At 44.6% G+C, this 72089-nt stretch overlaps 3 protein-coding genes across 6 annotated transcripts in view; 1 reads left to right on the forward strand and 2 right to left on the reverse strand.

Moving 5' to 3' along the window:
• Positions 1 to 11344: 11344 nt before the first annotated feature.
• On the forward strand, positions 11345 to 40880 carry LOC139549427 (solute carrier family 25 member 36-A-like). 2 transcript variants are annotated; one of them, XM_071359918.1, is made up of 7 exons: positions 11345 to 11800; positions 16963 to 17127; positions 18178 to 18255; positions 31727 to 31827; positions 33000 to 33066; positions 33164 to 33453; positions 33922 to 40880. In XM_071359918.1, exons 1-7 carry the CDS (start codon positions 11760 to 11762, stop codon positions 34113 to 34115), a joined length of 936 nt encoding a protein of 311 aa, XP_071216019.1. In that variant the 5' UTR covers positions 11345 to 11759; the 3' UTR covers positions 34116 to 40880. The 2 variants fall into 2 exon arrangements, with proteins under 2 accessions (XP_071216019.1, XP_071216020.1); XM_071359919.1 differs by lacking the exons at positions 11345 to 11800; positions 16963 to 17127; positions 18178 to 18255 and adding an exon at positions 26126 to 26314.
• Positions 40881 to 43607: 2727 nt separating this feature from the next.
• Positions 43608 to 72089, reverse strand: part of LOC139549428 (SPRY domain-containing SOCS box protein 4-like) — a 45419-nt gene continuing 16937 nt past the window's right edge. The window contains exons 2-4 of one of the 3 annotated variants that reach the window (XM_071359921.1): positions 67912 to 68009; positions 59070 to 59948; positions 43608 to 44956 (exon numbers count right to left, since the gene is read on the reverse strand). In XM_071359921.1, the coding sequence (XP_071216022.1) occupies positions 44829 to 44956; positions 59070 to 59778 (837 nt within the window). In that variant the 5' untranslated portion in view covers positions 59779 to 59948; positions 67912 to 68009 and the 3' untranslated portion in view covers positions 43608 to 44828. Of the gene's footprint in view, positions 44957 to 59069; positions 59949 to 63513; positions 63758 to 67911; positions 68010 to 72089 lie in introns of those variants that run through there. The other 2 variants (XM_071359923.1, XM_071359920.1) reach the window with 2 other exon arrangements.
• Positions 59859 to 64749, reverse strand: LOC139549648 (shematrin-like protein 3). Its single transcript, XM_071360316.1, has 2 exons — positions 63949 to 64749; positions 59859 to 59948 (listed from the first exon to the last, which is right to left on the reverse strand). The coding sequence occupies exons 1-2, from the start codon at positions 64747 to 64749 to the stop codon at positions 59859 to 59861; spliced, it is 891 nt and encodes a 296-aa protein (XP_071216417.1).

The following is a 72089-nucleotide window of genomic DNA, read 5'->3' on the forward strand; positions in this document are numbered from 1 at the left end:
AACGTCATCCATAGTGAACTGAAACTAACTTCTAGTAAACTTATGTTGTTCTCCAGTTTTAGAGCATTTCAGTTGTAGTTTTATTTCAGTTGAAGACACTGTATTATATGTCTGATGGTGATTTGTGTTATTGTTCACTAGACTCAAAATTACATTACCATCTCAAGTCCCAGGCTACTGCCAGTCCAGATTGACAAACAATAATCATCTATATTGACACTCATATAATCCTCTAATGGCAATGTTTATACCTTGTTATTCTGTTATTATTACCTATATGAAATATAAACACCAGCAGGTGACAGAAGAAAAAGGGAGCGAGAGAGAGACAGAGAGAGAGACAGAGGACAGAGAGGCATAGACAGAGGACATAGCACAGAGAGAGACAGAGACAGAGGAAAAAGACAGAGGACATAGCACAGAGAGAGACAGAGACAGAGGACAAAGACAGAGGACATAGCACAGAGAGAGACAGAGACAGAGGACAAAGACAGAGGACATAGCACAGAGAGAGACAGAGACAGAGGACAAAGACAGAGGACATAGCACAGAGAGAGACAGAGACAGAGAGGCAAAGACAGAGGACATAGCACAGAGAGAGACAGAGACAGAGGACAAAGACAGAGGACATAGCACAGAGAGAGACAGAGACAGAGGACAAAGACAGAGGACATAGCACAGAGAGAGACAGAGACAGAGGACAAAGACAGAGGACATAGCACAGAGAGAGACAGAGACAGAGGACATAGCACAGAGAGAGACAGAGACAGAGAACAGAGACAGAGAACAGAGACAAATGACAGAGAACAGAGACAGTGAGGTGAGGCATAGGGATGGGGAAGAGGGAGGACAATCCTATTTAAACAGATATTAATGAGTAACATATGTTCTAGAATAGACCATTGACCCTGGTTCAGAGAAGAGCTCTGGTTTCTCATGATACGTCTGTTTTGATCATTTTCACTTCTGAAACAAACCGCTTGTCCTTGCCAAGTTGTGTCTGACACTAGATCAATACAAACACATGACATGACTTTGTCACAAAGGCTATTAAACTGACTGTTGGTGACAATACTGTAGATTTCTATTTTACATCCAGATACATCTATTTTATCATTGAGTGAGGAGTTAAGCATATAATTACTCCATCTAGTATTGTAACGGTATTTAACTGTGAATGGCCTCCTTTTAACAAGCTCCCCCTCAACGTCAGTAAGACCAAGGAGCTGATCGTGGACTACAGGAAACGGGACGTTCACGCCCCCCATCCACATCAACGAGGCTGTTGTGGAGCAGGTCGAGAGCTTTGAGTTACTTGGAGTCCACTAAGGACTCGATCCACACACACCCACACAGTTGTGAAGAGGGCACTACAGCGCCTCTTCCCCTTCAGGAGGCTGAACATATTTGGCATGGGCCCCTCAGGTCCTCAAAATGTTATACAGCTGCACCATTGAAAGCATCTTAACTGGCTGCATAACCACTTGGTATGGCAACTGCACCGCCCTCGACCACAAAACGCTATGGAGGGTAGTGTGGACAGTCCAGTACATCACCGTGATCCAGGACCTCTATATCAGGCGCTGTCAGAGGAAGGCCCAAAAATGGCAAAAGACTTCAGCCACCCAAACCATAGGCTGTTCTTCCTGCTACCATCCAGAAAGCAATAATGGAACATCGGGTCTCGGACCAACAGGTTCTAACAACACACTCACTACACTGACACTTTCACACAAACCCACACACACATATACTACATCTGCACACACACTCTACATAACACACACACATATTGACGCCACACACAAAAACACAGACACACACACACATACTTTCACATGCTGCTCTGTTCCTTTTTTACTATTATTGTCCATACTGTATCTACCTAAAATACCTCGTACCCCTGCACATTGATATGGTACTGGTACTCCCTCTATATAGCTTCATTCTTGTGTATTTTTATTCCTTGTGTTATTACTATACCTTTTCTTATTTTTTAAAACAGCATTGTTGGGAAAGGGCTCGTAAGCAAGCATTTCACGGTTATGTCTACACCTGTTGTATTCGGCGCATGTGACAAATACAATTTGATTTGTTTTGCATATGCTATTCTAAAATAACTAGATAACTGGTGCAGCCTAATGAACTCATATTGTACATTGGCTCAAAGTAATAGTCCCTGACACATGAACCTGTGTATTACATGGGTCAGTTTCAAAGTCATTTCAATTGAGAATCTTAGATTCCTTTTTAGTACAAGAGCCCTAGGAGAACTACTACACTGTACCCACATCCAAACACTGGCTACTGTGTGTTTCCTAAATACTGGGGAAGATCATGAGATATCACAGTGACTCCTGGCAGAAAGATTACAAAGCTTTAATCTTATTCTGATGAGGGGAACAAGTTCTCAAGCTCTCCCTCTGGCTCTATGCCAGTTTTTGTAACTGTATTACAAGTCCAGAGGATGTGTGCTGCTCACACACACACAGCATACGGAAGTCAGGATACACCTCCCTATCTTGCTAAGCCTACAGGGAAAGGATTATTACATAAAAAGTGGTAATGGACATCCACACGGTCAAAATCACTGCAGAGTAATTCCATAAGGACTCAGTGCTATTTGAGCATCTACAGATGTAGGATCTTAATTTGAGCCAGTTTGCTACAGCGGGAAAATAATCATGCAGCAACAGGAAATGTGAATTATTATGTGGATTATAATTAATGTACATTTTTTAGGGGTTGATGCATTTTTTGTTAGGGCAAATCCAGTCAAACATTTTAAAGTGGAAATTACAAACTTTTAATGCCTTTTTAAACCTTGAATACACTACAAGTTTGCATTTCCAGTTGTGCAGGAAAATTCTCACCAATAAAAGAGTGATCAAACTACGTCTGCAGTAAGAAACATCCAGCGGATTTTGCTCATAACTCCTCTACCGGGCCAGCCGGGTACAACCAGTCATTCAGGGTCTTCTGGAGACCACCATAGACATACAACTTCTGGAGAACCAGCAACTTCAAGAGGACAAGGAATTGTTGCACTAAACATGTGATTTATGGTATCCACTAGCTGATCTAATGGCTGACGCTTGAATGCATTGTAGAATTAAGGGCCAAACAATACTAGCAACTACAGCTATGCTAATTGAACCTGGCTATAGGTTGTAAATGGACAATGGTTCAGATTGTCTTCTGCGGACTTGCACGAGAAAGGGTAATACAGTTGGGGTCAGTGACCACTCATGGCTCACTCTCTCTCTCTCTCTGTCGTCTGTACAGGAAGCAGTCAGTCAGTAACATGATTAGTGTAGAGCACCATGTGGCACATGATCTGGCCTTGTTAAATTGCAGCTTTAATTATAAAACCAAGTGGCGTACGCATTTTATTCTCTAGCTCAAATGAGTAAACTGCATTTTGTCCTTAACGCCAGAATGGTGCAAGTCACCTCCCAGATGCAGTTCACTTGCACACACAATCTCTGTATACCTCTCTCATCCAAAGTATTCAGGTCATGTACCCCCACCATTATGAAAACAAATGTATAGAGGCGAAATCAACTTTAGCTTGCTATACCAACATTGTGGTCACCAATGTCCCCAAATCCTCCTACACACATCATCCGTAAGATGCATACTACCAGCATAGCCTTATTTTAAAGCCCACTTTGGGATTGGTTTGTTTTATGTGCAAAAGATCTTAGTTGGTTACATAATAACTTTACATGAGGGAGGTCAATGTGTCTTTCTGCATGGGCACATTCCCCTATGGCAGTGGTATTCAAACTTTTTCAGCGGGGACCCCATGTTTTCCACCAGAATTTCTAGGGACCCCATTTTTTTCACAAAAAATTCGAGACCACACCACACCCCACCCCAAATCTACTGACACAACTTTAAAATCGTTACATTTCTATTTTTACATCAACAAATAACCTTCAATTCATTACATTTTCAAAATGAAAAGAAAACAATTTAGTTAGAAAATATGTATTTTTTCAAATGAGCTTTCTCAACCCCACTGCAGACGGTGACTTTGAATACCACTGCCCAGGACAATGTATTCAGATCTCTAGGGTAGGGCAACGGATAACTCACAATCTACACCTTCTGTGACCTTTTGGGGAATTAGGCCTACATAAAATGATGGCGTAGTAAGTTTGTCCTTGGAGAGTACAGTAGCCTATGTGTTCAATGAAAGTTATTTCACAACTTTAATTAGTTAATTATTTCAGATACAGATTTCAAAAGGTAAGCATGTTATTCTCCAGCTCAAATGAGTAAACTGCATTTTGTCCATAAAGCCAGGATGGCTCAAGTCACCTCCCAGATGCAGTTCACTTACATTCACACGCACGCAATGTAATGTAATGTATACGCTGGGAGTCGGGGGAAAAAGTGCAGGTGGTGACTTTAATAATAAACGGAACAACAACAAACACGAGTAGCATATAGACATGAAACACATAAGCAATACTGTCTGGTGAAAAAACCAAAGGGAGCGACAGATATAGGGAAGGTAATCATAGAAGTGATGGGGTCCAGGTGAGTCTCATGAGGCGCAGGTGTGCGTAACGATGGTGGCAGGTGTGTGTAATAATAAGTAAACTGGTGACAATGAGCGCCAGAGAGGAGGTGCAGGAGTAGACGTAACATGCAAGTGGATGTACACACACAATCTCTGTATAACTCTCTCATCCAAAGTATTCAGGTCATTTAGGGTTTCCCAAACGGTGCACGTTTTGGTTTTTGCCCTAGCACTACACCGTTGATTCAAATAATCATCAAGCTTCGATTATTTGAATCAGCTGTGTAGGTTTAGGGCAAAAACCAAAACGTGCACCCCTTGAGGTTCCGATGACTGAGTTTGGGAATTGTAGGGCTAAATCAATTATAAGTAGCATGTTATACCAACGTTGTGGTTACCAATGTTCCAAATCCTCCTACACACATCATCTATAAGATGCATACTACCAGCATAGCCTCATTTTCAAAGCCCACTTTGTGTTTGGTTTGTTTTATGTGTAAAATATCCTAGCTGGTTACATAACAGCTTTCCATGAGGGAGGTCAACATTATTGTGTGTGTGTGTGTGTGTGTGTGTGTGTGTGTGTGTGTGTGTGTGTGTGTGTGTGTGTGTGCGATATAGGATGCCACGGGTGTGCTTTTTCTCACTGGCCACTAAAACAAGGACCTTTTCAAGGCGGCCATATTGTTTTGGTTGGTAGTAGTCCAGCTGAAATATTGACATAGAACCACACAGTCAGACTTACTTTCCAACCATTCAGTTCAAGAATGAGGTCAAAATGATATTGCATTGCAAAACAGTGACATGCATAACATTTCACTTTAGTGATCTTTGTCCTTTCTCAATAAGTTCTAACTTTCACTAACCTCTAAATCATAGACTTCACAAGCCTTCTATGTCAAGCATTATAAATAAGAACTCCCCTGCATTTCAACTTCAATGTTCATGTCAGTTACGCACTTACAAAGAATAGGAGTTGCAGCAGTTCAGAGAACATGGACGTGTATAAACAGACAAGTTATGCCTTCTCTAAGACAATCAAAGAGACAAAACGACAGTACAGGGACAAAGTGAAGTCGCAATTCAATGGCTCAGATATGAGACATACACTACCGTTCAAAAGTTTGGGGCCACTTAGAAATGTCATGGTTTTCCATGAAAACATACATAAAATAAGTTGCTAAATGAATAGGAAATATACAGTGAGGGAAAAAAGTATTTGATCCCCTGCTGATTTTGTACGTTTGCCCACTGACAAAGAAATGATCAGTCTATAATTTTAATGGTAGGTTTATTTGAACAGTGAGAGACAGAATATCAACAAAAAAATCCAGAAAAACGCATGTCAAAAATGTTATGAATTGATTTGCATTTTAATGAGGGAAATAAGTATTTGACCCCTCTGCAAAACATGACTTAGTACTTGGTGGCAAAACCCTTGTTGGCAATCACAGAGGTCAGACGTTTCTTGTAGTTGGCCACCAGGTTTGCACACATCTCAGGAGGGATTTTGTCCCACTCCTCTTTGCAGATCTTCTTCAAGTCATTAAGGTTTCGAGGCTGACGTTTGGCAACTCGAACCTTCAGCTCCCTCCACAGATTTTCTATGGGATTAAGGTCTGGAGACTGGCTAGGCCACTCCAGGACCTTAATGTGCTTCTTCTTGAGCCACTCCTTTGTTGCCTTGGCCGTGTGTTTTGGGTCATTGTCATGCTGGAATACCCATCCACGACCCGTTTTCAATACCCTGGCTGAGGGAAGGAGGTTTTCACCCAAGATTTGACGGTACATGGGCCCGTCCATCGTCCCTTTGATGCGGTGAAGTTGTCCTGTCCCTTTAGCAGAAAAACACCCCCAAAGCATAATGTTTCCACCTCCATGTTTGACGGTGGGGATGGTTTCTTGGGGTCATAGGCAGCATTCCTCCTCCTCCAAACACGGCAAGTTGGGTTGATGCCAAAGAACTCCATTTTGGTCTCATCTGACCACAACACGTTCACCCAGTTGTCCTCTGAATCATTCAGATGTTCATTGGCAAACTTCAGACGGGCATGTATATGTGCTTTCTTGAGCAGGGGGACCTTGCGGGCGCTGCAGGATTTCAGTCCTTCACGGCATAGTGTGTTACCAATTGTTTTCTTGATGACTATGGTCCCAGCTGCCTTGAGATCATTGACAAGATCCTCCTGTGTAGTTCTGGGCTGATTCCTCACCGTTCTCATGATCATTGCAACTCCACGAGGTGAGATCTTGCATGGAGCCCCAGGCTGAGGGAGATTGACAGTTCTTTTGTGTTTCTTCCATTTGCGAATAATCACAGAAAATGTTGTCACCTTCTCACCAAGCTGCTTGGCGATGGTCTTGTAGCCCATTCCAGCCTTGTGTAGGTCTACAATCTTGTCCCTGACATCCTTGGAGAGCTCTTTGGTCTTGGCCATGGTGGAGAGTTTGGAATCTGATTGATTGATTGCTTCTGTGGACAGGTATCTTTTATACAGGTAAGAAACTGAGATTAGGAGCACTCCCTTTAAGAGTGTGCTCCTAATCTCCGTTCGTTACCTGTATGAAAGACACCTGGGAGCCAGAAATCTTTTTGATTGAGAAGGGGTCAAATACTTATTTCCCTCATTAAAATGCAAATCAATTTATAACATTTTTGACATGCATTTTTCTGGATATTTTTGTTGTTATTCTGTCTCTCACTGTTCAAATAAACCTACCATTAAAATTATAGACTGATAATTTCTTTGTCAGTGGGCAAACGTACAAAATCAGCAGGGGATCAAATACTTTTTTCCCTCACTGTAGTTAAGATGTTGACATGGTTGAAAATAATGATTTTTAATTGAAATAATAATTGTGTCCTTCAAACTTTGCTTTCGTCAAAGAATCCTCAATTTGCAGCAATTACAGCCTTGCAGACCTTTGGCATTCCAGTTGTAAATTTGTTGAAGTAATCTGAAGAGATTTCACCCCATTCTTCCTGAAGCACCTCCCACAAGTTGGATTGTCTTGATGGGCACTTCCTACATTCCATACGGTCAAGCTGCTCCCACAACAGCTCAACAGGGTTGAGATCCGGTGACTGTGCTGGCCACTCCATTATAGACAGAATACCAGCTGACTGCTTCATCCCTAAATAGTTCTTGCATAACTTGGAGCTGTGCTTTGGGTCATTGTCCTGTTGTAGGAGGAAATTGTCTCCAATTAAGCACCGTCCACAGAGTATGACATGGCGTTGCAAAATGGAGTGATAGCCTTCCTTCAAGATCCCTTTACCCTGTGCAAATCTCCCACTTTACCACCACCAAAGCACCCCCAGACCACCACATTGCCTCCAACATGCTTGACAGATAGCGTCAAGCACTCCTCCAGCATCTTTTCATTTTTTTCTGAGTCTCACGAATGTTGTTCTTTGTGATCCGAACACCTCAAACTTAGATTAGTCTGTCCATGACACTTTTTTCCAATCTTCCTCTGTCCAGTGTCTGTGTTCTTTTGCCCATCTTAATCTTTTCTTTTTATTGGCCAGTCTGAGATATGGCTTTTTCTTTGCAACTCTACCTAGAAGGCCAGCATCCCGGAGTCGCCTCTTCACTGTTGACGTTGAGACTGGTGTTTTGCGGGTACTATTTAATGAAGCTGCCAGTTGAGGACTTGTGAGTCGTCTGTTTCTCAAACTAGACACTAATGTACTTGTCATCTTGCTCAGTTGTGCACCGGGGCCTCCCACTCCTCTTTCTATTCTGGTTAGAGACAGTTTGCGCTGTTCTGTGAAGGGAGTAGTACACAGTGTTGTACGAGATCTTCAGTTTCTTGGCAATTTCTCACATGGAATAGCCTTAATTTCTCAGAACAAGAATAGACTGACGAGTTTCAGAAGAAAGGTCTTTGTTTCTGGCCCTTTTGAGCCTGTAATCGAACCCACAAATACTAATGCTCCAGATACTCAACTAGTCGAAAGAAGACCAGTTTTATTGCTTCTTTAATCAGAACAGTTTTCAACTGTGCTAACATAATTGCAAAGGGGTTTTCTAATGATCAATTAGCTTTTTAAAATGATAAACTTGAATTAGCTATCACAACATGCCATTGGAACACAAGAGTGACGGTTGCTGATAATGGGCCTCTGTACACCTATGTAGATATTCCATAACAAATCTGCCGTTTCCAGCTACAAGAGTCATTTACAACATTAACAATGTCTACAGTTGTAACGGCAGATTTCCAGAGGAGGTGTAGCAGGGATCGGACCATGACGCAGCGTAGTTATTGTTCATCATGTTTAATAATGACAAAACCGTGAACACTACAAAATACAAAATAACAAATGTGGCAAAACCGAAACAGTCCTATCTGGTGCATAGAACACAAAGACAGAAGACAACCACCCACAAACCCCAACACAAAACAGGCTACCTCAATATGGTTCCCAATCAGACAACGCAAAACACCCGTCTCTGATTGAGAACCATATCAGGCCAAACAAGAAACCCACATAGAAACAGACAACATAGAATGCCCACTCAGCTCACGTCCTGACCAACACTAATACAACGAAAACACAAAAGAACAATGGTCAGAACGTGACAACAGTGTATTTCTGATCAATTTGATGTTATTTTAATGGACCAAAAATGTGCTTTTCTTTCAAAAACTAGGACATTTCTAAGTGACCCCAAACTTTTGAACGGTAGTGCATATACTTTGGATACCATTATAAGACACATCATTGCACAATGTATGAATCACTAAATTGTCTGTCACTCCCAAACAGAAGACAACTGCATTGGTACCAATTCATTTGTAAATGTATCAACTGAAATGTCCCTGTATATAGTGTATTAAGGAATACTTAACTTTACAAGACTCACACTACTCCTTTCAACAGCAGCAGAAATGACAAATTCCAAGGGTACGTCATGAAGTTGGAGTAAGATCTTTAAGATACAGGCACAACTGACTGGAATAATTTACCTATAGAAATCAGACCATTACAATCACACAGTGATGTTGAGATAAAACTGTTTTAACTAATAGAAACATCCCCATGTGAAGATATTTGTAAATATGTATGTATTGTATGTCTCGTCGGTGCATGGACTCTAGAAGATGTCAAAAGCGTTCCACAGGGATGCTGCCCCATGTTTACTCCAATGCTTCCCACAATTATGTCAAGTTGGCTGGATGTCCTTTGGGTGGGGGACCAGTCTTGATACACACGGGAAACTGTTGAGCGTGAAAACCCCAAGTGTTGCAGTTCTTGACACAAACCGGTGCGCCTGGCACCTACTACCATAATCCATTCAAAGGCACTTACATGTTCTGTCTTGCCCATTCACCCTCTGAATGTCACACATACACAATCCATGTCTCAATTATCTCAATGCTTAAAAATCCTTATTTAACCCGTCTCCTCCCCTTCATCTACACTGATTGAAGTGGATTTAACAGGTGACATCAATAAGGGATCATAGCTTTCACCTGGATTTACCTGGTCAGTCTATGTCATGGAAAGAGAAGGTTTTATTAACGTTTTGTACACTCAGTGTATATTATAGGTACTTAGTTTTAGTAGTTGTATTAGTAGTTGTAGCAGTAATTGTACTATTTTGTAGGCCTATTAGTAGTTATATAAAACTTTTTATGCTACTAATGTTCATTTATTTTAATATTAAATTGTTATTATTATTATTCAACAGCAGTTGCCATATTATTATTGTTACTAAGTATTGCAGGTAAAAAAAAAAAACATTCGGACACTTGAAAACGAGGTATATCTCAAGAGATTTCATAAAAATTACAAATAAATAAATAAACTGTAAATAACTACTGCTGTACACACCTTTCCTATTTACAGCCTACTGTCTATAAACACCATCGTATACATATATTTTGTTATATTCCAGACTCTGAGATTGCTTGTTCAGATATTTCTTAATTGACATTTTGGGTATTTGTGTATATTGTTTTGTATTGTTAGGTACGCTGCACTGTTAGAGCTAAAAACATAAGCGTTTCGCTGCACCTGCGATAACATCTGCAAAATACACTACATGACCAATGGTATGTGGACACCTGCTCATTGAACATCTCATTATAAAAATCATGAGTATTAATATTGAGTTGGTCCCCCTTTGCTGCTTTAACAGCGTTCACTTTTCTGGGAAGACTTTCCACTTGGGAAATTGCTGCGGGGACTTGTGTGCGGCTGCTCGGCTATGGAAACCCATGAAGCTCCTGACTTAACAGTTTTTGTGATGACTTTGCTTCTAGAGGCAGTTTGAAACTCGGTAGTGAGTGTTACAACCGAGGACAGACGATTTGCTACACGTTTCAGCACTCGACGGCCCAGTTCTGTGAGCTTGTGTGGCCTACTACTTCTCGGCTGAGCCGTTGCTTCTCCTAGACGTTGTCGCTCCAAGATGCTCCCACAGCACTTTTGGGAAGCTCTTGCAGGGCCTAAAACTGACCTGTGGAGCGGTGCCAAGTTGAAAGTCCCTGAGCTCTTCAGAAATGCCATTCTACTGCCAATGTTTGTCTATGGAAATTGCATGGCTGGTGTGCTCGATTTTATGCATGTGTCAAAAACGGGTGTGGCAGAAATAGCCGAATACACTACGTTGAAGGGGTGTCCACATACGCGACCAATACAATTTGTATTTAATTGATTTGAAGCTTGCTGTAGCAAAGCACGAGCACGCTTCCATTCAAAGCCTGATCACGTGAAAAAGTAGTGATGGGGCGGGATTAAATAATGTACTGCTACACATCCGCCAATCACAGCCTTTGTTTTGCGGCTTCCCATTCGACGATAAACAGTCGGACCTGTCGCTGTAGCATTCGGTGAGGCAAGGGGTGAAGGCGAGCAATGTAAGAGTCAGGCTGAAGGTGTGTCGGGGTATAAGTATATCACAACGAATTGGATTCATTCACTAGACAAATACATCCACCATGGCAAAATAGTATCCCTGTTAACACGGAGAAGACGCAAAGTCACTGTCGTAACCGCGAAGTTTTCAGTCAGGGGAAGGCAACGGTTAGCCTGGGAAGCTAGCTACTGTAGCTAACGCGTTACATATACTCGCTTTTGCTAGCAACTGACCTCCACCACAACACGGCGCATTGGTCTAGTGATCAATAAGTTACCCATTCATTGTCGTCAGCCCCCCTTGTCTCCGAACCCAAAGTGGTGCCCTGCGTCCGGGTCCTGGGAATATGAGACAGAATGAGTCAGAGAGATACCCTAGTTCATCTGTTTGCTGGAGGGTGAGTATCATGGCTAATCGCTAGCTAGTAATACAGTCCAGTGTAACGTTAGTTACCATCATGGAATGGAAGACGAAACTAGCTAGCAAGCTATATAAAATGCAAAGATGTCTAGTTGGCTAGCACGTTAGATGCTGCTAGTCTAGACGTATCCATGATGATGTGCCTGCAGCAGCTGTTTTGCTAGCTAACATTAGCTAGCTGAATTCAATGACATAACTGACGCTGTCTGGTTTTGGTAGGGAAATCTATTTCCCGGTACTATGTAGAAGTTTTTCACCCACATAACATTGCCAGCTCTTCAATTGTATACGAGTTTTGTTATTACCATTGTCCGACTATTAGCCATAACCCACGCGGATGCACTCGTTTTAGCACGTGCGCTCGGATGCCATTGTTTTGACCTTATTTCACATATTCTGACGTTAGCTAATGTTAACGTTGCCTGTCATCCTTTACTATCAATCTATTGAGATAATCGTGCAACTAAAGAAAGAAGGAAGTCTAACATTGTGGTAAGCCGTAAACTATCCGGTTTCTCTCAAAGAGGTATAAGGGGTTTCTCTCATAGGCATCTGATCAAGATGCGGCGTCAGAACCAAAACAAATGCCCTCCAAGGTCATACCATGGTCAGCTATAAATTACCTGAACTGCCACAGCCGATGGGGAAACTCTTCTCCGATTAAACCATTCTAGCTACGCAGCCCGAAGTTGTAATGGTAAATACATAGTAAGGATGCTCACAATGTGTTGGTGTGACATTGTAGCGAGCTAGCCCAAGATGTGCTCGTAAAGAGCCTAATGTTACCGTTACTCCTTAAGGTCCAAGGTATGCTAATTTCAGAGGTAGACTGGCTTTGGCAGCCAAATATTCCACCAAAACGTGAATCGATTCGAAATTACCACAAGGTTCTAGAAACATAAAGCCCTCTTCTTTCATATAATATCAAAATAATTTAATAAATGCAAAAAAACACTTACTGTACTCTGTTTTAACCAGCCTTCTTTCATTACACTCATGTGTCTGGAGCATGCCTAATTAGCACAGTAAACATGGCTGTAACATTTGAGATATGGCAGTGAGGCAACACTAACCCTATATATAGGTGTGTATCAATTTAACCTTTTGTTTTTAGAAGGGGAAAAAATCTTGCTTCCAAAACTGTACTTCAATGATGCTTGTTAATGTTCAGACTGAGAGTCAGGGCTTTTAACAAAACTTTCCCATACAGAAGACTCCTTTGTCCAATGACTCATGTGTATTGTAATGGAACTGAGATTCAAGACAAGGGCTAGATGAGGACTTGATTTGTTATATAGACTCTTACTATGCACATTCATATGGACAATTGCGTGACCAACAGATGGGGTGTTTTAAAGATTATGTTGAAGATTTCAGGACTCACGTTTCAGCTGGTTCGCTGTAGTTTGTGTAGGCGCATGCTGAGCTTGAGGCTTCAGGGCAAGAAGCATTCCTGCATGTGTTGCTCACAGACTCATGGCAAAAGACAGAGATGGATGAATAGAGAGCAAGAGAGCTCCTGAATGCTTGTAAACGAAGGCACATGGACAATTTCAGCTCAGACAACCAGTTGTGTAATGTCTCAGGGAGGGTTGGAAGACCCCTACAGTATGTGGTATGAGAGTAACTTGACATCAATACATTAGTGTACCTCCATATTCCTTCCAGAATTGTTATCGTTAGATCATGATGGGCTGTAGCCTAATCAACAGGGCTGGAGTTCCCGACATCACATACAATTATGTTTTTATAAAAGAAAACGTATTTCAGCACCCAAAGAATAGCCTGCATTCACACAGTACAATGTCATTTACACAGTACTATTTTTGGGGTGCTGCATTTGTCCTGTGTAAATGCGGGTTGTTCTTTGGGTGCTGAAATCTGTAGTTTTTGAATAAAAACATAATTTTATGTGATGTTGGAAATCCAGGCAGCCCACAGTAGTCGCTGCTCAACTCCATCGTAAATCGTAGAGTTGAGTTTAATCGGATAGTCCTTTCCCTGTAACTGTGTCATGCGGGTTTCCAGAACATTTGGCTGCATCTCAAGTCTTTTATTGTCTCCTATCTTTTTATTGAACTCATAATAAAAAAACACAAGGGTTTGTGGCATTACACATGATAGACATATTGAGTAATATGCCTAGACATGTTCTCCTTTCCTTCAAAATAACATCAGTAGCTTGACATAGGACTATTGGTCCCAGGTAAGGAAGAAATAGTTTAGCCCTGCACCCTCCCTTTGTTTACCTTTTCTAATGTTCTCCACAGTGCTCATGCTCTGTCGCAGTCCACATGTGCCAGGCGTGTATGTCGGCTTCCCTCAGTTCCACCTCTGTTTACTGTGGCCATCTCCCTCTGTGTCTGCCTCAATAGAATTATGGATTAATGATCAACCATCATACCAACAGCGTTAGGCCTGTATCTGTTTTCTACTCGGGTTTGGCTGAAAAGATTCCCTCACTGTCTTGTCATTCACACTTATCTGTGTCTTTTCATAGTTTACGATACAACACAGGGCAATTGCTCGGGGCTAGGTTATAAACACATACTTTCTACTCGCCATATTTCCCCCAAAGGACTCGTAGAACTTAGTCTACTTCTTTCAAATCATCCCGCTCCCATTGCGTTCAAAACCGTGTTGTATTCATGAGTTCCTATAAAGAAGCTCAGACTCACAGTCAATGGTAGCCTGGTCATTTGTGTGCTTTTGGAAAGTGTTAGGTCAAATTAGGTGTGTGAAAGGTACTGGCACAAAGTATTTGTTATTGCATTTATTCATTCCAGCCGAGAACAGTTGTCCTCAGACGGAGGGCATTACTGTGCTGACTCGCCAAGCCTCCCCTAGTCTCCACACGGATCCACAAGCCTCCCCCCTAGTCTCCACACGGATCCACAAGCCTCCCCCCTAGTCTCCACACGGATCCACAAGCCTCCCCCCTAGTCTCCACACGGATCCACAAGCCTCCCCCTAGTCTCCACACGGATCCACAAGCCTCCCCCCTAGTCTCCACACGGATCCACAAGCCTCCCCCCTAGTCTCCACACGGATCCACAAGCCTCCCCGCTAGTCTCCACACGGATCCACAAGCCTCCCCCCTAGTCTCCACACGGATCCACAAGCCTCCCCCTAGTCTCCACACGGATCCACAAGCCTCCCCCCTAGTCTCCACACGGATCCACAAGCCTCCCTCCTAGTCTCCACACGGATCCACAAGCCTCCCCCCTAGTCTCCACACGGATCCACAAGCCTCCCCCCTAGTCTCCACACGGATCCACAAGCCTCCCCCCTAGTCTCCACACGGATCCACAAGCCTCCCCCTAGTCTCCACACGGATCCACAAGCCTCCCCCCTAGTCTCCACACGGATCCACAAGCCTCCCCCTAGTCTCCACACGGATCCACAAGCCTCCCCGCTAGTCTCCACACGGATCCACAAGCCTCCCCCCTAGTCTCCACACGGATCCACAAGCCTCCCCCTAGTCTCCACACGGATCCACAAGCCTCCCCCCTAGTCTCCACACGGATCCACAAGCCTCCCTCCTAGTCTCCACACGGATCCACAAGCCTCCCCCCTAGTCTCCACACGGATCCACAAGCCTCCCCCCTAGTCTCCACACGGATCCACAAGCCTCCCCCTAGTCTCCACACGGATCCACAAGCCTCCCCCTAGTCTCCACACGGATCCACAAGCCTCCCCCCTAGTCTCCACACGGATCCACAAGCCTCCCCCCTAGTCTCCACACGGATCCACAAGCCTCCCCCCTAGTCTCCACACGGATCCACAAGCCTCCCCCCTAGTCTCCACACGGATCCACAAGCCTCCCCTGGTCTCCACACGGATCCACAAGCCTCCCCCCTAGTCTCCACACGGATCCACAAGCCTCCCCCCTAGTCTCCACACGGATCCACAAGCCTCCCCCCTAGTCTCCACACGGATCCACAAGCCTCCCCCCTAGTCTCCACACGGATCCACAAGCCTCCCCCCTAGTCTCCACACGGATCCACAAGCCTCCCCCCTAGTCTCCACACGGATCCACAAGCCTCCCCCCTAGTCTCCACACGGATCCACAAGCCTCCCCCCTAGTCTCCACACGGATCCACAAGCCTCCCCCCTAGTCTCCACACGGATCCACAAGCCTCCCCCCTAGTCTCCACACGGATCCACAAGCCTCCCCCCTAGTCTCCACACGGATCCACAAGCCTCCCCCCTAGTCTCCACACGGATCCACAAGCCTCCCCCCTAGTCTCCACACGGATCCACAAGCCTCCCCCCTAGTCTCCACACGGATCCACAAGCCTCCCCCCTAGTCTCCACACGGATCCACAAGCCTCCCCCCTAGTCTCCACACGGATCCACAAGCCTCCCCCTGGTCTCCACACGGATCCACAAGCCTCCCCCCTGGTCTCCACACGGATCCACAAGCCTCCCCCTGGTCTCCACACGGATCCACAAGCCTCCCCCCTGGTCTCCACACGGATCCACAAGCCTCCCCCTGGTCTCCACACGGATCCACAAGCCTCCCCCCTGGTCTCCACACGGATCCACAAGCCTCCCCCTGGTCTCCACACGGATCCACAAGCCTCCCCCCTGGTCTCCACACGGATCCACAAGCCTCCCCCCTGGTCTCCACACGGATCCACAAGCCTCCCCCCTGGTCTCCACACGGATCCACAAGCCTCCCCCCTGGTCTCCACACGGATCCACAAGCCTCCCCTGGTCTCCACACGGATCCACAAGCCTCCCCTGGTCTCCACACGGATCCACAAGCCTCCCCCCTGGTCTCCACACGGATCCACAAGCCTCCCCTGGTCTCCACACGGATCCACAAGCCTCCCCTGGTCTCCACACGGATCCACAAGCCTCCCCTGGTCTCCACACGGATCCACAAGCCCCAGATCCTCTGGATTCCTTCCACCGTGTATTTCTGTAATGGAATCAGCACCTTCCAGACAGATAGTTTGTCTGCTGCTTTTCTCAAGCAGCTGAGCAATATTTGCTGCCACCTCAAAAAAGCACACAATTCTACGTCTGTCCTTGTAGCTGTTCCATCAGTTTGTGTGGGTTGTTTGCTCTGACACGCTCGCTCTCTCTACCCTTTCCCATCCATCCCTCTGTTCTCTCTTTGCTCTCCTCTAGGTGTGGGGGAACGGTAGGAGCCATCCTGACCTGTCCCCTGGAGGTGGTGAAGACCAGACTACAGTCATCCCACATCACACTCTACGTGTCTGGGGTGCAGCTCAGTACCGTCAATGGGCCCAGCGTAGCACGCATGTCCCCTCCAGGACCCCTGCACTGCCTCAAGTGGGTATTATGTTCTGCCTGCACAACTTGATTTACTAGCATTGTCATACTAACATACAGTCTATCAGCTCACAAGATCAAACAGGCGTAGGCTTTTATTTCAATGTCTAGGGATGTTTATTGTTAACCATCAAACACTACAAATACTATACTTTATGCTTGTGTTATTGGTTTAGATTGTTTTGTGATTTATTACTGTCATTGCCCCCTAGCTTTGCACATTAAACTTCACAGTAAACAGTTCTAAGTAGTCTAACGTGTAGAAGTCTCAAGAAACCAGAGTAAAAATTAGCTGGTCTATTTTGGGTGTTTACGCGCCCTCCGCTTTACCCCCTATCCCCTCGTGGGGTTTGGCTGCTGGATCCCTCCCTCCACACACAACCCCGTGTTGTTGTTTGCTCTGGCCCATGTCTCCTTGGCAGGCAGAGCCATGTGGACTAAAATCCAACTCCTAGAGCGCCCCTCTCTCTCTCCTACCTTCAGGAAAAGGCCTGTCTGGGGATCTGTAGCCTACCCCAGCAGCAGGATATATCCCATCACTCCTATCATACATCATGTTTTTCTCTCTACAAGTTGTTGTTGCAAGTCTTTCGGCAGACCCTATTCCTACTTCATTGTTATGAACTCCACTGAAGTTTCAGTCAAAAGAATGCACATGGACAATTTCAGCTCAGACAACCAGTTGTGTAATGTCTCAGGGAGGGTTGGAAGACCCCTACAGTATGTGGTATGAGAGTAACTTGACATCAATACATTAGTGTACCTCCATATTCCTTCCAGAATTGTTATCGTTAGATCATGATGGGCTGTAGCCTAATCAACAGGGCTGGAGTTCCCGACATCACATACAATTATGTTTTTATAAAAGAAAACGTATTTCAGCACCCAAAGAATATCCTGCATTCACACGGTACAATGTCATTTACACAGTACTATTTTTGGGGTGCTGCATTTGTCCTGTGTAAATGCGGGTTGTTCTTTGGGTGCTGAAATCTGTTGTTTTTGAATATTTGTGAGTGGTGGGTAAGGGAATTCTGTTTTTGTCTTCAGGTTGATTCTTGAGAAAGAAGGAGCCCGCTCTCTGTTCAGGGGCCTGGGTCCTAATCTAGTGGGTGTGGCCCCCTCCAGGTAAGCGCCTAACATTACCAAAAAATAGTAGATTAATGAAATTGTAGTACTGTATGATAATTTCATATTTCAGGATAAACAATATCACCAACCACATTTCCATCTAACTATTTCATGCAGATTAATTACCTGACGCATGAAAAAAGTCACAACTGGGCTGATGGAAACATTAAATACCGGTACAAGTTTATATATGAAGACAGACAATTTGTTCATTCGACATGATGGGATCTTTTTGTCGGTAAAATGGATTATGCGAGAAATGGTGGTGGAAACGCCACTATGCGCAAATATTGATATAATAACCATCATTTTGAAGTAAACTTGGAGTCGTGATGACATGGTTGTGGTCCTCCCACTACCACTCGGGAAGCATGCAGTTTATTAGGCTACAGATGAAATAAGATGTTCTTCACAGGGTGGTGAAAGTGGACGGTGATGAGCTTGATGCTCCTTCCCAATAAATATTGAGGGTCTTATTCTGGTGACATGATTATCGATGCTTGGCTGCTGTTTGACAAATACAAAGAATACAAAGCTCTTATCCATAATAATCTCATAATGTAGGTAGCCTACCCGCACTGTATCTGCGAGCTGTTGGCTAGATCGCATGTGCCAAGACTAGTGGACACATTTGCTATATAGCGCAACAGTTTTTGTGACAAAACCATCAGTAAAGTTGCAAATGCGATGGAAACCCATTTAACTTGTATTTTTCATTCGGTACATGGGAATTTAAGGGTAAAAGTAATTTTTATGTGCACTGTCATCACGCACAGCTTTTTATCTGCAAAAGTCCGTTTGATGAAAACGGATTATTTTTTATTTTTTTATACAGAGTTTAGAATATTTACATGTAAATCTGTCGCAAATTGAATGGAAACGGAGCTGAGCCAAATCATATCTCATTCCAATTGCCCCAAAAGTGATTAAAGTTACGGTCCAGTGAAAATCTCACTTTTAAAAGTTCATATATTCTGTTAACTCATACCCAAATATTGTTGTTTACTTGTCCTATACTCGTATTTGTGGCCAAACATAAATTGGGGGGGAAAAACACTTCAAAAACCCCATCTCAAACAGACGTTTCAAAAATGCCATTTCCTTATATAACATGTCATGTTGGCTCATTGGCTGAGTTGGCCAATCAGCACTCTACTCGCATGGATATTTTTAATGACCGGTATACGCCCACACCATTCTGTTGTTGGGGTACGCCCACACCATACCAACGCAGAAGTAGCTTTTTGACATAATTTAAGACATCCTTTTAATGTTGAAAGGCGATATCCCAAGTATAAATACACTAAAGTACACACACAGTTTTTATTGTCATTTAAACATTTTTTAGCAAAATGGTGCTATGGTGCAAAATTGTGTAATGTCTACATTTCAAAGAGTAGGAAATTCAAGGAACATGATTTAACTCCTATTTTAATTAAGCAATAAGGATAAGCGGCAGTGCTGTATCATGAATACAGTCACAGGTAAATGGCGTTATGGGCCCGACGCGATGATATAGCATTGCCTTACTGCTTTCCTAAAACTGTTACCAGCATATTAAAATAACAATGAATTGTGTATTTTTATTAAAACGTTATTTTGATAAGTCAATTCATACAATTTAATTCTTCCTCCAGAAGATACAGTCCGGGCAAAAATCTTGTTAGTTATTTTGGTCATGTTGCTACAGATGAGACCCAATAGTACATTCCTTTTGCATAGTTGCTATGCAAAACAAAATAGTTGCTATGCAGGCTGGATAATGTACTTGTCACTTGCTAGCTAGCCAACTTCAGCTAACTCAGTCACATTGAACCTGGAATGACAGTACACTAGCTGCATTTTTGTTTGGTTGAGCTTCTTTTCTATTGGCGTTTACTTGTGATAATGACGTTGATGTGTGATTTTGACTGGCTCAGGAAAAAGTTGTCTCCTTTCATCTGGGCACTGTTTAATCTATGTGTGCTACTACAGAGATCAAAATCCAACAGTTAAACATTGTTTCCAAGGTCAGACAGGCAAGGCTTATATTAACCCCCGCCATACCAAACTATATGCTAGGCTGGAAGCAAGGGGAAATGATGTGCAAGTTGAAGTAAATGCATGAATTCAGACAGCAACAAGAATTCTTATTGAGGTGCAGGGCAAATTTTCAGATGGAATTGTTAGCGGGCATAGGTGTTTCTGTGATAGCCAATACAGCACGGTTTGGAACGCTGCTCGTCCAATCAGCATCCAGGATCCAAACAACCAGTTTTATAATTCATTATAGGTCATATTTCACAGAAATCTAGAAACACTGGACAGTTATTTTAATGATAAAAATGATTCCATCATATTCTGTTCCTAGTCATAGTTCAAAGTCTGAGTCTCACGCTAATGTTGTGATGCAGCAGAGGTAAAAACAGAGCAGCATTCTTTTCATGTCTACAGTGCATTTGGAAAGTATTCATACCCGTTGACATTTTCCACATTTTGTTACATTACAGCCTTATTCTAAAATTGATTAGATTGTTTCTAAAAACAAATATATATATATATATGTATTCAGACCCTTTACTCAGTACTTTGCTGAAGCACCTTTGGCAGTGATTACAGCCTCAAGTCTTGTTTCGTATGACTCTACAAGCTTGGCACACCTGTATTTGGCGAGTTTCTCCCATTCTTCTCTGCAGATCCTCTCAAGAGCTGTCAGGTTGGATGGGGAGCGTCGCTGCACAGCTACAGTGCCTTGCAAAAGTATTCATCCCCCTTGGCGTTTTTCCTATTTTGTTGCATTACAACCTGTAATTTAAATGTATTTTTATTTCATGTAATGGACATACACAAAATAGTCCAAATTGGTGAAATTAAATGGGGGGAAAAATACTTGTTTCAAAAAAATAAACAGAAAAGTGGTGCGTCCATATGTATTCTCCCCCTTTGCTATGAAGCCCCTAAATATGATCTGGTGCAAACAACTACCTTCAGAAGTCTCATAATTAGTTAAAATAAAGTCCACCTTTGTGCAAACTAAGTGTCACATGGTCTGTGACATGATCTCAGTATACATACACCTGTTCTGAAAGGCCCCAGAGTCTGAAACACTACTCAGCAAGGGGCACCATGAAGACGAAGGAGCGCTCTAAACAGGCCATGGACAAAGTTGTGGCGAAGTACAGATCAGGGTTGGGTTATAAAAAAATATCTGAAACTTTGAACATCCCACGGAGCACCATTTAATCTTTTATTAAAAAATGGAAAGAATATGGCACCAAAACAAACCTGCCAAGAGAGGGCCGCCCACCAAAACTCACAGACCAGGCAAGGAGGGCATTAATCAGAGGCAACAAAGAGACCAAAGATAACCCTGAAGGAGCTACAAAGCTCCACAGCAGAGATTGGAGTTATTGTCCAAAGGACCACTTTAAGCCATACACTCCACAGAGCTGGGCTTTATGGAAGAGTGGCCAGAAAAAAGCCATTGCTTAAAGAAAAAAATGAGCAAACACGTTTGGTTTCACCAAAAGGCATGTGGGAGACTATGGAAGAAGGTATGTCCTCTGGTCAGATGAGACTAAAATTGAGCCTTTTGGCCATCAAGGAAAATGTCTGGTGCAAACACAACACATCTCATCACATCGAGAACATCATCCCCACAGTGAAACATGGTGGTGGCAGCATCATGCTGTGGGGATGTTTTTCATTGGCAGGGACTGGGTAACTGGGCAGAATTGAAGGAATGATGGATGGCACTAAATACAGGGAAATTCACAAGGGAAACCTGTTTCAGTCTTCCAGAGATTTGAGACTGGGATGGAGGTTCACCTTCCAGCAGGACAATGACCCTAAGCATACTGTTATAGCAACACTTGAGTGGTTTAAGGGGAAACATTTAAATGTCTTGGAATGGCCTAGTCAAAACCCAGACCTCAATCCAATTGAGAATCTGTGGTATGACTTAAAGATTGCTGTACACCAGCGGAACCCATCCAACTTGAAGGAGCTGGAGCAGTTTTGCCTTGAAGAATGGGCAAAAATCGCAGTGGCTAGATGTGCCAAGCGTATAGAGACATACCCCAAGAGACTTACAGCTGTAATTGCTGCAAAAGGTGGCTCTACAAAGTATTGACTTTGGGGGAGGGGGGGGGGGGTGAATAGTTATGCATGCTCAAGTTTTAAGTTGTTTTGTCTTATTTCTTGTTTGTTTCACAATAACAAATATTTTGCATCTTCAAAGTGGTAGGCATGTTGTTTAAACTCCCCAAAAATCTATTTCATTTCTAGTTTGTAAGGCAACAAAATAGGAAAAATGCCAAGAGGGTGAATACTTTCGCAAGCCACTGTATTTTCTCTTCAGAGATGTTTGATTGGGTTCAAGTCCGGGCTCTGGCTGGGTCACTCAAGGACATTCAGAGACTTGTCCCGAAGCCACTCCTGCGTTGTCTTGGCTGTGTGCTTAGGGTTGTTGTCCTGTTAGAAGGTGAACCTTTGCCCCAGTCTGAGGTCCTGATCACTCTGGAGCAGGTTTTCATCCAGGATCTCTCTGTACTTTGCTCTGTTCATCTTTCCCTCGATCCTGACTAGTCTCCCAGCCCATGCCGCTGAAAAACATTCCCACAGCATGATGCTGCCACCCCCATGCTTCACCGTTGGGATGGTGCCAGGTTTCCTCCAGACGTGACGCTTGGCATTCAGTCCAAAGAGTTCCATCTTGGTTTCATCATACTAGAGAATCTTGTTTCTCATGGTCTGAGAGGCTTTAGTTGCCTTTTGGCAAACTCCAAGCGGACTGTCATGTGCCTTTTACCGAGGAGTGGCTTCTGTCCGGCCACTCTACCATAATGGCCTGATTTGGTGGAGTGCTGCAGTGATGGTTGTCCACCTGGAAGGTTCTCCCATCTCCACAGAGGAACTCTGGAGTTCTGTCAGAGTGACCATTGGGTTCTTGGTCACCTCCCTTACCAAGGCCCTTCTCCCCCGATTTGCCAGTTCTATTTAAGAATGTTTGACGCCACTGTGTTCTTGGAAACCTTCAATGCTATTTTTTTTGGTACCCATACCCAGATCTGTGCCTCGACACAATCCTGTCTCAGCACTCTATGGACAATTCCTTCGACCTCTTGGCTTGGTTTTTGCTCTGACATGCACTGTCAACTGTGGGACCTTTTATATAGACAGGTGTGCCTTTCCAAATCATGTCCAATCAATTGAATTTACCACAGGTGGACTCCAAGTTGTAGAAACATCAAGGATGATCAATGGAAACAGGATGCACCTGAGCTCAATTTGTAGTCTCATAGCAAAGGGCCTGATTACTATGTAAGGTATTTTTTCTAAATGTCAAATTTCTAACCCTATTTTCGCTTTGTCATTATGGGGTATTTTGTGTAGATTGAGAACAAAAATGTATTTAATACATTTTAGGATAAGGCTGTAACGTAACAAAATGTGGAAAAAGAGAAGGGTTCTGAATACTTTCCTACTGTATACACACACACACACACACACACGTGTTGAAACCCTCATATTAAAGGTAGACTCAGTAAAATGACGTTGCCACAGGCAGCACCGGAGATATTGAGATGAGCAAGATACAATACTTCGCTGTCACACACAGTATCTGTGCACGGGTTCGCTTCACGCTGTTCATAGCATGGTAGCCAGGGCACCAAAACAGCAGAGAAGTTGACCCTCATGCTTCAACACTCTTAGCTGTTGCTTAAATTGACCCACTATCCTGTTTACTTTCTGCATCTACATCATATCGCTGAGTCTACCTTTAAACACCAATGGTATTCACAAAGTTTATATGTAGAATAATATTTGACAACTTTTTCAATCCATTTTGTTTATTTTAAAATCAAATTTATATTTGTTCATCTATTTTACGTGTTAAGGCCACACAGAGGACCATAGACTATTAGACACCTGTGATAATCTAAGTTACCCAAAAGAGCAGCTAGATATCTTGATATATTACTTAACATCCTTGATAGATACCAAAATTCTGGTAGTTGACTGGTAAATGTCAAAAGTTTCCTGTAGTATATCCTCCCTTTACAACCCTAATCTAGCCTAGACTATGTGGAAGGAGCTACTATTAACATTATCTGACATTGACCCACTGGCGGTCAACTGCACTGTCTTTGAGTTGTCAGTTGTGGGAATGTCTAAGGGGTCACGTTGTTTATAGAGTCAAAGAGTTCTGGGAAGTTACTGTCACTATAGTGTTTGGGGTCATCAAGTTGACAGGGATCCATTTTACATCTTACAATTATGCTTTTACAGAGAGGAGTTGTGAATCAATCACTATCACAGTGATTATCTTACTCCTGGTTAATTTTTTAGACTGGACAAACGGCACTAATGCTCAGCACCAGGCTGTCCATCCCACAGGTTTAATGCTGTTACATAACACTGTCAGTCGCTGTGGAGGATAAATTAGGGTTTCTGGATGAGAGAGATAAGCCGATGACAGCTGCAATGATCAGGGCTCTGAGTAGCACTGTACTCTAGCCAGCCAGTTAGCTAACCATCTGTAGGACTAGAAGCGAAAAGATTATATGCTAAATTGCTACAAATGCTAATTAGCCCCTGGCCCGCTGATGATGATGAGTCTAAGTGGTAGCTAATGGTAGACTCTAGCTAATGCTACGTCTATCAAGAGCTTGTGCTAAGCGTGTTCAGAGTGCTTTGTTGACACTGTCAGGGTAGATGCTGATGCAGATCTCTCCCAGGGTCAAACCACCTGGACCTCTGACACAACACAAAATATATAGCCTAGGCTAAACACACACACCACACACTGTGACTGATAAGCTTTTAGTGGTCAGTTCTGAAGTGTTTTTAGATTTTTTTTTTGTTGCTCAGGGCAAGTTTGACATAACATGTACGATGGATGAAGGTATAAACTACCTGTAGTTTGCCTGACTGACTGTCTCTGCGGTCAACAATGCTACATCTCTGCCTACCCAAACACGGTGAGACAATGACAAATTGACTGAAGAAGCAGAAACAGCCTGGCACTGGCTAGGCACAAACTTTGTCACTTTGAAAATGTGCTTCTAGACCTACAGGTAGCTAATTGTTGAAAAAAGACTAAGAGATTAGGCCTAGTACTTGTGTGTGTACTGAATGTATTTATTTTATGGTTGCAAAATTCTAGTAACTTCCCCAAAATTCCTAGGTTTTTCATGAATCCTGGTTGGAAGTTTCCTAGTACCAGGAGGGAATAAGCAGGAAATCCGGAATCCTCCAACGAGGACTTCTGGTTAGAGGATGATTTAAAAAAATGTTAAAAGTATACCAGAATTGTGCAACCCTACTCCTTTTAGCACTGTGTGTTTCGTCCAATAATGCCTATTTAAACTGAAACACTCAGCCCAGTCGTTATTGCTGTTGGCTTTATTCTTAATTAGTATGGGTGTAATGGTTCACCAAATCCATGGTTCGTTACGTATTGCAGTTTTGCTGTCAGTTTTGTTACAGGGGGAAAGTGAAATGCCAACAGGAACTATATTTATAGATGCACTATGCAGAAATTGCTCAGCCATTTCCTGGTTGATAAAATTCTAATAGTTTGCCTAATTTCAGTTTGTGACAAAACAAGCAAGTATATTGTAGAGAATCATTGTACCATCTAAACTGCTGTGAAATATATTTCCTATAACCAAAAATATAGTATTTTTCAGCTCTTGGAAGCTAGTGTACAAAACCGAACGTAAAAGATGAAAAAACAAAACTTAAAAACGGGAAGCCTAAAAATAGCGCCCATAGAATAGCTCTACCGCTTCTTAGACTGCGTTTCAAACTCATAAAAGACACACCCTTGTCCACTTATCCTCGCCTTATGCCCTTAGGGGAATCCCTGTCACCATCTTGTACGTCGGTCCAAACGATTAGCCAAACAAGGGAAGTTCGCATCGTAAGTCCCTAAGCTCTTGTTTTTGATGAAGTTTGCGAGTGTACAATTATGTTCACTTTGGGGCCTGAAACGCCCCATAATTCAATTCGTGATGATTGTACATCCGCTAAGGAAAGTCAGCCGAAACTTTAAACCTCAACATCAATATGGGTAAGTTAACATACAAGTATAAGTACAAACTAATGTAAAAAGGTTTGAAATAGAAATTGTGATACTATGCACATGACGGCACAAACGCATCTCGTAAAAGTAATAATGTTTTTGTTTGGTTAGCTTTTGGAAATTGTAGAAATAAATAATTTTCCTTCAGAAGTTCCAGCTAGGCAGGCTAATGTTAGTTAGCTAATTAATTTGCTAGCTATCATACAGTATGCGTATATTTCTAATATAAGTAGGCATGCAATCATAATTAACTGTAGCGCATATAAAGCACCCACAAGCTACCGGTGGCTGAAAACACAATCATCGCAGGATGAACGAGTGATGAATTTCCGGGCAAGGACGATCCATTTAAAAATCATTCCTTCCTCCCTCACCCCTTGCCCTACAAGTGTATACTCATCAGAAGTGTCCACTTAATTTGAGGGCTGAGGGGATAAGGGTGTGTCTTTATAAAGTGTTTGGAATGCAGCCATGCTTTCAATGACAATTCACATTTCCATGTGAATTTTGTTGTGTTGCCCAAAAAGTTAATACAAAGTGTTGGTATTCCTGACTCCATATATGATCACGAGTCGTAAAATGCCTGATGACGGCACATTCAGGAATAACAACACTATTTTCTTAAATGAAAACACGATTACTCATGAACAACCCTGAAATAAATTGCAATATGTGTGAAATCAATATGTAAACATAGCTGACATTGTATAGGGCTATGTTTTGTTTTCTTACAGAGAGAGAAATATGGGCACTTATGTGACTCAAAGAGGGCGTGTCTGTAGCACGTACTTTTCATTTCTCCCTCTGGGGTAATTTACATTTTTATTTACCCTTTTTTTTTAACTAGGCAAGTCAGTTAAGAACAAATTCTTATTTACAATGACGGCCTAGGAACAGTGGGTTAACTGCCTTGTTCAGGGGTAGAATGATAGATTTTTACGTTGTCAGCTCGGGAATTTGATCTAGCAACCTTTCGGTTACTGGCCCAACGCTCTAACCACTAGGCTACCTGCTAATGTGATAATGTGATGGGCTGTCACTGTTAAGTAGCTCTTTGTAGCCCTGGAGGTCCATCCATCGGTAGTAAGTGCAACACGGGTGCATTGGCCAATTCGTTGACAACTTTGGCTCTAGCTTCTTAGGGCTGCAATCCCGTTAACGGGATCGATATGACAACAGCCAGTGAAAGTGCAGGGCGCCAAATTCAAACAACAGAAATCTCATAATTAAAATTCCTCAAACATACATGTGTTTTATACCATTTTAAAGGTAATCCTGTTGTTAATCCCACCAAAGTGTCCGATTTCAAATAGGCTTTTCAGCAAAAGCTGAAGGTCACCACCAACTCAAACAGAAATTCAGCCATTTTTCCAGCCAAAGAGAGGAGCCACAAATAGGGATAAAATTAATCACTAACCTTTGATGATCTTCATCAGATGACACTCATAGGACTTCATGTTACACAATACATGCATGTTTTGTTTGATAAAGTTCATATTTATATAAAGAAATCTGAGTTTACATCAAGTGATTTTACATAGCCACATCGTTTCAACAGAAATACTCATCATAAATGTAGATGATAATACAAGTTATACACATGGAATTATAGATATACCTCACCTTGCGGAAAAAGCAAACCATGCAATAATCTGAGACGGCGCTCAGAACAATAGCCAAATTAGCCGCCATGTTGGAGTCAACAGAAACCAGAAAATACATGATAAATGTTTCCTTACCTTTGATGAACTTCATCAGAATGCAGTCCTAGGAATCACAGGTCCACAATAAATGCTTGATTTGTTCGATAATGTCCGTTATTTATGTCCAATTAGCTACTTTGGTTAGCGCGCTTGGTAAACAATTCCAAAGTCACAAAGCGCGTCCACTATAACGTGACGAAATGTCCAAAAGTTCCGTAACAGTCAGTAGAAACATGTCAAACGATGTACTGAATCAATCTTTAGAATGTTGTTAACATACATCTTGAATAACGTTCCAACCGGAGAATTACATTGACTTCAGTTGAGCGATGGAACAGAGCTGCCTCTCACATGAACGCGCGTGTTCAATGCGTGGTCACCTCATGGCAGTGGTGAATCATTCCTGTCTCCTTCGGCCCCCCTTCACATTAGAGTCATCAGACAAAGTTCTATTGACTGTTGACATCTAGTGGAAGCTGTAGGAAGTGAAAACTCATCCATATCTCGCTGTAATTTCAATGGGAGCTTGTTTGAAAATCTAGCAGCCTCAGAAAAAATCCAAACAGGAAGTGGAACTCAGGTTTTTGCCTGCCATATGAGTTCTGTTATACTCACAGACATAATTCAAACCGTTTTAGAAACTTCAGAGTGTTTTCTATCCAATACTACCAATAATATGCATATATTAGCAACTATGACTGAGGAGCAGGCTGTTTACTCTGGGCACCTTTCATCCAAGCTACTCAATACTGCCCCTGCAGCAATAAGAAGTTAACATAAATCTTCAATAATGTTCCAACCGGAGAAATCCTTTGTCTTCAGAAGTGCGATGGAACAGAGCTTGCTCTCACATGAACACGCATGGTCAGCGCATGTTCAGGTCATGATAGACCTTACTCAATCCCCTCTCCTTCGGCCCCACTTCACAGTAGAAGCATCAGACAAGGTTCTAAAGACTGTTGACATCTAGTGGAAGCCATAGGAAGTGCAAAATTACCCAGTGTATTCGATAGGCGATGAGTTGAAAACCTACAAACCTCAGATTTCCCACTTCCTGGTTGGATTTTTTTTCTTCAGGTTTTTGCCTGCCATATGAGTTCTGTTATACTCAGACACCATTCAAACAGTTTTAGAAACTTCAGAGTGTTTTCTATCCAATACTAATAATAATATGCATATATTAGCAACTGGGACTGAGGAGCAGGCAGTTTACTCTGGGAACCTTTTCATCCAAGCTACTTGATACTGCCCCTGCAGCCATAAAAAGCTAGCTTGCTTTATATATAGAGCGGGTACTACCCTTCGAAAGGGCAAAGTTCGTAATGTGGCTCGAGCACTTTCACGAGGTGCTGAAACCTACTATTCTTCTCAACCACCGAGAATGGGCGCATATCCGCGGCTATAAACATACAGTGCCTTTGGAAAGTATTCAGACCCCTTGACTTTTTCCACATTTTGTTACATTAGACTTATTCTAAAATTGATTAAATAATCCTCAGCAATCAACGCACAATACCCAATATTTTTTATTTTTTGCATTTGTATAAAATAAGAAAAACCGGTACCTTTATTTACATAAGGATTCAGGCCCTTTGCTATGAGACACGAAATTGAGCTCGAGTGCATCCTGTTTCCATTGAGCATCCTTGAGATGTTTCTACAACTTGGAGTCCACCTGTGGTAAATTCAATTGGACATGATTTGGAAAGGCACACACCTGTCTATATAAGGTCCCACAGTCGATGGTGATTGTCATCAAAAATCAAGCCATGAGGTTGAAGGAATTGTCCGTAGAGCTCCGAGACAGGATTGTGTCGAGACACAGATCTGTGGAAGGGTACCAAAAAATGTCTGCAGCATTGAAGGTCCCCAAGAACCCAGTGGCCTCCATCATTCTTAAATGGAAGACGTTTGGAACCACCAAGACTCTTCCTAGAGCTGGCCGCCCAGCCAAACTGGGCAGTTGGGGGAGAAGGGCCTTGGTCAGGGAGGTGACAAAGAACCCGATGGTCACTCTGACAGAGCTCCAGAGTTCCTCTGTGGAGATGGGAGAACCTTCCAAAAGGACAGGAGAACCTTCCAAAAGGACAAGCAGCACTCCACCAATCAGGCCTTTATGGTAGAGTGGCCAGACAGAAGCCACTCTTCAGTAAAAGGCACATGACAGCCCGCTTGGAGTTAGCCAAGAGGCACCTAAAGACTCAAAAACAAGACTCTCTGGTCTGATGAAACCAAGATTGAACTGTCTGGCCTGAATACCAAGCGTCACGTCTGGAGGACCATCCCTATGGTGAAGCGTGGTGGCAGCATCATGCTTTGGGGATGTTTTTCAGTGGCAAGGACTGTGAGACTAGTCAGGATTGGGGCAAAGTACAGAGATCCTTAATGAAAACCTGCTCAGGACCTCAGACTGGGGTCCTGGTTCACCTTCCAACAGGACAACGATCCTAAGCACACAGCCAAGACAACGCAGGAGTGGCTTTGGGACAAGTCTCTGAATGTCCTGGACTTGAACTCGATCGACCATCTCTGGAGAGACCTGAAAATAGCTGTGCAGCGACACTCCCCATCCAACCTGACAGAGCTTGAGAGGATCTGCAGAGAAGAATGGGAGAAACTCAAAAATACAGGTGTGCCAAGCTTCTAGCGTCATACCCAAGAAGACTCGAGTCTGTAGTGTCTAGCCAAGTTTTTTTCAACAAAGTACTGAGTAAAAGGTCTGAATACGTATGTAAATGTCATATTTCTGTTTATTTTTAATACATTTGCAAAAATGTCTATAAACATGTTTTTGCTTTGTCATTATGGGGTATGATTGCTCCGGTGGTAGGAATACTGGGCTGACGTCGGCGTAAATGTGTCAACATGTTTGAGGTGTTAGCAGCTGCATAGGTTATTCTCATTGAGCAGTAGCGACTTACTGTTAACAGTATATCCACAACTCTGTCAATTGCCATTGTAATCTACTGGGAAACCAACATTTTCCCAAAAATTGAGATTTAAACAATGATGGAGAATCCTCCTGGTTTATCCACCACTCACCACCTCAGACAGTTTGAAATGCGGACATTAAGATTCAAATTTTGATTCCAATGTGTGCATAGGCTCTCGTTGTTTTAACAGAATAGCCTGATGTTAAAAAAAAAAAAAAAAAAAAGATTTACTTGAGGCATACAACGCAGCATAGGCAATGCCTATAGGCCTAGTGTTTTCAATGTTTATTAAAAAAAAACGTGTGGGTTCAAGTGTTGACCGAACCAAGGTCCCCATACCGAACGGTTCGGTAGGAATACATGTACCGTTACACCCCTATTAAATCAGCCCAGTCGTTGTGGCTTTATTCATAATTAACCCAGTCAGATTAGTAGCTAGCTGGACAATACAGTTTAGTGTGTTAAGTAATGTTGTGTCATTAACTAGCTACACTGCTGCTGGAAGAAGACTAGTGGCTTACATGCATAAGAGGCTGTTGTTCTTTACATAACTTGGGTTACGAGAGAGACTAATTAGTTTTGCAGTAAAGATGTTGCCCAACCATAACATTCAATACTTTATTTTCTTAATTGTGGCCTTCTACGGTTTGTCATAAGTTCCTTGGCAGGACAAGGGATTCCCCACCAGGGATGGTGAAGGTATTGATTCCTGTGCTGTAACGTATCATTTTCTCTGTTTAATCTCTGGACCCTGTCTCCTCCAGAGCCATCTATTTTGCTGCGTACTCCAGTGCCAAAGAGAGACTGAATGGAGTGTTTCAGCCAGACTCCACACAGGTCCACATGGTATCTGCTGGCTTGGCAGGTAACCACACCCACCTTCTAACACTATACGTGTAGTCTTATTTCAGTTTTATTTCTAGATTTTTCATTGGTAGTTATACTTTTCAGTCATACATTTTTCTGTGAGTATTCAGTCAGCTCTAGGTAGTAAATTTGGATGATAGCCTAACCTGGAGTGTCAGACATGCCAGAGGTCTGGACCTGACCACCTCAGTGGTGGTAAGTCCAGTCTAACGCAGACTGACTAGTTCTGTAGAGGTCCCCTACCTCACCTTCCTATTCTAGGTTTCTATATTCTAGATTAGGAAATAGTCTCTCTAGAAGATTCGTTCTGTCCAGTGACACAGTGATCCTAAGAGGAATGCAATATGTCATGCAGCCTAGACTCCTGGCTTCTACCCTTTAGAATTGAGGTCAGTCAGGCAAGCTGGGCTTTTAAAGAGCACTGCATGTTTCTGTAATGGAGAACCAGAGCCAACGTGAGACTGTGTTTTTGACAGGTTTCTGTTAACACCCTATCCCTCTGAGCAGCATGGCTTGGTCCTTCCACCAGTCTAGCCAAGGTCGGCTCTGCTTTATTTAGTAAGCACATGTACGCCTCAAATACCCCCTCTAGTGGCTATGCCTTGAGGTGCTGCTACCTGTAGAACTAGTTTTGCCACATAACCGGCTTCTCTCTGTGATACAGGAGAGGGGAATAGTCTGGCCCCGGTATGAGGCTGATGTGTTGACAGTCAGGTGAGAAAAGACGCCTGTTTCCCATTGGTAGAGAGATATGTGACACATAGAGCTCATTGGTACATGGTAGTGATGTGATACAGAGAGCTGTGTAGCCAAGTGGCTTCTGCAGAGCTAGGAATAACTCTGAGATCAGTGTCAACATGACTGCTGGGCAAAAGCATCCTAACACTGATTATTATGGGAGTGTAACCTTTACACACACTAACATGCACACGTTACATCACACATGCGGTCACGACACAGATATCCTTGGCCTTGTCATACTGTGGTATGTTAATGAGCTCCTTTCTCTCTTGGAAGTGGGGTTGACAGTTAATTTAACCCGCCACTATTTCTGATCGTTTTGAACAGTGTTTTGTTCTGCAGCTTGGTAGACAAACACTCCAAGTGTTAGTGGTGTTTAGTCTATTAAGTAAAGTGTGTCTAAATGTGAGCTCTTGTCCTTCCTCTCAGGGTTCACAGCCATCACAGCTACCAACCCTATCTGGCTCATCAAGACTCGCATGCAGCTGGACTCCAGGTAAACACACGTCTGAGTAGGTAGTGGCTAGAGGGGGATTTAGGATGTCGTGTCGGTTGTACCATTGGTAATCCCAATTCCGCCCGTCTTTTCATAGGAACCGCGGGGAGAAGCCCATGAATGCGTTTGAGTGTTTGCGGCGGGTGTACCAGACAGAAGGCCTGCGAGGGTTCTACCGGGGAATGTCAGCGTCCTACGCTGGAATCTCGGAGACTGTGATCCACTTTGTCATCTATGAGAGCATCAAGCGGCGCATCCTGGAGGCCAAGGCAGCGCAGCACATGGACGAGGAGGAGGAGGCGTCCAAGGACGCCTCGGACTTTGTGGGGATGATGCTCGCCGCCGCCACCTCCAAGACCTGTGCTACGTCCATCGCTTACCCCCATGGTGAGAGCAGTGTGTTCTGGGAGCAGGAGGGTGGGAGTGGTCTGAGTGGAGGAGAGGGGGTTTCTAGTCAGTCGTGTGTTTGTTGTCCTTATACTAGTTAGCACCTGTAGTTAATATTGGTTGTCCTTTTTATTTTATTTAACCTTTATTTAACTAGGCAAGTCAGTTAAGAACAAATTCTTATTTACAATGATGGCCTACCCCGGCCAAACCCGTACGACGTTGGGCCAATTGTGCGCTGCCCTATGGGACTCCCAATCACGGTCGGATGTGATGCAGCCTGGATTCAAACCAGGTACTGCAGTGACGCCTCTTAGACCGCTGCACCACTCGGGAGCCCACACGTGCACCTTAGACCATGTTACTGTGAGAGTAAATTATATTTAAGTCCAGTATGGAATCTAGTATTGGGAAAGTATTTATTTTGAGTCACCAGGAAATGAGCGTGCTCCTCTCCCCTCTTTACAGAAGTGATCCGGACCCGGCTACGGGAGGAAGGCACCAAGTACCGTTCCTTCTTCCAGACTCTGACCACGGTGCCCAAGGAAGAGGGCTACCGGGCGCTGTACCGCGGCCTCACCACCCACCTGGTGCGCCAGATCCCTAACACCGCCATCATGATGTGCACCTACGAGCTAGTGGTCTACATGCTGAATGGTTAACCTCTGACCCTTGACCTACGACCCAAGATGAAACCCCAGAGAGAGATGAGCCGACGTGGACGGTTGGCATAAAGAGACCCCAGAGAAATTAAACAGGAGAGGGACCAGGGACTGTCATCTCTCCCACCTCCAGTCCCTCCATCCTGTCTTTCTAAAACTAAAGCAAATTGTCCCAAAAGCACCCTATTTTTGGGATGGGGAGTTGGGTTGTTTTCAGGGGTGCACGACACAGAAAGAGGGGTTGGTAGACAGGAAATCAATGTTTGTTTTGGGGATATGGTTTAAAGTTGTTTAAAAAGAAGCTGTCTCATTGAAAATTAGTCCTTAGGAGCCCTTTCTCTCTTGTTTTCTTGCCCTCTCTTATTGTGTCTCTCCTAAAATAAGCTTTACAAGTGCATAGCTTACTGGAGCAGGTACATTGGGGAGAGCACTCAAGCTAGTTTAGAGTCTAACAATGCTAATAATTTCTCTGGTTTGTGTGTCACGGGGGCAATTGGTAGTAGAGGCTTGTTGAGTGCAGGGAGGTCTTGAGGTGAGGATAGTGTGGAGCGAGGTGGATAGGGGATGTGCCTTGCATGACGACTTCAACTGACCTGTACAGATGCATAATAATGATATGTGGGGAAGCAAAGGTCAGACCAGCCCTGGTTTCTGGATCTCAGTAGACCACAGTTGGACCGCAGGCATTTAGAACCACACACAGTGCTGGTTGGGTCCACTTGGTACTCAGGACGAAGCCTGGTCCCCTCCACCCCAGTTGGTCAACATACACACACACACAGGGGCTAGTCCACTCTGACAGGCTAGCCCTGACTGACATCCTGACTAACACTGTAGACAGTACTGACTCCTACTGGAAGACATATGCAGAAGTCTTTACTGTACGGCCTGGTCAGTGTGGACAGCACTTTGGGCTCTTTCTCTGTTTGCATTCTGTAAAGTGAGTTGGGTGACCGTAAGAACCTCTGACCCACTCCCTCAGCACCTAGACTGACCAGAATCATCTGCCCTTTTTAACTACTTGAATGCTAACCAACTCAAGGAATAACAAACTAAAGACGATGGGAGCATTGTCTCGCGTCAGAAGCCATCGTGCTATCTGAAGTGAGACTGCTATGGTAGTGAAACAACCACCAACCTTGTGAATATACTAAGAACGAAAAAATATTTACATAAAATCAATAACTTAACAAGACAATTTTGTATACTGAACAAAAATATAAACGCTACAATTTCACTGAGTTTACAGTTCGTATAAGGAAATCAGTCAATTGAAATAAATAAATTAGGCCCTAAATCTATGGATTCCACATGCCTGGGCAGAGGGCGCAGCCAATCAGAATGAGTTATTCCCCACAGAAATACCCCAGTTTCATCAGCTGTCCGGGTGGCTGGTCTCAGATGATCCCACAGGTGAAGAAGACGGATATGGAGGTCCTGGGTTGGCGTAGTTACACGTGCGTGGTCTGCGATTGTGAGGCCGGTTGGACGTACTGCCAAATTCTCTAAAACGACAGCTTATGTTAGAGAAATCAACATTCAATTCTCTGAACACCTCTAGTGGACATTCTTGCAGTCAGTATGCCAATTGCACACTCCCTTAACTTGAGACATCTGTGGCGTTGTGTTGTGGTATTATCTTGGCAAATTAGAAATGCTCACTAACAGGGACGTAAACAAATTTGTGCACAACATTTGAGAGAAATAAGCTTTTTGTGCGTATGGAACATTTCTGGGATCTTTTATTTCAGCTCATGAAACATGGGACCAAGACTTTACATGTTGCATTTATATCTTTGTTCAGTATAATAATGATATTAAATGGTATATATTAATGTCTTCATAAGATGTAATATTGTTGAATTTTTCTGCCCAGTCATGGGAGCTATATGTTTTGGGTGAACCTCTGAACCCCCAAGGTTTCCTCTCCCCCTTAGACAAATGTGTGATTCTTTATGCACTTTTCTGTAGACCTGCTCTGACCTACAGTTGCATCTCTTCTTTCTCTGCCTCAGAATCCAAGCAAGTGTTACAGATGAGACAATCCTCTGTCCAGTTTTCACTTTGGAGGTGTGTTGTACAGTTTAGTCTGCGTGTGAGAATAGATGGGATACTCGAGTGTACGTGATGCAGTATATGTGTAGTTACTAGAAAAAAGACTGCTTTTCAAAAATGTTTCATTTTGCAGTGTCTTTTTTTCTGGTTTGTTTTGTTTGATTTCTAATCGGACTGTTTTTCGATGGAAAGCAAAAAGATGCTCTCTACCTACTTCGCCTCCATTTTATTTAGCAGTTTTTCCTGTTATTTTGTTTGAGTTCTGTTTCAAAATGACAATGTTCATCTCCTTGTATACCTGTTGTTTACATTCAGCTGTGTGTAACCATAGAGACGCCCTCACCTACTGACCTTTCCCCGCTCACATGATAGAGCACAAAGAGCCTTTCCAGCACATGTAAGCTTCACTGCAGCCATTCACTCAAATATCCACAGGTCACACTAATGCTAGAAAGAAGAATTAGGTTTATAACATGACCGTTCCTTAACAGAAAAGGACTATTGCTACTCAATATTCACTCTGGAACCCAGAAAATTAAGACGGTAATGACTGGAGTTGTATTAATATCTAGATAAACTGTAGCTAGTTTTCTTTTGAGATGTGTGCATTGCTCAAATGCACCTCGTCACTTTCCATGCCAACAGATCTGGGTGACAGGGCTGGGACAATCATGAAGGCTGTAGAAGCAACGAACAACCTCACTAAAACAACTAAGGCTGTATGTAGTAAGCACCATCTCTAAAGAGGGTCAACGGTGAAATCCGCTTGTGCTCCGCAAACAAAACAATCTGTACCTCTGAGTGACTACACCAAGGATTTCCGAGCTCTCCTTAGGGACCACTGAACGTTTAACATATTTCAGGTAGCCCTAAACTGGCACACCTGATTCAATTAGTCAACTATCACCAATTTGGGGCGCCAACTAATATGTGAACCATCTGGTGGTCCCTGAGGAGAGGTTTGGGAAGTATTACTCTACACCAGGGATGGGCAACTTTGATGGGGATGGGGGCCACTAAATCTGAACTCATCATGAGGCGCCACATTTGCTCACAGGTCTGTGTACCTACATCCATAAAAAAATCATTAAAACACTTAATGCACACAGTGAGTGCATGCAACTTATGTGACTTGTTAAGCAAAATGTGATTAATGCAGGGTAGTAACAATGAGTTGGGATTGTGGTTCTTTGTTTACCTAGCTAGCTACATGTCTTAACAAAAGACTCCTATGCAAGTAACCATTTCGGGTGCGTTCGTAAATTCAGTCTGGCCATCTATTCTGATTTCAGAGCACTAATCGGAGTGTGCCAGAGGGCAGAATAACTGATGAATTAACGAACGCTCGACACCCGGTGAATATGGTTTGTGTCAGTAAACGTCTGCAAAAAAGCATAATGAAATTGTTGCCAGCAGCACAGTTAGTCACCAACGCTCTGGATAGCATGAATTCAGCCTAACCGGCTCCGTTAGAGCGAGTAAAATGTTCAGAGTGGGGTGTTCTCATTTTTGTCTACAAGTAGCTAGCCACCTTTAGCTTGGGTGCTTGACTGCCGTTGAATGTTCGGATCAACCCTACCCCTCGGCCAGAGCGTCCAGTATACGCTCCGAATTTATGAATGGACAATCTGGCAGCACAGTTGCAGTCACCAACGCTCTGGATAACATAACAGCCCAACCAGCTCTGCTAGGGCGGGTAATGTTTAGTGAGCTGTTCTCTCATTTGTGTCTGGAAGTAGCTAGCAAGTTACCTTGGGTGCTTGACTGCTGCTGTTAGTACAGAACGCTCGGATCAACCTTTAAAGAGATGGGTGGGGCTAAAGCTTAAGAGGGTGTGAATGATGCTGAATGGGTGTAGACAAAGGGCTCTTCACTAGATACCAAAACATTCAAAGGCCATTTTCTCAAAAGTGAGTTAACAAGTTTATCAACTTCCAAAGCAAAATGACTTCCCCATTGTTCGTCAACTGTAGTGTATGATATAGAATGTTGTAGCTCTGAGTCTCTACTTTTATCCAATGTAAAAAACACTTTCAAATTTTGAGCCGGTCGGTTACAAATGTTCACTCCTAGACTTGCCACAACAAAAGGGGTTGAATACATATCGACTTTCAGCTTTTAATTTGTATTAATTTGTAAGCATTTCTAAAAACATAATTCCGCTTTCACAGGGGGTTGAATGGGGTATTGTGTGTAGGCCAGTGACAAATCTCAATTGAATCCATTTTAAATTCAGGCTGTAAAACAAGTCAAGGGGAGTGAATACTTTCTGAAGGCGCTGTCATTTCCTGCAATTCTACACATTTTGACACAGGGCAGATAAATTATACTTTTTATAGCTAACTTCCTGCAATTCTACTCATTTTGACACAGCTATAAAAAGTATAATTTCTCTGCCCTAACTTCCTGTAATTCTACACATTTTGACACAGGGCAGATAAAATATACTTTTTATAGCTAACTTCCAGCAATTCTACTCATTTTGACACAGGGCAGAGAAATTATACTTTTTATAGCTAACTTCCTGCAATTCTACTCATTTTGACACAGGGCAGAGAAATATACTTTTTATAGCTAACTTCCTGCAATTCTACTCATTTTGACAGAGTTGCGAGAAATGTTTGCAGTTTATAATACATCTGAGGGAGACTGACTAACAAATTCACTGGGGGCCATCCGGCCAGTAATTCTACCATAACTACTAAGTATAGCTGGCCGCTAGACTAATTTACCAATCTAATAATTTTTTTGCTGACATCAGTGGTGGAAAAAGTACCCAATTGTCATACTGAATAAAGATACCTTAATAGAAAATGACTCAAGTAAAATACTACTACAGTAAAAGTCTAAGTATTTGGTTTTAAATATACTTTAGTATCAAAAGTAAAATAAATAATTTCACATTCCTTATATTAAGCAACCCAGACAGCACACTTTATTATTCAAGGATTTTATTAAAATTTTATTTAACTAGGAAAGTCAGTTAAGAACAAATTCTTATTTACAATGACAGCCTACCCCGGCTAAACCCGGACGACGCTGGGCCAATTGTGCGCCGCCCTATGGGACTCCCAATCACGGTCGGATGTGATGCAGCCTGGATAGCCAGGGGCACACTACAACACTGACATTTACAAACAGCATTTTGTTTAGTGAGTCTCAGATCAGAGGCAGTTGGGATATTCTCTTTATAACTGTTTGAATTGGACCATTTCTGTCCTGCTATGTATTGAAAATGTAACAAGTACTTTTAGGTGTCAGGGAAAATGGAGTAAAAAGTAAATGATCTTCTTTAGGAATGTAGTGGGGTAAAAGTTGAAAAAATATATAAATAGTACAGATACTCAAACTACATAAGTAAAAAATATTTTAAAAGTACTTTAACTGGCTGTCAGTGACTGACATGAGAAACTGCTGATGCACAACATTTTGAAATTGTACAAATTCAAACTGTCAACAGTAAGTTGAGACCCAGAGTGATTTTCCACAATAATATATTCAGGGAGCTCAAAGTATTGGGACAGTGACAATTTGTTGTTTTGTCGCTGTACTCCAGCACTTTGAAATGATGCAATGGCTGTGAGGTTAAAGTGCAGACTGTCAGATTTGAGGGGATTTTCATCCATAATCGGGTGAACCGTTTAGAAATTACAGCACTTTGTACATAGTCCCCCCATTTTAGGGGACCAATTCACTTGTGTATTAAAGTAGTAAACATTTTAGTATTTGGTAATATATTCATAGCATGCAATGACTACATCAATCTTGTGACTATAATTGATTGGATGCATGCTGTTTGTTTTTGGTTGTTTCAGATTATATATCATTAATTTCTATTGGGCACAAAATAATGTATTGCCATTTGAGTCACTTTTATCACAAATTATAGAATACATTTTGAAACACTTCAGGATAATCCTGAATGAATCGTGAATAATGAGAAAGTTAGATGCACAAATATCATACCCCCCCCCCCCCCCAAAAAAAATGCTAACCTCCCCTTTTATTGTAATGGAGAGAGGTTAGCATTTCTTGGGGGTATGATATTTGTGCATCCAAATCTGTCATCGTCATTCACGACTCATTTAGGATACACATCTGAATTTGTCCCAATACTTTGTCCCCCAATTTTATGGGACCATATACAAAAAGTGGTGTTTAGAATTTAACTGTTCATCCGATATGCATGAAAATACTCTCAAATTAAAGCTGACAGCTTGCACTTTAACCTCAGTCATTGCATCATTTCAAATCCAAAGTGCTGGAATAGAGCCAAAACAACGTGTCCCTGTCCCAATACTTTGGGCGTTCTCTGTATAATATATATTTTTATTGATCCCTGCTCTACACGTACGTACTTCTACTCTGGGTGTATCGCTGTGTGTTTATATCTAGAGACATTTGGTACACAGTTCCTTCACATGGGTCTGTTCTCGCTTTGCCCTTGAATGTCTGAATTGTGTGTTAGTGTTTCCGTTCCATATGATTATCATGCCCTTCTGTTTTGTAGGTGTGAGAGAGACCCTGTAGGGGTGGGTGTGTCCTTTAGAAGTCTATTAATTACTAACAGTGTGTTCCTTTTCCATTTATTTCCTCTAATTTGTATTTTTTCCATGTCTCTGACGAGCCTCTTAGAAGTGTGGCTGACTCTATGCATTCTCTTCACCCCTAGTTTGTGAAACAAATCTATTAAAAAATAAGTGGTTGGAGCGTTTTGGCATTTGTGTGGTTTAATTGTGACCAGAACATTACCATATGATTCCCTTATCACATGTCTGTCCCACTTTTTACCGACAGAGGAAACAGTTCAGTTTGTTTATAACCAGCAGATGGCAGTATTGACAGGTACCAGCAGCTCTACCAAGTTGCTCAAAACAAACATGTTTCCAGTTGGATTAGTCCTATGTACGGTATACACCATCCAACTAAATGCTTACTTGCATGTTCCTTTGATAATGCAACAATGAAAAATAAAAGATAAGAATACGAACTAAGTAAATAGCTCAGAATAGAAAACATTTTAGCATAAGTATAATACAGGAAGGCACAATTTATAGTCTAATATTTACATGTGTTTTGAGGAAGGGGGTGATTGGGGGCCAAGTGTTTAAATAGTGCAGTATTTAGACAGTCTGCTAGACACAGGTGTGTGGATGACCGTGGGCGAGAGTCAGTGCAGGTGTTCAGCAGGGGCTAAAAGAGTGACTTGTCAGCAGGGTCTAGATGGAGGATATTCACGTCAACCAGACACTGGACAGGAAAACAACCATCCTACAGCTCCATACATGACATGCCCCGTCCTTTCAGTAGACTTACCATCACAATACCATCTACCACAACATGGACGTCAAACCAGTGAGGTGCTCTTTTCACTGAAATGTCCTCCAACAATGTGCCTGTACTTTCCATTCTTCATACAGTTCATTGACAGCAACAATGTCCTGTAATGTTCTTTTCAATGTGGCAGCATTTGTTGAAAAGGAAAATTCTCCTTCGTCTCTCATGGTCTTCCTTCCCTAGTCCATACCCTCAAAGTACCTCAGGAAGCCATTGGACTTTTTGTGATTTTCCCACGTCGCTTCGGTTGTTTCCTTGAGTAGACAATAGCCCCCAGGTCTACTCACAGGTTAATGTGTGTCTGTTAGAATGTGACCACAACACAGCTCTGGGAAGAAGAGACGTGATGACGGCCATGCGCTGAGGGATGCTGACCTTTATTTGGACGCCTCTAAGTGCTAGTGGTTCTGCCAATTCCGTTCCATGCCTGCACTGACCACATTCACAGCCCCCTTCACTGGTTGCAATGACTCATGGTTCTTAAAACGTTTTTGATTGACAGTTACCTAAAGTGAGTAAAGGGCTATTTTCTGTTTAGTGTGTGCGCCTTGTCTAGAAGACTGACTATGTACCTTTTTAAAGATCATTCAAATAGGTCAAAGAGAAAAGTCGCTTTGAGAAGTCAAGCACTCATTCATTTAATCTGAGAGAAACAGACCACACAATATATTTTACATAACACTGCAGGAGATAAGACCAAACCTAGAGGTGATTTTCTTTTAGGAATTATACATTTCTTCATCTTCCCTCCATGCAGCCTCTGTGGAAGACAACAGCCCTTCAACTGCTACAGTTCTCCTCCCTCCATGTCACTCAATACAGGATGAGAGGGAGGGAAAGGAATGAGGGAGTGAGGTAAAGACAAGGGCGCAGAGAAGAGTGAAAGGAGGAATGTTGATGGGCATCATGGAGTGTGAAGGCAGTAGAATAGACCGGTGAGGGAAGAGATTACACCTTTCGTGATGAATATGATGGAAAGTACAGGCATAAGAGGTAAAGGACAGGAGAGTGCAGAGAGTAATAATATGGACGATGATGGAAAACTGGTTGGAGAGGGTGAGAAGTAGGGAGAAATAAATGGGTTGAGTAGGGGGAGAGAAGGGAGGGAGCCAATAGCCACTGTTGTAAGATTATACCCCAGTCAACAGGATATAATCAGAGCTCAATTGTAAATCAGCATAGTAGCGCAGCTCAAATCAAGCTGCCACAACAAACTGTCAAGAAACGGGGTGTATCAAGGATAAGCCCCTTTTAGACAGATCGAGCACCAGCTTTTATCCTGATTTGATCCTACCTTTCCGCAAGGGAGTAAATTAATTACTAAATCCCAAGGGCAGGGATGATCTCATTTAACTGATATTTGATTTCCAATGCCCGGTCTTAGCCTCAAACTGTGATGCTGTGTCCAGCATCATGCCCTGAAGCGCTTCCTCATCCTTCAAATCCTTGCTTCTTACATTTCAGCACTAAAGCCTTCGCCTGAGATCCATTTTTTTGTAACCCTTATTTTACCAGGTAAGTTGACAAGAAAAACATTCATTTACAGCAATGACCTGGTGAATAGTTACAGGGGAAAGGAAGGGGGGGGGATGAATGAGCCAATTGCTATAACACAAGGTTATGTACACTTCTGGTAATGGGCAGGTAACCCTACCTATAGGATGATTGTAACCATTTAGGGAAATGTTTCCTTCGTTACAACTGAACTCTAACACCACTTGTGTTAAATCATCAGTAGCACTTTGCTGTCCTGCTGTGATCGACAGACAGATTTATGCTGTAAAACATGACAGGGTTTTCTGAATGGTCAGGGAAAGCTGCTTTGTCTGAACTGTGATCACAGAACAGGCTTTGTTCTCTGTTCAAAGCCTGCCCCATGGGACATCAGCTTCAGAAAACGTCCCTGACTAAATATCAAACACAGGCATCCAACTACAGCGACATACTTTAAGTCACAGTGAAATAACTGAATGACTATATTTTTGGTTCAAAGGCATAGTGTTGTGAATGTGCTGGGCAGCATTGAGGCTTCCATTCATTTGGATGACACTGGCATACTGAGGTGACAGTAGGTCCAACTGGACAGAAAACACCAGCGTGTTTGGTTCAGTTTCTTTGTGTTTTATTCACATTTAAAAGATTATCATGGCAGCACATTCCTCGATCAGTCTCTCTCAGCGAGACTTCCTGTCTCACCCGGGTCACTTCCTGTCCGGCAAATAGCGCTCAAAACCATAGAAAATCAGAAACAAAGTAAATCCCCAGTCATAAAAACAGAACAATATACTTAAAGGAATAGTCACCATCAGGATAAGAACGGAAAGAGGGGAAAAAGCAGCAGGTCTTTTCTTTGTCTCCTGTGAGATGTGCTTTCTCTGAGCAGGCACATGAACAGTAACAGCAGATTGGCCCTCAGACCAACCTCAGCTTTAACACATCACACTGACTGACAACATGCCATGTATGTCCACAATGGCACCCTATTCCCTACATAGTGCACGCCATTTGATCAAGCTGATCAAACGCAGTGCACTATGTAGGAAATAGGGTGCCACTGTGGACGCACACCGAGTCACTCACCCAGACAGAGTCATGGATCCAATGAAACCCACTGATAAATAAAGGGAGACTGCCAGTTGAGAGGGAGGTGCAGTGCAGCAGGGGACTAGAGATATCAGGGCTGCAGTGTTGCCAAACTCAGTGGGTCAGACTGATGTCTTGGGGTGCCTGTTGCAGAGCAAGGCCGACACGCACCAACCCACACATGCATAAAACCTCACACACACTGAAAACAGCCCCTCTGAGCATGAGCTAGTGTTTGCATATGCATGCTTTGAACGATGTTCGCGTCCCTGTGGCTAGGGGCTGGTGAGCCTCAGTAGAGCCTGCTAGAGTCTAAATATCTACATGTGCAGAGAGGCTTCCAGAGAGTCTATAGATGTACAGTAACTGTGCATCATCCCCAAAATGCCCTGTTCCTCCAGGAATATATTCTAGAAGCTTCCATGCTATAGACCCAATGAGAAGACAGCATCATAGCCCAACACTTCTGCTAGAGTCCAGTCTCAAGCCCATCTACCTCTGTCTGTCCATCAATCGCTCATCTGTCCATCTGGGGGACAGCAGTGAGCAAATTGAAACAATGGAGTTCAAAATGGACACAAATCCTAAAAGGAAACTCGCAACTCCTTTATAGGCTTCCTCCCGACCATCATCATCCTCAGTAGATGTCCAGTGGTTCAGGGTTCAATTGTTTGTGGTTGACCGTAGTGAAATGTAGCCGTCGTCAAGCAGTTGTTCGTTGTCCTGGTGAGTGTAGGTTCACTGGTACTGGAGGTAGTTCTTGATGGTCTCTGGCAGAGGGAGGGTGTCTATCTGGTTGACTCGGTCCCGCCCCAGAGCCAGCCTGGCCACTCGCCTGCACAGGTCCATCAGGGGGAGGGGCTCCGCTGTGACAGACAGGAGAGAAGAGAGGACTTTAAAATGGGGTAAAAAAATATTCAATGTTTACATACATTTACAGATGTAATATATGCTATTTCAGAGGGAGTGCATTTAATATAAGTGTAGACTGAGCAATATGATATCATCCTCAGAAGAGCTTTTAAGTGCATGTGTTTGTCAGAGAGATCTTCCCACACACACAAACTTTGATAATGAGTGCGCCCTTCACGGACGTCAGCTTGACCGTTCCACCTGCCATTCCCACAGAGCAGACACTCTCCTGAGCAGACACTCTCCTGAGCAGACACTCTCCTGAGCAGACACTCTCCTGAGCAGACACTCTCCTGAGCAGACACTCTCCTGAGCACCTGTGTGAAGGTGATACTCAGGGGCTCGCCACACACAGTCTCCCTCACTGTTGAGTCACTGGCCACATGGCTTTGAATAGACAGGGTGGACGGTGTCAAGGAGGACCCTAGGGAATCCTCTAAATGGACTGGTGCCCTTGTAGCTACGTGACCACTAAACAACACAGTAAGATATATAGACACACTAACATTAGCCTCTCCTGTATTTTACACTAAGATGTTTCCATAGGAAGGTTGTGATACCAACGCAGGCTTGCTGGTACAGTACTTGACATGATCTATTTCACCATTTCATCATCATATAATTCATGTTCTTAAATGAACAAAGATGAAAAAGAAACTTGCGAGGTGTTGGGTTGAGTAAACCACTTCAAGGAACAGTAACATAGCATGTTATTCAGTAGAGCCATGGGAATTGCATAGGAGGGATGATAATTATGATGCTGCTGCTGCTTCCTGGAAACTGTCCAATCACCCAGCTGGCGCAAATGTTGCCGTCCGGCGACCAATGGTGCCGTCAAACAGCGGGAATCTGAGCAGGAACCTGCTATTGTCTTCGGTGCATCAACTGTCTGGCTGAGCTATCAGACACCACACTGCTCCAGTGAGTGTGCCTGCATGGAGAAACGTGTATGGTGCTCATCTTTTGAGAGTCATGCTTAGTTTGAAATAGTCCTCAGAAAAAAAAGGACAGGAAGGGGGAAGAAGGCACACATAGCCCAACGGAGTCCATAACAGCTACATGTTGAACCAGCACATCTGCCTTGGCGTGCTGAACTGCATGCCATGTGAGCTCATGAAAACACAAATCATACTTCAAACATGGGGGAAAAAGCAAAAACAGGACAGGAGGTATTAAGTATTAATGGAAGCAAATGAACTGGAAGTGGTTCAGTTAAATGGACTAGAAAGTAACTCTCCATCCTGCTCTTCCTGTCCCCTTCATGTCCCCCCCACGGGGACTCTCAAACTGATTCAGGCCTGGAATCAGGTCCTACCCACAGCAGTCCAGGGCTATAGCTCTGGGAGGATCAGTAGCATGCACTAGGCTTGTATATAAGTGGTAACAGATGACCTACATATAGGCCTACACATACATGTAGAAAGACATGTGTAGACACACCTTCCTATGACTAATACACCAAGCAGTCCCAGTACAAAGTGTCTGAGATAGAGGGAGCAGGGAAAGCAGACTGACTGGTGCATTGAGGTGTAACAGGTTGGTGCCTTTCACTGACACCATCCTCCAGGCTATTTCAGAGCTACTGGATGCAGGTGACCCAAAAAGTGTGCTGTGTGTGTTCAAAACACAACCCACTTGTGTAATTTCAGGAGACACGCATTAAGAAGGTATCTTGATCCTGCTGTCCCAGTTTCCTCTCCATCTGTGTCTCGGATCAATCTCTGCCTCCAGCTCTCGTTTCCTCTCAGCCAGGAGTGATGCCAATAGAACTGACGTCAGGATATTCAGTGAGGAACAGACTTGTTGACTCCAGACTGGGAGCTTATCTAATCAATATGGAGAACTGTCAGTGGAGCGTGTAGAGAAGGATAACATCTCAAACTGTGCACCAGTTCCAATGACCACCTCGTGATTTGGAGTGAGTGTGTGTGTGATGTACATGTATAATGTGTGTGTGCGGGGGGGGGGGGGGGGGGGGGCAAATGTATAAAATGACCATCTTGTGACAAGACGTGTGTGTGTGTGAATGCATAAAATGTGCACCTCATCCTGACAAGGAACGTCTGCGTGACTGATTTTTCCAATAAGTACGCATGGGAAAGTACGTACAACAGTGACTACGTAGAAGTGGAGCATCTCTGAGTCTAATTCATTGACCAATCCCCAAGAGAACATCACAGGTAGAGTGAGAAAGAATGAATGGAAAGAGCAATGAGTAAGAGAAAGGAGGGAGAGAAAGGGCAAGCCTCAGCCTCTCAAATTGGAAATCATTGACTTGAGCTGAATCCAATTGCTCACTGAACTAAGACGACGGTAGAAATGTCACTCTTCCTTTTGGGCTGGAGCGTTATTACCCGACAGAACCAAATGATCTAGCCCCTGATCTCCAGACAGAACCAAACGCTCCAGTCCATTCAACCACCGATCCCTGCAGTGCCTCTCTACACTCTGGTCCTCAGCATAATAAAGCCTGTTATAGCCCTGATTACTCACAGACCCTATGGGCACACACACACTTTTGGAAAGTCTGTACCTAGCCATGAGCATTATAAGAATATGAGCGCTATTGTCTGAGTATCTATTCAGAGACATTGAGTCTGATGCTCTAAAGCACTGTACCAGAAAGGGTTTACACCACTGTGCAAGACATTGAGTCCACAAACAATACAATTGTGGATAGTCAGATTAATATAGTTTAAACCATTTACATGATTTGCAAAATAACGATACCCCTAATAATCCTGATGGGACTTAAATAAATGCAGAAAATCACTAATTAAAAATATTATTTCTACCACATTGACAATGTTATTTTTACGAAGCCCTTTTTTGATTCCGAGTTGTGATTCCGAGTTTGTAAGTGAAAATTAGTTCTAAGATTCATACTTTGTTTTTCCCGAGCTCACTTCACTCGTGCATAAGAGGGAGGCTTGCGCTACCCAGTGCTGGCACATGCGCAGAGCAAATACACCACTGCAATCAAATCAAATTTGTCACATGCGCCAAATACAACAACCTTACCTTGAAATACTTACAAGACCTTAACAATGCAGTTCAAGAAAGAGTTGATAAAATATTTACAGAATAAAAAAATCTTACAAAAGTAACAAATGTATATAACAAGGCTAGATATAGGGGGTACTGGTACCGAGTCAATGTAGATAGTCCGGGTGGCCATTTGATTAGTTGTCTTATGGCTTGGGGGTAGAAGCTGTTAAGGAGCCTTTTGGTCCTAGACTTGGCACTCCAGTACCGCTTGCCGTGCAGTAGCAGAGAAAAGTCTGACCATTTTTTGGGCCTTCCTCTGACACCGCCTACTAGGTCCTGGATGTCAGGAAGCTTGTCCCCAGTGATGTACTGGGCCGTACACACTACCCTCTGTAGTGCCTAACGGTCAGATCCCGAGCAGTTGCCATACCAGACAGTGATGCAACCGGTCAGGATGCTCTCGATGGTGCAGCTGTAGAACTTTGAGGATCTGGGGACATGCCAAATCTTTCCAGTCTCCCGAGGGGGAAAGGTGTTGTGCCCTCTTTACAACTGTCTTGGTGTGTTTGGACTATGATAGTTTGTTGGGGATGTGGACACCAAGGAACTTGAAACACTCGACCCAATCCACTTCAGGACCTGTTCGGCCCTCCTTTTCCTATAGTTCACGATCAACTCCTTGGTCTTGCTCACATTGTGGCTCCCGAGTGGCTCAGCAGTCTAAGACACTGCATCTCAGTGCTAGAGGCGTCACTACAGACCCTGGTTTAATTCCATGCTGTATTACAACCAGCTGTGATTGGGAGTCCAATAGGACGGTGCACAATTGGCCCAGCATCGTCCGGGTTAGGCCGAGATAGGCAGTCATTGTAAATAAGAATTTATTTAACTACGCAAGTCTGTTAAGAACAACGTTTATTTTTTTTAATGGTTGTCCTGACACCACACTGCCAGGTCGCTGACCTCCTCCCTATAGGCTGTCTCATCATTTTCGGTGTCATCAGCAAACGTAATGATTGTGTTGGAGTCGTGCTTGGCCACACAGTCGTGGGTGAACAGGGAGTACAGGAGGGGACTAAGCACGCACCCCTGAGGTGCCCCAGTGTTGAGGATCAGTATGGCAGATGTGTTGTTGCCTACCCTTACCACCTGGGGGCGGCCCATCAGGAAGTCCAGGATGCAGTCGCAGAGGGAGGTGTTTAGTCCCAGGGTCATTAGCTTAGTGATGAGCTTTGTGGGCACTATGGTGTTGAATGTAGAGCTGTAGTCAATAAACAGCATTCTCACATAGGTGTTCCTTTTGTCCAGGTGGGAAAGGGCAGTGTGGAGCGTGATTGAGATTGCATCTGTGGATCTTTTGGGGCGGTATGCAAATTGGAATGAGTCTAGGGTTTCTGGCATGATAGTGTTGATGTGAGCCATGACTAGCCTTTCAAAGCACTTGATGGCTACAGACGTGAGTGCTACGGGCGGTAATGGTTTAGGCAGGCTACCTTCGCTTTCTTGGGCACAGGGACTACGGTGGTCTGTTTGAAGCATGTACACAACCATTCAAAAGTTTGGGGTCACTTAGAAAAAGTCCTTGTTTTTGAAAGAAAAGCTCATTTTTGGTACATTAAAATATAAAATTGATCAGAAATAGTGTAGACATTGTTAATGTAGTAAATGACTATTGTAGCTGGAAACGGCTGATTTTTTAATGGAATATCTACATAGGTGTACAAAGGCCCATTATCAGCAACCATCACTCCTGTGTTCCAATGGCACGTTGTGTTATCCAATCCAAGTTTATCATTTTAAAAAGGCTAATTGATCATTAGAAAACTCCTTTGCAATTATGTTAGCACAGCTGAAACTTGTTCTGATTAAAGAAGCAATAAAACTGGCCTTCTTTAGACTAGTTGAGTATCTGGAGCATCAGCAATTGTGGGTTCGATTTGTGAATTATTTAAATTAAAAATCATTATTTATAACCTTGTCAATGTCTTGACAATATTTCCTATTCATTTTGCAACTCATTTCATGTATGTTTTCATGGAAAACAAGGACATTTCTAAGTGACACCAAACTTTTGAACGATAGTGTAGGTATTAGACTCGGACAAGGAGAGGTTGAAAATGCCAGTCGTGGCACTTTCCAGTTGGTCCGCGCATGCTCGCAGTACACATCCTGGTAATCCATATGTCCCGCAGCTTTGTGAATGTGAATGTAAAAAGGTCTTACTCACATCGGCTATGGAGAGCGTGATCACACAGTCGTCCGGAACAGTTGGTAGTCTCATGCATGCTTCAGTGTTGCTTAACTCGAAGGGAGCATAAAAAGGCATTTAGCTCGTCTGGTAGGCTCGCGTCACTGGGCAGCCCACGGCAGGGTTTCGCTTTGTAGTCTAATAGTTTTCAAGCCCTGCCACATCTGACAAGCGTCAGAGCCGGTGTAGTAGGATTCAACCTTAATCCTGAATTGACACTGCCTGTTTGATGGTTCGCCTGAGGGTTAAGCGGGATTGCTTATACGCATCCGGATTAGTGTCCCGCTCCTTGAAAGCGGCAGCCTTTAGCTCGGTGCAGATGTTGCCTGTAATCCATTGGTTCTGGTTGGGAAATGTACGTACGGTCACGTCGTCGATGCATTTATTGATGAAGCCGGTGACTGAGGTGATATACTCCTCAATGCCATTGAATGAATCCCGGAACATATTCCAGTCTGTGCTAGCGAAACAGCCACTAGGAGCGCCGCTTCTGGATGAGCATTTTCTTGTTTGCTTATGGCCTTATACAACTCGTTGAGTGCGGTCTTAGTACCGGTATCGTTTTGTGGTGGTAAATAGACAGCTACGAATAATATAGCTGATTGATTCCGGGTTGGAGCGAGTAGTCGCATTCCGCTTCGCTCCACAGGTAGTATTACATTTCATTTCATTACAGTACAACGGTTTGATTTGTTTGATCTTAGCTAGCTACATAGCCGTCTTTGTATCAAAGATAATTGTGTAGTTTAGAGTAATTTTCGAGGTTCGCTAGCCAGCTATTTTCGTCCTTCTAACGTAACGTAACGTAGTCATCACTGCTAGCTAGCCAGCTAGCCACCGAATAGCAGCACTGTAGAAACTATTACATTACAACGGAACGACTTGATTAGTGTAGTGTTAGCTAGCTACATAGTTGTCTTTGCTGTCTTTGTATCTAAGATAATTGTGTAGTTTAGAGTAATTATCGGTTAGCTAGCCAGCTATTTTCGTCCGCCGCGCTGCCGTTCTCCTACCTAGTCAACACTGCTAGCTAGCCAACTTCTACCGAATAGCAGCACTGTAGAAACTATTACATTACAACGGAACGACTTGATTAGCGTAGTGTTAGCTAGCTACATAGTTGTCTTTGCTGTCTTTGTATCCAAGATAATTGTGTAGTTTAGAGTAATTATCGAGGTTACCTAGCCAGCTACACTTTCAAACAAAGTCAACAACGCAGCCACTGCTAGCTAGCCTACTTCACCAGCCAGCAGTACTATATCATTTTAGTCAATAAGATTTTTTGCAACGTAAGCTTAACTTTCTGAACATTCGAGACGTGTAGTCCACTTGTCATTCCAATCTCCTTTGCATTAGCGTAGCCTCTTCTGTAGCCTGTCAACTATGTGTCTGTCTATCCCTCTTCTCTCCTCTCTGCACAGACCATACAAACGCTTCACACCGCGTGGCCGCCGCCACTCTAACCTGGTGGTCCCAGCGCGCACGACCCACGTGGAGTTCCAGGTCTCCGGCAGCCTCTGGAACTGCCGATCTGCGGCCAACAAGGCAGAGTTCATCTCAGCCTATGCTTCCCTCCAGTCCCTCGACTTCTTGGCACTGACGGAAACATGGATTACCACTGATAACACTGCTACTCCTACTGCTCTCTCCTCGTCTGCCCACGTGTTCTCGCACACCCCGAGAGCTTCTGGTCAGCGGGGTGGTGGCACTGGGATCCTCATCTCTCCCAAGTGGACATTCTCTCTTTCCCCCCTGACCCATCTGTCTATCGCCTCCTTTGAATTCCATGCTGTCACAGTTACCAGCCCTTTCAAGCTTAACATCCTTATCATTTATCGCCCTCCAGGTTCCCTTGGAGAGTTCATCAATGAGCTTGACGCCCTGATAAGTTCCTTTCCTGAGGATGGCTCACCTCTCACAGTTCTGGGTGACTTTAACCTCCCCACGTCTACCTTTGACTCATTCCTCTCTGCCTCCTTTCCACTCCTCTCCTCTTTTGACCTCACCCTCTCACCTTCCCCCCCTACTCACAAGGCAGGCAATACGCTTGACCTCATCTTTACTAGATGCTGTTCTTCCACTAATCTCATTGCAACTCCCCTCCAAGTCTCCGACCACTACCTTGTATCCTTTTCCCTCTCGCTCTCATCCAACACTTCCCACACTGCCCCTACTCGGATGGTATCGCGCCGTCCCAACCTTCGCTCCCTCTCCCCCGCTACTCTCTCCTCTTCCATCCTATCATCTCTTCCCTCTGCTCAAACCTTCTCCAACCTATCTCCTGATTCTGCCTCCTCAACCCTCCTCTCCTCCCTTTCTGCATCCTTTGACTCTCTATGTCCCCTATCCTCCAGGCCGGCTCGGTCCTCCCCTCCTGCTCTGTGGCTCGACGACTCATTGCGAGCTCACAGAACAGGGCTCCGGGCAGCCGAGCGGAAATGGAGGAAAACTCGCCTCCCTGCGGACCTGGCATCCTTTCACTCCCTCCTCTCTACATTCTCCTCTTCTGTCTCTGCTGCTAAAGCCACTTTCTACCACTCTAAATTCCAAGCATCTGCCTCTAACCCTAGGAAGCTCTTTGCCACCTTCTCCTCCCTCCTGAATCCTCCTCCCCCTCCTCCCTCTCTGCGGATGACTTCGTCAACCATTTTGAAAAGAAGGTCGACGACATCCGATCCTCGTTTGCTAAGTCAAACGACACCGCTGGTTCTGCTCACACTGCCCTACCCTGTGCTTTGACCTCTTTCTCCCCTCTCTCTCCAGATGAAATCTCGCGTCTTGTGACGGCCGGCCGCCCAACAACCTGCCCGCTTGACCCTATCCCCTCCTCTCTTCTCCAGACCATTTCCGGAGACCTTCTCCCTTACCTCACCTCGCTCATCAACTCATCCTTGACCGCTGGCTACGTCCCTTCCGTCTTCAAGAGAGCGAGAGTTGCACCCCTTCTGAAAAAACCTACACTCGATCCCTCCGATGTCAACTACAGACCAGTATCCCTTCTTTCTTTTCTCTCCAAAACTCTTGAACGTGCTGTCCTCGGCCAGCTCTCCCGCTATCTCTCTCAGAATGACCTTCTTGATCCAAATCAGTCAGGTTTCAAGACTAGTCATTCAACTGAGACTGCTCTTCTCTGTGTCACGGAGGCGCTCCGCACTGCTAAAGCTAACTCTCTCTCCTCTGCTCTGCTCTCATCCTTCTAGACCTATCGGCTGCCTTTGATACTGTGAACCATCAGATCCTCCTCTCCACCCTCTCCGAGTTGGGCATCTCCGGCGCGGCCCACGCTTGGATTGCGTCCTACCTGACAGGTCGCTCCTACCAGGTGGCGTGGCGAGAATCTGTCTCCGCACCACGTGCTCTCACCACTGGTGTCCCCCAGGGCTCTGTTCTAGGCCCTCTCCTATTCTCGCTATACACCAAGTCACTTGGCTCTGTCATATCCTCACATGGTCTCTCCTATCATTGCTATGCAGACGACACACAATTAAATCTTCTCCTTTCCCCCCTCTGATAACCAGGTGGCGAATCGCATCTCTGCATGTCTGGCAGACATATCAGTGTGGATGACGGATCACCACCTCAAGCTGAACCTCGGCAAGACGGAGCTGCTCTTCCTCCCGGGGAAGGACTGCCCGTTCCATGATCTCGCCATCACGGTTGACAACTTCATTGTGTCCTCCTCCCAGAGTGCTAAGAACCTTGGCGTGATCCTGGACAACACCCTGTCGTTCTCAACTAACATCAAGGCGGTGACCCGTTCCTGTAGGTTCATGCTCTACAACATTCGCAGAGTACGACCCTGCCTCACACAGGAAGCGGCGCAGGTCCTAATCCAGGCACTTGTCATCTCCCGTCTGGATTACTGCAACTCGCTGTTGGCTGGCCTCCCTGCCTGTGCCATTAAACCCCTACAACTCATCCAGAACGCCGCAGCCCGTCTGGTGTTCAACCTTCCCAAGTTCTCTCACGTCACCCCGCTCCTCCGCTCTCTCCACTGGCTTCCAGTTGAAGCTCGCATCCGCTACAAGACCATGGTGCTTGCCTACGGAGCTGTGAGGGGAACGGCACCTCCGTACCTTCAGGCTCTGATCAGGCCCTACACCCAAACAAGGGCACTGCGTTCATCCACCTCTGGCCTGCTCGCCTCCCTACCTCTGAGGAAGTACAGTTCCCGCTCAGCCCAGTCAAAACTGTTCGCTGCTCTGGCACCCCAATGGTGGAACAAACTCCCTCACGACGCCAGGTCAGCGGAGTCAATCACCACCTTCCCGAGACACCTGAAACCCCACCTCTTTAAGGAATACCTAGGATAGGATAAAGTAATCCTTCTAACCCCCCCCCCTTAAAAGAGTTAGATGCACTATTGTAAAGTGGTTGTTCCACTGGATATCATAAGGTGAATGCACCAATTTGTAAGTCGCTCTGGATAAGAGCGTCTGCTAAATGACTTAAATGTAAATGTATAGATGAGAACTCTTGGTAGATAGAATACCTCATAAGCTGTAGACAACAGTACCTCAGAAGAGCAATACCTCAAGACTTCTTTAATATTAGAAATTGCACACCAGCAGCTTTTGACAAATACACACCCCCGCCCCTTGTCTTACCAGACGTAGCTGCTCTGCCCTGCCGAAACACGGAGAAGCCAGCTCTATATTGTCCGTGTCGTTCAGGCAAGTCTCGGTGAAACATAAAATATTCATTTTTAATGTCCTGTTGGTAGGATAGTCTTAAATCATAGATCGTCCAGTTTGTTTTCCAATGCACGTTGGCCAATTAGGAGGGAAGTGGTGGTTTACCTACTCATCTGTGATGAGTAGATCCCGCCCTCCCCCCCCTTTTGTTCACACTGAAGACAGGATTTGGGCCTTGTCGAGACAAAGCAATATATAAAGAAAAAAATCTTTGTCCAGTTCTTAGGTGAGTAATCGCTGTTCTGGTGTCCAGAAGATCTTTTCGGTCATAAGAGACAGTAGCAGCAACATTATGTACAAAATGAGATAAACAATGTGAGGAAGAGAAAAAAAAGCCACCCCCTCCGGCACCATTCTCTACTGAAACGCCGATTAAGAGGTTTAAGTCCTAATAATTCGAAAGGTTGCTCAGAAAACCAGGTGTTTGAAATTGCTGTATGCTTTGTTTGATTTGACCTTACACCGATTAAAATAAGCAGAACGAAGTGGTTAAAAATCAATGTAGAGTCAAAATTGAACTAAGCATACGCCGATTTAAAACCTGGTTTTCTGAGCAATCTTTCCAATTATTAGGACATGACTACTGGCATAACCAGTTTAATATTGAATGATTAGTGTGCATATAAATGTACTCACTGTCTATGAATCTATTCTCCACACTATCAGGGGACACAGCAGAGTTCCATGGCACCGAACAAGAGGAGCCATCCATTCCCAGGCTAGATCTCCCTCCCCAAGCCAGCACTTACTGTACCGTCTCCTCTCCCCATTCAAATAACCGGTTTCTACAGCAACTCCCTGCCATGATTAGAAGTGTAAATATTGAAGCAGGGACTTCAGCATAAATTAAAGAGCGGGAGTGAGTGACAGAGCGAGAGAATGAAAGAGCCAGCGTGAAATAGTGTTAATTTCCAATGGAGGTTTTGCAAAGTGATTGCCTCGTTATTCTCTTGTTTAGCAGTGAATGAGTCTGGCTGCTGGCAGCTTGCCTGTATTGTTGCGTTTTGTGTAGTGCCATCTTATGGGAAGAACAACAGTGCCATAAGAAAAGCGCTAGCAGTACAGCCTCATCCCCCCTCTCCTATTGTTGTCTATTTACAGGCTTTGGGGAACACAAACACTAAAGAAATCGATAAAGCTTCTATCAGTGTGAAAGTCGTGCAGAGAAGAAACTAAGTGTTCGTGAGAAATAGAGGATCAGAGAATTGCATTAACTGTGTGTTAAGGGACAATTTATTTTATTGAAAGAGAAGACTCCTTTACCACGGTGAGTCTAAAACAAACACGGAAAAGATACCTTTGGGAATACGAGCCAATGCATACTAACAAATTGTCTGCATTTTCCTGTGAGTTACATGGGGATGTTTCCCCATTTCCACAGCATAATTAAGCAACAAGGCCAGGGGGTGTGGTAAGGGTTGTTCTCAGGCACGACACACATATCACAAACCCCAGGTGCCTTATTTCTATTATAAACTGGTTACTAAGATAAATAGAACAGTAAATAAGTATTTTTGCCCCAGACCAGTGGTATATTGTCTGATATATCCCTGGCTAAAATGCTGTTTCAGCCAATCAGCATCCAGTCCCAAGAGAACTCCAGCAGAATAAATCCTCTTAACATCACTGCAGAAAACAGAGAACACTCAGAGACCCCTACATAATGTCTATAGAAGACTAACATGAGGCTACAGAGCTGTGAATTGGGGTGGATAAAGTCCTGCCTTATAAGCTGCGTCCATTAGCTTCTCTGACATTATCAAACTATAGTGAACATAAAATGCAACAATTTAAAAGATTTTACTGAGTTACAGAACATGAGGAAATCAGTCAATTGAAATAAATAGGCCTCACAACGGGCCTCAGGATCTCGTCACAGTATTTGTGCATTCACATCGTCATCGATAAAATGCCATTGTGTTCGTTGCCCATACCATAACCCCACAGGGCACTGTTCACTATATCAAACTGCTAGCCCACACAACGCCATACACGTGGTCTGCGGTTGTGAGGCCAGTTGGACGTACTGCCAAATTCTCTCAAACGATGTTTGAGGCAGCTTATAGAGAAATTAACATTAAATTCACTGACAACAGCTACGGTGAACATTCTTGCAATCAGTATGTCAATTGCGCGCTCCCTCAACTTGAGACATCTGTGGCATTGTGTTGTGTGACAAACTGTACATTTTAGTGGTCTTTTATTGTTCCCTGCACAAGGTGCACCTGTGTAATGATCATGCCGTTTAATCAGCTTCTTGATATGCCACACTTGTCAGGTGGATGGATTATCTTGGCAAAGGAGAAATGATCACTAACAGGGATGTAAACAAATGTGTGCATGTATTGAAAATGTACGTATGGAAAATGCTTTTTGTATGTATGGAAAATATCCTCTTGAAAGTAAACCAGTTGATAAAGAATAGGCCTTGTGTTCCAATGGGATCTAGATAAATGCATTAATGTCACACATTCTACACAAACAGCCCAGTGTGTTTGTCTGTGAGATAGAGAAAACCATTCAACAGAGGGTGACTGTATGGGGCACAATAAACACACACCTCCCTTCGCAAGGCCAGACGTTGAGCTCAGAGGCACACTGGGACTGCCTCCAGAATTCCAACACTCCTGGCTCCCTTCCGTGAACTCACACACAAACAAACACCTGGCTTGCAGCCATGGACATGTAGTTCTTGTCTGACCATCTAAGAGCCCTCGTCCTGCTTTGGGTCTTTCTGTAACATACAGTGGGGGAGGGTGATGCTGTTACACAATCCAAAATGGACAGAACGGTCCTAAATGACTCCCACAGTAGGTGACATTCATGTCTGCTATACTTACAGACACCCACACACAGAGAGACACACCCACCCATAAAGACCCAGACAGCTTCCTATGGGTAAACACACATTTTTATAGATCAGAGCAGGGCCAGACAGAGAAAGACCAACAGGCCCTCCCACTCTCTCTCCACTGTAGCGGAGCCAGTTACTCCACACAGTACTGTATACAGTCAACCAGGCCAGTCTGCAGTATAAAACACTATCCATCAGCCAGTCTCTCTGTACTGACATGCCATGATTAGTGTACTGGAGGCTGTAGATTGACAGTGGCCAACTCTCCTGGAGAGCTACTGTGTATTATAGCTCCTGCCTTGCTCTAACAAAGCTTGATATAGCTAATCTAGGTCTTGAGGAGCAGCTATTTGATAGAATCTCAGTATCCAGTAGGTCTGCAGGAAGAGGGTAGGCCAGTGGTGGGTGAAGCCACAACTCTGAAATCAGACTTCCAATGGAGTCGGACTTCAGAGCATACTAATGAGAAGCCCTGCTTCAGTGACGGCACACTGATAAACAGCTCTGAACCCGTCTGAAATCCCTTGGATGTGACGCCCCTCTGTTTCATCTCTGAACTACCTCTACTCTAGCCTTCCTCCTGATGCTGACTGCTCAAGCCATTAATGTACTACCCTGCCTGCCATAATCGTCCATTAACTATTTGTTTTTGGAAGAAGAAAAAAAGTGGTTGTTGCTTAAAGTGCTTTGAGATTGTAATGAAAAGCACAAAGTTTAATGTACTATTAATCACTCGCCCTCTTAATCTCTTTTCTTCCTCCATCCCTCCTCCCAGTCACATTCAGGGCTGTGTCGCGCTGTGCTCTGTAGATTCAGCAGAAATCTCCCCCGGGACAGAGCAATTGCCTTAGCACTTCGAAAATAAACCCTGGCTCCAAACAATATCATTGTGGAGCTCAACATTTCTTACAGACGCCTGCCCTCATCTACACAGTAAGCAATTCAAAGCGAGCTCTCTGACTAGTCAGAGATTGAGAGAGTATGGTTGTATGAGTCACTGGCTTTCGACATTGTGCTTTATTGTTTTCTAAACAAGAGCCAGAGAGAAAGTAAAGTGAGCACCGTTAAGGCATAATGCACCATTGACATTCTGATATTAGTTTCTTTGAGCTACAGCACAGATTACAGAAAATCTCACAATATAATGTAGGCAGAGAATAAACACAGAAAGAGAGAGAGGGGTAGACAGAAAGAGAGAGGGGTAGACAGAAAGAGAGAGGGGTAGACAGAAAGAGGGGTAGAAAGATGTTTCCCACTGTCAAGCCATAAGGACATTGACTTACGATCCAGTCCATTGACGTAGTGGATGGAGACCTCACAGTGTCCCCACACGGCACTGACGATAGGGTACAGCCTCCTGCCCTTTAACCCTCTGAAGGCCACGCCCAGGTACTGGCCGTCCACCATGAAGCTGAGCGAGCCCTCGTCCATGTCCAGCACCACCAGCAGGGCATCCGGCAGAACAAACGACTCGTCTGCCTCCAGGAAACACGGGTATGTTGGTGCCGAAGTGGAGGCCAGCCGGTTCTTACTGTCGTGGTAGAGTCTGTTCCGGCCCAAGTCCCAACCCCACGACTCACAGTCAGAACCCACCAGGGCTGTGTAACCCACAGAGTGTAGAAGAGAGTCAGCCGTGCCCACCCCTACGACAGCGTGTGTTCCTCGTTGTCTCGCCGGCCAGTGGATCCGCCAGACATGGAGCCCCCGTGTGTAGCCCACCTGGCCGCGGATGCAGTCGGTGCTCTGGGCCACCGGGTGGCGGTGGAAGGTCAGCTTGTCGTCCTCCTTGACAAAGACGTTGAGCGAGCGGTCCTCTGGGTTCCAGGCATGGTGGAGCTGCAGGTCAGAGGTCGCAGGGGGCATGTCCAAAAGTAGGTCAAGACGAGGAGGCCGGCAGAAGTCTGGACCCCGCAGCTCACGGCGGACAGGCCGATATGAGGGCTCGCCCCGTGCGTCAACCGACTTGATGCTGCCCGAGATCTTCTGACCCATCGCTGGAGAGGGATGGAGGGATAGAGGGAGATGGGGGTGGAGGGCGGAGCGAGGGTGGTATGGGACTTCTCACCGTTACCTCATGGGCGCTGTGGCCAGAAGGGCAGTCGTCCCTGGCTGAGAGCCGCTCTCACAGAGACACTCAGTCCACTGTCAGAGGAACCTCGCTCCTACAGGAGACACACAGAAGAAAACATTAGTTGACTTTATCATGACATATTCTCACTTTCCCAAACTCCTGTTACACACAGCAGCAATGGCAAGATAACACAATGAAAGCCCTTTTCCTTACATATCGAAATTCAACTCAGACAGGCTAATGCAGCAGGCTTCCTTCCCCCAGAATAAAAACAGTCAAAAGAGCAGAGAAAGGGGGAGGAGAGGAAGCACAAGAGAAAGAAAGCGATGTATCAGTCTGAAAGCCTCAGGCTGCTCTGTAGTTCCTAACAGCTCTCTAGAAGAAGAGGGGGGGAACATCTGAGCAACATAAAGGGAGGATGAACTCTTCTCTTCTACGGACTCACTCAAAGACGTTACCAGCCTCACACGCCAAGGGCACCACCCCTACAGACACTGCGTGTGCATGTGTCAAACACATGAACTTTCACAAACTATGCACCAAACGAGACTGCACACCCCCAGAAATGTAGCTGCTCAGTTTTAACCACACATTCACCAGATACTGAACAGAGAGGACCATACATTGTATAACGAAACACGACAAACACAATGAAAAGGCCTGTGTGTGTGTTCTTAAAAAGGAAGGATATTCAGACAGAACGCTCAGACAGAACATTACTCTGGGTGATTCAGATTTTATGAGGGCCCTTTCAGAAGGAGTGGAGACTAAACAAGACCAAAAAGATTTGAGAAATCATTCCACAACAAAGATTTCAAAACAGTCAGTTACAGTGACCGATTTTACATGATTATCTCTGGCACAGTCATCCTGACACTACATTTCCCATAAATCCACTGACACCCCTGTTACCAAGCCCTGTGCCCAGCTGTTCCAAAAACACTCCCTCCCTGTTTGAGGAACAAGACCTACTCTGCTTCCAGAGAACAGAGAGAGAACCCTTAACTGTCACCCTGCACATCCCTGTGAGAGCAGAGCTGCTGCGGGGACACAATGGAGGGAGTAGGTCACACTCTGAACCCAAACACCAAGGGGAGAGACAGAGGTGGTGAGGCAGAGGTGGCTAGCCAGCTCCAGATTTAAACCACATAACAAACACTGACAAACTATTGTCTGTGTGAAGTAGGACGTACGTGCCTGTGTGTGTTCCAGACCTCATTTACATTGTGCAAGTTCTACACAAATAAAAGCTACACATCTAAGATTTACTGACCTCCTGATGCCATTTGTGCTGGAATGAAGGGTGCTATTTATCACAATGTAATGAGGCCCACTGACTTATTGATCACAGCGCTGCGCCATCAGACACAGTCACTCTGCCTCTGTGTATGAAACAGACAGACACTTGTTTGCTGACTGAGCTAGCGCATCTTTTGTAATGAGTGGTGTGTCTAGTCTGAGGGAAGGTACTCGTCATCATATGACCCCTACGGGGAAAACACCATAGCAGACAATTAGATGACAAACTAAAGAGGGAAGAGAGGAAAGAGAAATCAAATGGTGCATAATGGACAGAGTGACAACACTCTCCTGCTGACCTCAACTTCATTACCAAGATGTCTGCAGTCACATGTGCCCTCGTGTGTGAAGTCCAATCTCTGTGTGTGCACTCTTGACCCCTTTGGCCAGTGTGAAGGTACGCACACACCCCCCCACCCAAACCATCTGGTGTTTATACTATCCAGGGCCTCTATCGCCTCTTGAATATAGTTGCGGAGGAGACGAAATGTGGGAGAGCGAGGGAGAGATATGACAGGAGATGAGATGAGTGAAAGAGGGATGAGGAGATTGGTGGTAGAGTGAAAGGGAGATGCGAGCCCACAAGGGGAGATGGGTCTAAGGGAGCGCAAACACCGTGACGAATGTCAATCTGTCGTTCATTATTAGTATTTTATTTAACTAGGCAAGTCAGTTAAGAACAAATTCTTATTTACAATGACGTCCTACCCCAGCCAATTGTGTGCCGCCCAACGGGACTCCCAATCATGGTCAGTTGTGATACAGCCTGGAATCAAACCAGGGTTTGTAGTGACACGTCTAGCACTGAGATGCAGTGCCTTAGACCGCTACACCATTTGTTCGGCGCAATGTGTTTCAGGAATCACCCCGCTGGTGGGGGTCAATGCCAAACGTTTTAGTGCGATTCTACATGGTTTGCAAATTATGGCTCACTCGGTTCAGAGGTGCTAAGTACTCTGTCGGCAAACGCTACCGGTGTGTCCGTGCCTTAAGGGAGGAAATATGGAGTGATGAACAGAGGAAAGGGGGTAGATGACGGGTAAAGGAGTGGAATAGGAACATCTCTAGTTATTCTAGCAGACCTCTCTGTTAGTATAGGTTAGAGCAGCTGGCATGTAGGCCACTGCTAGCTGGCTGGCGTTGGTAGTGTTGTTGTCAGCATATCAAAACACAGAGACTGTCCGGACAACACAAGGCCACACAGACTCATACATACCTTGAAGACGCATTATAGCTAGATCAAACGAGTGACAGCAGCTTTGAACCGACACATACACAGAAAACAGACATGAACAGATGTAGTTTTGCACACGCACACCGTCTGAGTTGGAGAGCTTTTAAATTGCAGATTCTCTTATTCCAAGAGAATTTGACATCCTATCCTCCATCTCCCCTTAGTTCTCCTCTCGCTCAGCGACGTGCCATCCCTTATTGCCAAGATAGTGGTGCTTCCCCATTCCTTGTTCCTCCCCACCATCTCATGTGCTTTGTGGAAGAGCAGATGTCCGTCACACAGTCCTAACTCAGTATAAATGGATTCGCATAACATTGTGTTGTGTCACGGGCCATTGGCTGGCTGGGGGATCAATACAACTCTACTGGAGCCCAACCTCTCTAGAAATGACTATTGAGCAGAGGGGAAAACACCAGAGTGATATGTTGCGTATTGGAAGATGAGGGGTTACACTGTTTATTAATGTGAGAGTCCGAGAATAAGTCCATTGATACAAGGTGGGCGGAGTCTGAGCTATTTCAGTGTTCCAGTCCATCTGAGCCAGGACTAGCAGAGAGGTGTGACTGAACTGTTAGGTGATAGGGCAAGCACATCCCTAGTCTTACACACTCAACCTAACAAATATGACTTGCTCTAACAGTAACTTAAATACAACACTGAGGGATTTACTGCGAGACTGAATAATAGTACACTGCCGCAGCGCAAGTATGACAAACCATAGGATACTGTTACAGTGAGAGAGCCACGGTGAAATCCAATACTTTAAGACTTGGAGTATAACATCTTGATAGTGAGTTTGCTTTACAGTTTACTGTTAAAAGCAGAGCACATCGTCTCACAGGACAGAAAAAGACTGACTCAATCACTCTCCAGACTTGTGTAACAGCACATCTTAACAGCTAATGATCTCTCATCCCAACCCTAGAGGAAGTGCCTTCCTCGCTCTCTCTGTGTGCGTGTTAGCCAAACAGCTGTGGAATGATAGAGTACCACAAAGCTCCCTTCATTTGATATTCCCTATACTGAGTGTCTTTAGCACAACGCAGCTTGAACGCAACAGTAACACACGAACGAGACAGAGCAAGAGAGGGAACATGGAGAAAAACAGAGAGAGACTTCTTACCATGCGAAGCGATATCCAAAATCAAGCTGGTCTCAGCATTTAGCTTTCTCACGACTCAAGGCAATGTGTACACAAACACTAGGAGGAGAAAGGGAATCTCAGACTTTTCCTGGATGCCTTGTTCAACTACGGCCAGAATACAGTGGATTGAGAGAGGAAGACAGAGAGAGAGAGAAATAGGATAGAAAAAGAGTATGTCAGTAAGTGACGTCACAACAGGAAAACAGTCTAGCCTCAGTCAGTTCCCAGCTACGACAGGAAAACAGCCGCTGGAAGGAGAGAGGGAGGGGAAGAAAGAGGGAGCGAGCGAGGAAGGGGGCTAAGCACGAGCCCACAAAGTATTTCCCAACGATTACAAAACAATCCTGTCTCGCTTGCTCTGTGCTTCAAGTGGAGTGAGAGAAAAAAAAAGAGCAGGATCGACATGCCACTGACCACGCCGCCTAGAAGAGACATGCCACTGCCCACGCCGCCTAGAAGAGACATGCCACTGCCCACGCCGTCTAGAAGAGACATGCCACTGCCCACGCCGCCTAGAAGAGACATGCCACTGCCCACGCCGCCTAGAAGAGACATGCCACTGACCACGCCGTCTAGAAGAGACATGCCACTGCCCACGCCGCCTAGAAGAGACATGCCACTGCCCACGCCGCCTAGAAGAGACATGCCACTGCCCACGCCGCCTAGAAGAGACATGTCACTGACCACGCCGTCTAGAAGAGACATGCCACTGACCACGCCGCCTAGAAGAGACATGCCACTGCCCACGCCGCCTAGAAGAGACATGCCACTGACCACGCCGTCTAGAAGAGACATGCCACTGACCACGGTGCCTAGAAGAGACATGCCACTGACCACGCCGTCTAGAAGAGACATGCCACTGACCACGCCGCCTAGAAGAGACATGCCACTGACCACGCCGCCTAGAAGAGACATGCCACTGACCACGCCGTCTAGAAGAGACATGCCACTGACCACGGCGCCTAGAAGAGACATGCCACTGACCACGCCGTCTAGAAGAGACATGCCACTGACCACGCCGCCTAGAAGAGACATGCCACTGACCACGCCGTCTAGAAGAGACATGCCACTGACCACGGCGCCTAGAAGAGACATGCCACTGACCACGGCGCCTAGAAGAGACATGCCACTGACCACGCCGCCTAGAAGAGACATGCCACTGACCACGCCGCCTAGAAGAGACATGCCACTGACCACGCCGCCTAGAAGAGACATGCCACTCAGAGCTGAAAGCCTCCCTGGCTGGAATGTACTTCGCTGGTTGCTGCAGAGACAGCCTCATGTGAGTGAGAGCACTGTAGTGTTACTTCAGTAGGAGAGACTGAAGAGGCAAACTGAGGGAGAAAGAGGGAGAGCAGAATGGTGGGAGAGCTGTATCACGTTACTCCTCTCACAGACGTCACCTTCCAAGCATGGAGAGAGCATGAAGACATACTTGTTCATGTTAACATTTCAACCCTCTCCCATCTAACCTTCTCACTGTTCAGCTTTGCAACCATGCCCGCCTCTCCGCTACCCTTCTCAGTGCCTATCCATCCCCTTTCCCTCTCATGTTTCTCCCATGAGAGACAAGAAAGCCTTCCCACCATCTCTACACCCACACACTTTAGAGAGTGGCATTCCTCTCACCATGCCCTTTCCTCAATCTGTCAAGCTGTAGAGAGCAGAGTCAAGTCTATACCCCACACAGATTCTACAACCACCAGCTAATAAATTGAAATGCATACTGTATAAAAACCCCAATGCAGATTCTGCGTATGAGTACATGAAGATGTGTCGGTTTCATTGCTTTGTTTTCACATGGGCTCCTGTTTAGTGACCGCATCGCTACGTGAGGAGTCCCGAGGCCAGCACAGAGCACAGGCTGGAAACCCTTTCAACCCCGCTGCGTGTGTCTACATTCCAGTCCATTTCAACACACAATGTTGACAAAATACAGTCAACCATGTATGAGTCAGTCAACTAGCTAGTAACAACAGTTGTCTCACAACTGTCAAAACACAGCACCAAACAGAGAAGGGAGCATTGATCATTAACATGAAGAGCGAGGGTGGACAAGGTGGGGAGATGAGAGAAAGAGATGGCTAAAGACGAGGAAGGCAGTGTGGGGGAGATGAGAGAAAGAGATGGCTAAAGACGAGGAAGGCAGTGTGGGGGAGAGGGGGACAAGGTGGGGAGATGAGAGAAAGAGATGGCTAAAGACGAGGAAGGCAGTGTGGGGGAGAGGGGGACAAGGTGGGGAGATGAGAGAAAGAGATGGCTAAAGACGAGGAAGGCAGTGTGGGGGAGAGGGGGACAAGGTGGGGAGATGAGAGAAAGAGATGGCTAAAGACGAGGAAGGCAGTGTGGGGGAGAGGGGGACAAGGTGGGGAGATGAGAGAAAGAGATGGCTAAAGACGAGGAAGGCAGTGTGGGGGAGAGGGGGACAAGGTGGGGAGATGAGAAAGAGATGGCTAAAGACGAGGAAGGCTGGGTGGATGAGAGGGGGACAAGGTGGAGAGATGAGGGAAAGAGATGGCTCAAGACGAGGAAGGCTGGGTGGATGAGAGGGGGACAAGGTGGAGAGATGAGGGAAAGAGATGGCTCAAGACGAGGAAGGCAGGGTGGGGGAGAGGAAGACAAGGTGGATAGATGAGGGAAAGCAGTCAAAGAGCAACAGAACACGTTTTGCAGAGGAAGAGGAATGGTAGTACCATTATGAAGCTTGCAGGACGCTAGCTATAAAATAGTAACACGTCATCACAAACAGCTATCTTGACAGATTGGTGCTACTTTTATCTCTTAAAACAGACCCACACAGTGAATATGAATCACTTCACAGCAAAGATCAAAAGGGAGTTGCCAGCCAGGGTTGGTCAATGAGGCCATTAGTCCAAATGACTTCCCATCTCATATACAAAAGGAGACTGAAGAGCACAATAGCACCCCTTTACCCACTGCTTCTGTAATCCAGCTCCTCCAGATATGCACCCAGCTGAGAGCAGAATGGACAGTTCCCTATAGAGCTGGATCACAGAAGATCAGACAGGCATCATACACTAGCACTGCTCTGGGGGTCAGTAGATGCATTGCCACAAGTTGGATCCAGATAGTGAAGTATTTGAAACCTGGCCCCAGTACAGACATAAAGCCGTTTGTTCCAAGTCCTGTCAGACTTTGCAGGAGCTGTTTTACTGGAAGCTCAAGGTGTATTCTAGAGGCGTAATCCACTTGGGTCGAGTACACACACCCAGGTGCTATTAAACACGAGGTCAGTCAAGTTGAAAGGTCAGCAGGTGTCTCCTCTTTCACAACTCCTCGTCTATTCCTTCTCATACTCTTCCTTTGTAAACTCAAAATCCCTGTGCTACAATTCAGCTGCCTGCCTTGCCAGAGCCACACATCCATCCCATTAGCCAACAGTTATGCAAATTAATGGATAGATTACAGATAATGACTTGTCATCACACAATAGCACTGTACTGGCAACAAAGCAGCCCAGAAAAACAGGTTTGAGTAGCGCCTGGGAACAGACTGTGGCAGGTTGATGCTACACATGGGTAGAACTAGTGCACGAGACGAGAACCTCCTATACAATTTATAAAGGGCTTGGGGTACATGGACAAATAATGCTCTAGAATGAAATCCACAATGGGGGGGACGTGGGTTATCAACGTAGTCTAGCACTCACTGTATATTGTCTTTGTGGTACTAGTATCATACAGTTGGTTAAAACCCAAGGCATTCTCTCCAGGTCCACAGAACATTTCAGCTGTTTGGGCTGAGCCCTGTTCAAATATTAATAGGTACCCAGGTTAAAGGCTCTGGTTACCTGGGCGAGCAGATAGGTAAGCCCAAACTGGTCTGATCAGGTTCCCCACCCTGCCCCATGGGTAACAGAAACGGGAACAATCTCATTGGTGGCTCCATCAACAGGAATGAACAATCAAAAGCACTCCGAGCCAATTGGCTTCATGTCCAACATATTTTATTAGTATCTCTGAATAAAACGACAGCACCTCATCTCTGCACTTTTGTTGCGTCAGGAAGGTCAAATGGCGCAGCGGTCTAAAGGCACTGCATCGCTAGAGGCGTCACTACAGACCCTGGTTCGATACCAACCTGTATCACAACCAACCGTGATTTGGAGTCCCATGTGGTTGCGCACAATTGGCCCAGCATCGTCCAGGGTAGGCTGTTATTGTAAATAAGAATGTTCTTAACTGACTTGCCTAGTTTAATTTTAAAAAATAAAATAAAAATCCACTCGTTTTGTGCACATTTTACACTTTGAATGGGTCTGAAATGCAGTCAAATGAACAATAAAGGAATTGGGTACATCAACTGTGAGGAGCAAATGATTAGTAGCCGAGTTATGCTGGCTGTGGCTGTGCTCACTTGTTAATCCATCCGAGAGCTGGCATCCACAGCAAACCACCACATCACCAAGTCCTAAAATAACAGGTCAATCCCTTGACAGTGGTTCTCCCTACTTCCTGAGGAAAAACAGAAGGGAGCCAATGAGGCAGCAGGTAGAATCAGGACAGAACATAGACAGTGTCTGGAAACATTACTTGCGGTCCTCACCTCTTAAAAGTGGATTGGAGGAGAGGATCCAATGAGACAACCAGTAGAAGACAGGACACGGGCCTAGACAGTGACGTGGGATAAGGCAGGAGGAGCCTTGGGAGGTGAAAGATAAGGACACTAAAATGTAAGGTACTACACTTGGGTGTAACGCTATTAAGAGTCAAACAGTGACCTAGTAAACCTGAGGGTAAGGGACTTCACTAACCTGGATGTGCAGTACACTTGGCTACTTTTATAGGCCTCTGCACTAGACACTTCCTCAGACCAGATCATAGGACTGAATCCTCTAACCACTACATAACCAGTCTGCTGTAGGCGGAAGATAATCTGTACCAAGTGAGAATAGCTCAATACCAATGAACCAAGTCATTAAGTCAGAAAGAGCGAGATATGGAGAGAGAAACCGTATTCATGAGGCGTCGCAATCTTCATGTTTTTTCTCACCAATTTCGTGATATCCAAATTGGTAGATACAGTCTCGCCCCATCGCTTCAAATCCTGTACGGACTATGGAGGCTAAGGTCGAGAGCCATGCGTCCTCCGAAACACGACACTGCCAAGTCGCACTGCTCGCTTAACCCAGAAGCCAGCCGCACCAATGCGTCGGACAAAACACCATACACCTTGCGACCGTGTCAGCATGCATGCGCACGGCCCGCCACAGGTGTCGCTAGAGCGCGATGGCACAAGGACATCCCGGCTGGCCAAAACCTCCCCTAACCTGGACGGATTGTGCGTCACCTCATGGGTCTCCCGGTCGAGGCTGGCTGCGACACAGCCTGGGATCGAACCCGGATCTGTAGTGACGCCTCAAGCACTTCCTTAGACTGCTGCGGCACTTGGGAGGCCTGCAATCTCAATGTTCATCAAATGTTCAGGCGACTCCTCTTCAAACGTTAACCAGGTGTGTAGTGCCTCAACGCCTGTCGTTTGCTGGCTAAATTGATGAAATGACTCCGTCGATATAGTACATTTCTCAGCCTCAGGCAAACAGGCCTCTAATCACAATGTGACTACAAGGTCTCTCGTGTACAGAATAATTCCCAGCCTCCACACACAGACACACACTTCTCCAGACAACAAACCTATCCTCACGGTGCCCCTGCTGCTTCCACCTTCCAGCAAAATAGACCCAAACACACACTTAACAAATCCAAAACACCAAACCAGCAGTAACTTCCATCCTCAACCACGTGATGAACCACTGGAGACTAGACTACCCAGCCAAGACTACATCCATCAGCTGTGTAGGGTGCTGCAGCCTCCGGTTTCACTTAGGTGGAAACCTGGTTCTAATTGGGAGTTTATCCACCTGCTGAGTCTCCAGATGTTGCTGGGTGGAACTGGGGGCTCTCAGCCACTTGATGAGACTAGAGGGGATGAGAGATGTCAGCCCTGATTAATACATCACGCCTTTCTCATTACAGCTACTTTCACCTCTCCCACAATCTCCCCGCTCACTCTCCCTCAGTCTCCAGCGGTCAGCAGCAATTAAGCAAAATGAGGATAGGAGAGCAGGCCGTTTGGTAGCTAAGTCGCTAAATAAAAACTTAAGTTAAAGCAGTGGATGCAGGATGTGATATCTATTGGCTGCTGCTGTGAAGCTGCATTTTCATAGACTATAAAAAATAAGATTGTATGAGCAGAGTCTTGTTAACAGTTACACAGCTGAATAGAAACAGCATCCTTTTCACTACACAAAAAAGGTAGTGCGTTTTGTTCAGAAGAGTTCCAGGTATGCCAGTGTGCTCCAAGAGAAAGTGGTGTGGTTCTCACATTCATGTGGAGATTAATCCAAAGGATACTCTACATCAAATGAACAGGAAAAAGGACTGAAGAAAAAAATAACAATTCAACCTTTTAGGAATCTTAATCTGAGATCAATGTAGCATACATGCAAATGTTTCCATAGCAGGACAGACTATAGTGCATAAGGGATATATCGAGGGCACTTTGCATCATACGGAAAACCTGGGGGGGGGGGGGTGGAGAAGTTGGACATGCTGGGCAGATCAGTGCCCTTCCCTCAGGCCCAAAGTCCAGGATCATCATGACTGATCTACTGATTAAAGGGGACATCTCTCCCAGCTCACCAGGCCCACAGGCAAAAAGAAACAGATGTGAGAGATGGGCAGCAGGTTGGAACAGCTAGAGTTGAGACTCTTATTGCTCTTCCTTTACAATTGACCACCCGTTTCCTCCCCCTCATTCACCCACTGAATCTTCTTCAGTAAGGGTCTTTATTATTCCACTGTGCCCCCCCCCCCCCCCGCCTTATACACAGGTCGAGGTTACCCTGACTCTAGCACTTAAATCGATAACCACTCTTTATGTGGACAGACCGGTATGAGAGTTGAATGGGCATTGAAAAGATAATTCCACTAAGGTCACAGCAAAACAAACTGAAAAAAAGGTCAGATTCCTCCTTGTTTGTTTGGGGTTTCTCTCAACACTAAAACAAGTCATTATCTTTAGGTAAGTCCCTAAATGACTGGCACACACACACAAAAAAGCAGGTATGTACTACATCAAGACAATGATGATTTGGCTTGTGCTGCATCAAGCTCATATGTGCCCACTGGGTTAAAATCAGAGAAAACTGTGGGAAGCTGCTTTGATTTGACTGCAGATCAGGTCCCATCCATTGGTGTAGGCTGTTTTATCTCCCAAATAAGCAGTCTTCCTGCTACAGTATCAACAAGCAGGGCTGCCACATTAATCGCATAACTGACAATTATGGCCAATAACCATGAACTTTTTCAAGTAGATATACTATTTCCAAGTAGATATAGTTCACCCAATAGCAGTTCCGTACCGGCAAAACTTCTGCTCTGGTGATTACAGAGAACATTACATCATCATAAAAAGCACAGTGACTCTCAGCAAGCCTATTGCAGTAAACAAAAAACTTCAGGTAAATAACTGAAGAACGTTTTTTTTACGTGAAGCAGGTGAAGTTGGTAATAATTTATTGTATTCATTAAGTTGTAGCGTTTTGATGTACTCCAATAAAACATTTTCTTTTAAATGACAACTGTGGCCATTTTGCATGACAATTAATAGTTACCCAACATTTCTAAATCATCACAACCCTAACCAACAGCATGTAATGGCACGGTATGACAGACCTCACCTTGCCACCTTCTGTCTTCTCCAATTCTAGAAAAGACAATCATAGCAGCACTGAGGCTGCTTCAATTTAGCTCACATGCACTTGGGAATGCAATTTATAGGACGTGGTGGTGGTGGAGGAAAACCCTATGGTACAATTGAGTGTTTTGCAGGTCAGGGGGAGAGAGGCTGGAAGAGTGAGTACCGTTTTCAATGATTTGACATTTCTATGTCAGTTGGAAGACAGGGGCGAGCCATTTATCAGTGTGAGCCACTGGGGAGACCTCTATCTCCCTTCAACCCTGTGCTCTTTCTTAATCTCTCCACAAAACACTCAGGGTGCGTTTCTCCCCCAGACTGTACTTGACTTGTATGCAAGTGCCGGGCTGAATAGCGTCGTAGGCACAAACATTAAATGGTGAAACAAAATTAAAATCTGCATGTCTTGCCAATGCAGCATGGAGATGAATCACCCTGGGAGCATCTCATACACCGCTCCCTCCTTCCCCACCACCCCCATGAGAGAGACAGTAAATTAGCTCCCAAAATACCCAGCTGGCCCGCCAGACACGACAGCATGAGCCTACAGACAGAGGGACTCTATAAGAACACAATCCTGAAACATGGGGCTCTGTTCCAACCACTACTGGTCCACCCTGGCAGAGAGCACATTACAGGCCCATCACTGATAACAGGAATAATTAAAGTAATGAAATACTGAGAGATTGTTATTAAAATGAGAAATCAGACATTTGAAGCCCTGAGCCTCCGAGAACCCTCGAGACCGAGAACTAGAGCAAGGATGCACGTTCAGTAAACCTTCACTAAACTCCACCTGTTGTCAGTAATTAAACTCATTTGGAGCAGTCAGTTAA

This window comes from Salvelinus alpinus, chromosome 22 (assembly GCF_045679555.1).
Source record: "Salvelinus alpinus chromosome 22, SLU_Salpinus.1, whole genome shotgun sequence".
NCBI lineage: Eukaryota > Metazoa > Chordata > Actinopteri > Salmoniformes > Salmonidae > Salvelinus > Salvelinus alpinus.

What these genes read in the sequence shown, in the direction of transcription:
- LOC139549427 (XM_071359918.1), top strand. Translation starts at nt 11,760, where the DNA reads ATGAGTCAGAGAGATACCCTAGTTCATCTGTTTGCTGGAGG. An exon ending in GGACCCCTGCACTGCCTCAA is followed by an intron (nt 17,128 to 18,177) that starts GTGGGTATTATG and finishes TTTTGTCTTCAG; the next exon opens with GTTGATTCTTGAGAAAGAAG. An exon ending in CGCATGCAGCTGGACTCCAG is followed by an intron (nt 33,067 to 33,163) that starts GTAAACACACGT and finishes GTCTTTTCATAG; the next exon opens with GAACCGCGGGGAGAAGCCCA.
- LOC139549648 (XM_071360316.1), bottom strand. Translation starts at nt 64,749, where the DNA reads ATGTCTCTTCTAGGCGGCGTGGTCAGTGGCATGTCTCTTCTAGGCGGC. An exon ending in TGTCTCTTCTAGGCGGCGTG is followed by an intron (nt 59,949 to 63,948) that starts GTCAGTGGCATG and finishes TGTCTCCTGTAG; the next exon opens with GAGCGAGGTTCCTCTGACAG.